Source organism: Rhododendron vialii, chromosome 9a (assembly GCF_030253575.1).
Source record: "Rhododendron vialii isolate Sample 1 chromosome 9a, ASM3025357v1".
Taxonomy (NCBI): domain Eukaryota; kingdom Viridiplantae; phylum Streptophyta; class Magnoliopsida; order Ericales; family Ericaceae; genus Rhododendron; species Rhododendron vialii.
In genome coordinates, this window is record NC_080565.1 from 6,095,838 (window position 1) to 6,165,964 (window position 70,127).

Below are 70,127 nucleotides of genomic sequence, written 5' to 3' on the forward strand. Positions count from 1 at the left end.
CTGTTGCCACCGAACAAAGCAGTGCTGTTCCCGGTGTATGCACGAGGCTTTGATTTTGAGGCTGAAGCGGAGGAGGAATTGTCACTCCTAGGCAGAATGCCGGTTTGAAGGGCTTCTTCGATGGCCAGCCCGGAGTCGTAGAAGGTTTCAAAGTTTGCGCCCTGAACCAACACAAGGTTTTTGGCGAAGTCGGGCTGCAGATTACGGGAGATGATGCGGATCTGATCCTTCTCGCTTGGGCGGTCGGGCATGAGAGCGGCCTTGGCTCTCCATCTTTGGATAAAGTCTGCAAAGGACTCCTTTGCAGTCATCTTGGTGGATTCCAACTCCCGAGTGGTCATTTTGAGCTGTGCGTTGTAGCTGTACTGAGCATTGAAGGCCGTGCCGATGTCCTCCCAGGTCCGCCTCTTGGCGATGTCGAGGGACAGAAACCATTGGAAGGCGGGACCGGCCAGAGTTTGCGGAAATAGCTGAGCCATGGCATCCTCCTCAACGCCATGCAGCTTCATGGCTCCGTGATAGGCCAACAAGTGAGTTTTCGGGTCTCCGCTGCCGTCGAATTTTGCAAAGTCGGGCATTTTAAACCGATCGGGCAGCCGAGCATTCGGAAACGGGCAGAGGCGGTCCATGTCTAGTGCTCCCGACCCTTTTCTTTCAGATTTGGCGACGGCTTCTTCCAACTTGGCCATCTTGGCGACCAAAGCTGCCATTTCTGGGCTTGGAGCGGGGTTTTCAACCAATGGTTCCTCTTGGCCGGCGGCTCCCTGTTCACGCCTTTCACCGCCTTCCCCTCCTGCTACCAGGGGAAGTCGCTCCTCGATTAGGGTTTGGAGATTGGCCATAGAGGCGTCGGCCTGGTCGGCTCTCTGTTGCATGATGGCCAGGTTGCGCTGTAGATCGGCTAGGACGATTGCAAGATTCGGAGGTGGGACATCCGCCATGGCTAGTACTTCTATTTTAACAGGTTTGGGAGATGCTGGCGGAGATGGAGTAGACGGAGGGGACTCGTGCGGAGTAGTCGGTGGCGAATCCTCTCGCGACACAGTGCAGGCCAGAACTTCCGTTGCGGTCGACTGAAAAACGAACCCCAAATCAGATCCTCAAACAGACTCGACGGACGGCCCCAAGTAGGTTTGGCTCTTGATCTCGGAATTCTGCTTTGACATCAGCATGACTAGACGGCAAAGTACAAGAGCTCAGTGACAGCCTGCAGTCATTTTATTTGAAAGAATAGACGGGAATTGAAAAATGATCATGCCAACGTCGTCGGTGTCCTCCTAGACTCTAGAACTAGGGGGAGTCTGCTTTACACCATTCGGACGGTTGCGATGGAATCCTCGGATTTCTTTTCGACGGTGTATCCTTGATTGAATCGAATGTTACTAAGAGATGCCAAAACAGCCTAAGCCTTTGACTTGCTCCCTTCTCGAAGTTTCAAAGTTTGATTTTGGAACAGCTCGGTGTAGATGTCATGATACCGTAACCGAAGTGGCGTAGGCAGCACTGTGCCGGAGCCTGGTGTAAGTGATTAGCACTTTTAACCTGAGTGGTGTAAGCATCATGCCATGTTCACCGTTGTTCCAAGTTTTCGGTTCGAAACCTCGATGGGGTATTGGTCAAAGAATTAGAAAGTGTCGATTTCCCGAAGTCTCATTGATCAAGGACTTTGAAAATTTTTGTAACGTGCAACATCGAGATGCACGACTCGTCATCGGTCCAAGGCAAATGCCGAGTGGGCGCAAGACAGACTCGACAAAAGACACCCTAAAAGCCGCCCTAGCATGCTCCTACGCAAAACGATCATGAATGTATGTACAGGCATGCGATATGGAAAGCGGTAACACATAGACAGGATATGGGGTTAGAAGCAAGTAATCCTACCCTGCGGGTTCCTGTCTTAGGTTGAAAGGTTCTAGTGCTTTGTACACGCTGTAGAGGCCGGTTTTGGCTTAAAGGGGTTCCTCTGACTAGAGCCGCGATATACCTCCCATTGCAACGCGTGGAGCAAAGCAATGGTCGAACGGTAGTACGACTCATCATCGTCCAAGGTTGTTGGGCGTTCGAGGACCCCGGGCTCCAGTAAACTGTGCCGGTTACCCAAAACACCTCAACGGGGCTGACCAACCATCGATACGAACGGAGAATGCCGAAGAATGATTAGATGAGAGAAAAATGCAACACTTTTGAAAACAAACGCCTTTTGAAGCTTGGCTCACTTTTGTTAATTGATATTTTGGAGAAAACTACACAAGAGAACAATAGTAAAAAGCCCCAGTTCGGATTGGTCGGATGCTGAGATCCTGTTACGTTACCATTCCGTTCTTCAGCAGCGCGAAGCGTACTGTTTTGACAAGCTTTTTGAGAATTGTTCAATTATGTATTAATCGTCAAATATCAATCAATGCAATGTCCCCAGCGGAGTCGCCACTGTGGGCACGCGCCCCCGGGAATTTTATTCGTAAAATTGGGCGCGGCCCTTTTTGTTGGAAGAGCGCGGCGAAACGCCTCGATTCGGAGTCGCCACTCGGGTTTTAGCGGTAGGAGCACCCAAGGAACCGAACTCGAAAAACGTTTGCCACGTTTGTTTGATTTTGAAAAGGCGTAGACCGGTCCGTCGTCACCTTCGATATCTGAGGTTCGGGAGCCATGTTACGAGAGGGGAAGGGTTTTATGGCACCCCTCTCGCCCAATCCGGAGATCGGTCTCTACTCGGGCGTTTTATAAAACATTTGCATTTTTCTCTCATTTGATCATTTTTTAGCCAGTTAGGGCGGGGGAACAGTTAATGGGGGGTTAAAACTTTAACAAGTTGCAATTAGGCGACAAAATGTTTATGGATGATTTTGATTGCAATGCTAAACATAGATTGAGAACAAGTACTGAGTAGCTTGAATAAACTGAAGTACGCTGCCCTGAAGGAACGTAAGCAGGTTCCGTCAGCATGCACTGGCCGAGCCACTGCATGCTGATTGTACATGCGCACGCCACCTCATAACTGGCGTACTCCACTTGTTAAGCTTCACAGTCCCTATTTGCAATCCTCTGGGCTCTGGAAAGGGACCAGCGCACACCCAGGACAAACCATGCAGTTAAATAAGCAGGATATATACATTTACAGACAGATGAGATGGCTTGAAGCCATGAAAATAGACAGGAAACCCCCTAAACAATGTGGGGACAGAAAGGAGGCCAGGATTGAACTAAGATGCAAAGGGCCAGCCACTGGATCCTAGCTTTAACTGCCGTACGCCAGTCATGGACTGTCGTACGCACGTTGGACCCTAATCCAGTGCTTGGCTTTTGCATCATCTGGGCTCTGGAGCATGACCAGAAGGATCCCAGGGGCCTTTTGAGCAGATAAGAAGCGAGTATTAACTACTACATCTAAACAGTTCTAAATATACAGAAAGCGGTAAACTGGTTATTTAGCATGCAAGGGTGACTGACAGAAAGATAAAATAAGAGGAATGACGATCCATGATCCCCACGCCAGTAGTGCTCGTTCTACCATGACTGGCGTACGGCATATGGTTACTGGCGTGCGCCATGTATCACCTCATACGTTTGTCGTATTTTGCCAGTTTGAGGCCAGGACTAGTATTACTTACTAGCCTGGGCCTCACTGGTTCCCCTCAGGGGCCAAAAACAGAAAGGGACACAAAGGTGGTATACCTTTTTGTTTGAGGATTGAAGGTGGTATTGAACTTTAAAGCTTGGAGATGGAAGCTTAGATGGTGGCTGGATGTCAGCAGGGTGTGTGGAAGTGGGCTGTTTTCTTTTCTCTTTCAATGGAAGAAAAAGGGATAGAGAGCAAGAAAGGAGGAAGGAGAGAGCTTCTACTTCTTAATGAGGCCAACCCCTTGCAAATGAATGCAAGGGGGGTATTTATAGGGGGGGAAGACTGAGATCAGTTAGGTGCTAAGGCCTGTTTGGCTGGCTAAGGCAAGGTTGGAGCCTCCCATGCATTAAATGCATGGGACTTGCCTTGATGGGGGGTGTAGGAGAGAGAGGGAACGTCTCTGCCGAAAGTAATCATCAGGGACGCTGTAGCCGACGTCAGGGTGGCACAAAAGTCCCGCCCAAGTTGCTGAATAAAGTTGATTTGACTGGGTTTGACTGGCGTGCGCCACTTGTAAATGGCGTGCGCCAGTAAAAGCTAAGCCACTGGTCGATGACTGACACGTGGCAGATAACTGGCGTACGCCTCCAGGACACTGGCGTATGCCAATTGGGTTTTGCTGGGGCTGTTTGGCTCTGGTTTGAAGGGTTTTGAAAGGTGTTTGAGAGAGGTTCGGGACGCTCAAAGCTCGACCACACCTTTGTCCTTAAACTGTTTTCGACTAAAATCATCATTGGGGAAATATAAGATCGACAAATAACGTTATCTGGACAGTCCAGAATGGGGTGTCTACAACTATTTCTCAAACTCCAGAGACACCAGATGTGTGGGGTAATTTCTCCTCTCTCGTTTAATCCTTTGCTAGGATTCTTTCAATTTGGGAACATATCATCTTTCCGTGGTTTGCATCTTTTCTTTGACTTGAATTTGAACACCGAGGATTCCTAGACCATTCTCATTTGTTGAGTAACACCTCCAGATAGTATTAGCCGAGACTATGAGTTGGTTGTTTCAGGTTGTCATTTTGTCTGTGATCTCAGTGTCTTACGTGAGGTGAGGTTTGGTCTTGTCTTGAGAAAAGATTGGTTATGCTAGTGATTGTTTGCTATATGTCGAACGTGTCTTCATCCGAGTTTTTCTTTTACCGCTCTTTTCTCTATGGTTTAGTTGAACCTTGGTTGAAATTGTATATGAGCAAGTTATCCATGAAGTCGTTTGTTCATTAGCTTGAATAGATTTTGACATCTGCATCAATTACCACACGATCCTTTCTAGTGCTACTATGTGCTGTACGAACCCTTGTCATGAAATACCATGTGGTGTACCTACTATTGATTTTGAAGTAACTATTGTTGATATCTATGAGTACTTCTCATCTATTATTCTCATTCTACTCCTTATGTTACGATTCATGGTATAAAATCTCGTTAGTCGAATTGGAATTCTGTTGCCATGGTTACAAGTTTCTTAGTTTGCAGTTGCTATTCACTTGATCTCTGTTGTTACAACCTCTATCTATCAAAGCTAAGTTAGTAGTGATGTCTTCAACGACATCGCATCCTTTTGTGTTGTCAAATTCAAATCTTGTTGTGATTGTGGCCTCTCTCGGGCGTTTAAAAAAAAAAATCTGATATAGTCCTCAGCCTTGGAGGTACATGGTTTGTTCTATACTGTTTCGTTCTGGCTTATCAAGAGTTATGCACCTTTCGGTATTAGTCTAATTATGGTTGCGCATCTTTTGTTAGTTTTGGCCCTATCTTTCATATTGTGCTCATCATTGGTATCAGGATACTCATTTGCCAAGGCATATGTACTCGTTTCCTAGACTCGTGGACTAGTGGGGCAGATGAAGTTACTTTTCCTAGATTCTTGGGTTTGTTATGAGTTGGTGCATTGAGTTTGTGGCCGCTTTAAAGATTTCCCATATTCCATATAATACAAATTCATTGGTGCCGTTAGATGCGGACTTGCCATTTTTGCCTACTTTAGCATCACAGTTTGTTGTGACTCCTCAACGTTGAAGTTACGAGATTTGAACTTACTTTTGCTTCATATCGGCTTGCTCATTTAGACTTTGTCGATTGGTCTAAATTCCGTCATTGCAGCCTCTGGTCTATTTATTGAAAACTGCTACTCTATTCAAGTTCTTGTGTCTTAACACTCACTTATTGGAGACAAATTTTTTTTGGTGACCTATTGGTTAATATTGATTTATAGTTGTTGTTCGATTCAAATTCACTTGTTGTAGTTGGTCTCTGTGATGTTCAAACTTGTAGCCTTCGTGGTAGTCCCTCGACTCTGAAAGTATAAAACTCATACTATATTGCTCAATTTCACTCTGTTAGAAGTTTTGCTTATCCTTGGTATTGGACACATTGTCGATCTTGCATCAGTTCGTTTACTTAGTGAGCTGTCCTGTTGCTATGTGTTTGTCCTCAGTATTGAAATCTATCATTTGCAAGAGATCGTTCACCAACTCATTTGGCTTGTAGAGTAATGAGAAGGTTATGATCGGTTATTTCTATGTTCCTCGGTACGTTGAGTTGGTTGTTTAGCGAATTTAAAGATTTCATGTGTTCCTTGGATTCCGGATGCCTCGTCCCCATTCTTTAAGTCCTTGATAAGTGTTGTCTGAGTCTTGAAGCTCACTGTTTCGTTTGAGATAACCGAAGGACGATGTTGACCGTCGTTGATACCCCTTTGTCATTCGAAGTGAGAGGACGTATTTCGTAAAGTATCGCCGCATTGAGGTTAGTTTCATTGAGGCAGAAAACGGAGGAGCTTTTATCGTTTGAAGAATACGTTATGTATCGGATACGGTGCGTGTCTTTCGGATACCCAGGCGACAACCGACGAAATCCAGTTGGAAGAGGCGATTGATCACCGCCCATTCCAGATGGAAATCTCGGGAAGTCAATTGGACTATCGGGTATTCTTGATGCATTTTAATACATAGGTATTGAAGAAGTATGAAACGAATCCGTTGCATGTGTTAGAGAGGTCCGAAGTTGAGTTAAAAGCCGACGTGTCCTAAGGTGAGAATCCGACATGTATCCTAGATTTGTGTAGCCAAGTTTTGAGAGGCAATACGATACGATTAATATGAGTTTACATGGGGAAAGGGGGACGAAGTTCGAAGGAGATATCCACCTTCGTTTTAGTTGATTGATGTGAGTATGACGTAGCACTTTCATGATTATTGAACCGTTGTATATGTAAGTTGTTGTGATTTTGTGTATCAATATGATACTTGGTAGCGTTGGACCTGGTTTGGCAAATTTCGGGACGAAATTTCTTTAAGGAGGGTAGAATGTAGAGACCCGTAAATTTCCTTATTTTAATTTTAATATTTTATAAAGGGATAAGTGATGGTTTAGTGTGGAATTTGTGGTTGCGGGTTAATGTGCACGAGTATGGAAAATGTGGGTGTTAGTGTAATATAGTGCATGTGTGTATATGTGTGTGTGTGCCAGGAGAGAAAATTCATTTCTCTCCTCCCTCTCCATCTCTCGGTTCTCTCTCCTCTCCCGGCTCTCTTCATCTCTCTCACTCTCTCACCCAAAAACTCACATCCAAACTCAAAACCCAAAACTACCAACCTCAACTCCATTTTCTACTTGTGTAATCGGGCTCGTATCGCGTTGGATAGAGCTCGGTTCGGTGTGTTTAGCTCGGTTGGGATTCCGGAAGCTAGGGCTTGCTTAATCTCTTTGGTTTCGGCTTGGATACTCGAGGTAGGGAATTCTACCTCTCTTTATATGTTATTTGAGTGTTATTGTACCATCTTTGAGCTTGTATTGATTGTTATCGAGATCGGATCGAAATCTGAAAAATCCTATCAAAATCGCCGAAAAAACACTCTCCCTACCGGTAGGAACTTCTTGCCTACCGGTAGGACAAGTAAAAACTTTTTCCCTCAACCAGCTCAAACGTACTGCGGCAGCTCAAAAGCTGCTCAACGTATCAAGTTTCTACCGGTAGGAACTTCCTACCTACCGGTAGGTCAAGCTGCTCAAGGTGCTCAACGTATTCATCCACCTACCGGTAGAACTTGTTTGCCTACCGGTAGGCCAAGTACAAAGTCGTTTCGTTCAAAATGTTGGCCCTTCTGATTGCAGTTTCTACCGGTAGGATTTCTTTAACTACCGGTAGGTCAAGTGTCGAATCCTTCTCTTCTACCGGTAGGATTCAAGTACCTACCGGTAGGTGGTTGAGCTGCTACAGTGTCTTTCAGCAGCTTCTCATACGTTCTTCCAAACCACTTTGTGGAGCCTTTCATCGACTCTATTGGGTTCGTTTACGCATCATTTCTAGTGTTTGGAGAATAATACATATTTCATACCTAAAAACGTACCCGATGGACTTGAATGAACTTAATGGGTTAATTATCACAGAAACTAGGATCGACGGATTGACGTTAATGGATTACGGATAAAATGTGATATGTTACCGCATAAAATAAACCGAAAACCGCAGTGAGTAGTTGATGCGTAGGTCATGGGTTTAACTTGAAGTAAAAGGTTAGTAGATTGCTTAAAGGGGAATTAATGACGGTTTACGAACATGTGAAGAACACAATGATATAAAAGATAGCTATTCGATGTAACGTGAAGCACGTATTGTAAATGTTGATATCTTTGAAACCTGAAGCTGGGAATAAAACATGAGAATCAGATGTACGGGGTCTTAAGAACCCGGAATGAGAATGGGATGTACGGGGTCCCGAGAACCCAGAATGAGAATTGGATGTACGGGGTCATGATCACCCGGAATGTAAATTGGGTATACGGGGTCCTAATGCCCAGAATGTCTTTTGATCGATATCATGATGTGACGATGTGAAAGATTTCTTGCGTGCCCATCAAGGATCCATAGGGAACTTCTGAGATACTAAGCGGTTGGAACGTAACCATATGGGGTGGATGTGTGAAGATCGAAAGATGAGTAAAAATGAATTCAAAGGACAAAGATAGGTTAATTGACAAGAGTGAAGTGTTCGTTTACGTTCTAAATTTCTAATATAGTACTTGTGTCTTATCCATGCTCCTTTGTTATCCGAAAGTCTATGTTTCATCGGCATCTTTCATCTCATTTGCATATAGAGTTTGCGTAGACTTTTCTACTGGGCTAGTGTAGCTCAAGCCTTATATTATTTTCAGGTGCTAACCCGGAACCATAACTTGCATTGCTTGGCGTGCTTGGAGCGTGGACATTTTTTTTTGAAAGTTAACCGAAGGAGTTACCTATTCATCTTTGTAAATATAATTTGAAAGATGTATTTGTAACTAAAATTGTAATTCTTTTGACTCGGAATATTGTAACCACTAATTCTTTTTTTTGAACTTCGCTACTTATGATAATTTGGGGCCGTCGAGCCAATATTGTAATATTTTGGAACCTTATGGACTTGGAAGTTTAATTGAGGGAATGGGAACACAGTGACCTTTTGGGTACCGTACGGATATTTGTGAGTATTTTTATTATGAAAATCATTTATAATTATGTTAAAAATTCGAGGACGTGACAATAACGTTTGTTTTATGCCTTTGATGATAATGTAAGTTTTATTGTACCTTTGAGTTGATTGTTAGGTATGTGCTTTCAATGTTGACAGAGTTTAGATTAGATGATCACAAACACCAAGGAAAATTAAACTACAAATTTAAGCACCTAGGGCTTACGCACTTTTGAAAAAAAATTAGACTGCAAATTGGAGAATTCACACTGCAGCTTTAAGGATTTTGGACATGGTCACTTTTGCATTTAGACTGTAAATGATTATTAAACACACACCAGACTGTTTATGAAATCTGTTTGAATATTATGAGTATGAATAGTGTTTTTGAGGCATTAGATAGTTTACAAATCGACTGATTATATCAAACAAATATTATTGTAGGTGTGTTTTTTTGTGCGATGGATACAACCAAAATATTGCTGTGTAGGTATGTATCGCAGGTTCTTGTTGTGAGGATAGCTGGTGGCATTCGATTGGAGCATGTTTTAAGAAAGATTTGTGATAGATGGAACAACTTATGCATTGGTAGTTTCTCATTGTCATATGTGTTGGATGGGAGTGATTGTGAGCTTGACAATGAAGAATCTTTTGATAATATATTGTATTTGTATCCTACTACTGATAGAATAGATGCTAAGGTTGAGGTGATTAAATCTTGTAGTGGACAAACGGTTGGAAGTATTAGTAGTGGAGTAGAAGTTGGTAGTTCTAGTGGTGTTGTCGCTGTTGTTGAAAGAGAAGAACCTTTGGAGGAATTTTGTCGCCATGCTGAAACTAGGTACTTGACAACGGGTTGGGCCAACTTGATATATGAGGTTGGGCAAGTATTTACTGGTGGTGTGAAGGAGTTTAGGGCAACTTTGCAGCGATATGCTATTGAAAATGGTTTTATGTATGATCTTGTTAAAAATGACAAGTATCGTGTGACTGCAAAGTGTTCGATTTCTAGCTGTGGATGGTATGTGCATGCCATTTTGGATCGCTCAAGCAGAGAGTTTTGGATTAAGAAATTGGTAAACGAGCATGATTGTGGTTCAACCTATCGAACGAATAAACATAAACGGGTGACATCTAGTTTAGTTGCTAGTGAGGTTACTAGTATGGTTCAGAAAAAGAATAACACATCACCTATGGATCTGTTGGATTTGTTTCTGGACAAGTACGGTTTGGATTTATCATACCACCATGCATGGTTAGGAGTGGAGAAGGCTAGGGGGGAAATATTTGGAGACTATGAAAGTTCATTTGATAAGTTGAGGTGGTATGTTGAAGCTACCAAAATTGCAAATCCAGGGAGCTTATTAAAGCTTGAAGTTGATCCTGTCAGCAAGGAATTCTCGAGGCTCTTTATGTCATTCAATGCATGTATCACAGGGTTTAATCATTGTCGACCATTCCTTTGCCTTGATGGGACACATCTCAAAGGCAGATTCAAGGGGTGTCTTCTTGCTGCCACAGGAAAAGATGCAGATCAAGATACTTTTTTGTGTTATTTTTTATTTTGAATGTATTCCTTAGATATTCATATCTATTTATCTGCTTGTTCTATGATTGGTATAAGACAGAGCCTAGGTTTCCATACATATCCATATCTATTTGTTTTCATACATATCAGTCAGCTTTCCATAGTTTTAAAAGGTCGCGTTTTTTGTTTTATTCTAGTAATGGTTGGCCTGAGAAGTGAGCACCTTGTCTCTAGACAGGCACTTTGTGTGACATTTTGGGGTTGGTCAAATTTTGTATCAGTATTTATTTTTATTAAATAGATTAATGTTTCTTTAACTAGAACTACATCTAAGTGGAGTTCCATCTTATTTTTGTTTGTTTTGAGATTCTTTTTTGTGTTGCAGTTTATTTCCCCTAGCGTTTGCTATTGTGAATGCAGAAAATGATTGTAATTGGTTGTGGTTTCTTCGGATTTTAAAGACTATCTTGTCTACACGGCCTATTACTTTCATTAGTGATCGCAACCATGGTCTCGTGAGTAACATACCAACTATTTTTCCTGATTATCATCATGCTTACTGTTTGTATCATCTTCAATTCAATTTGAAGGATCACTTCCCTGGACGGTTTCGACAGGGTTATCGAAATAGGTTGGTTAAATTGTTTAATGCTATAGCTTATGCTCCATCGGTATCAGCTTATATAATATGTGAGGCTAAGTTCTACGAGCATGGGGGAGATAAGGCCAAGACGTTTATTGCAAGTGTTCCAAAATAACATTGGACTAATGCTTATTTTCAAGGGCATCGATAAGGAGAGATGAGTTCTAGTGCTATTGAGTCCTTCAATAACTGGATACTTGCTGCACGGCTTATGCCGATAATGAATTTAGTTGAAGAGTTTAGGTCCAAAATTATGATTCAAATGTCGCGTAGAAGAGAAGAAGCATCGCGTTGGGTTTCTCAGATTTGTCCGGACATGGATGCAAAGTTAGCTAAGAGGATTGACAAGGGGAGGTCGTGGGGGGTTTATAAATCAAAAATCGGCTTGTATGAGGTGAAATCTGTACCTGCTGTTCTAGTAAATCTTGAGGAAGGGACATGTTCTTGTGGAGCCTGGCAATACAATGGTTTCTTATGTGCTCATGCTGCAACGGTTTTAGTTAAGACTTGTGGAGCGGAGGGATCCTTGGCTGGTTACATTGATCCGTTTTATCATGTTAAGGCATATCGGCTCACATATCAAGATAATATCCATCCAATTCTAGCTATGGATATTCCTGACTTCACATAAGGAAGTACTCGGGTTATCAAAGCTCCAAAAAATAGGAGGCAAGCTGGAAGACCTTGCGTAAAGCGCATTCGTTCTAGGGGTGAAGAACAATCCTCTGCTAGGCCAATGAAATGTGCGAGGTGCCATAAGCTTTCTCACCACAACCGCAGGACATGCAAAGGGGCTATGGATGATTGATTCTTTACATTTTTAATAGTACATTGTTTTGTTGGAATTCATATCCATACAAGTAAAGAGACTACTTAATTGTTCTTAGGTGCGGGACCATTGCGAGGCACAACAAAAGGACTTGCAAGGAACCTCTTCTTAGTTGATTCTTAGAATGACACATTAAAGTCTTTCTGCATTCTTCTTCACAAAAGTTTATGAACTGGGAGTTTGTTTAGTTTTACATTGCGTTTCCAATAAGTCGAGTATTGCGATACTGGTTGAGAAGATTTTTAGTACTATGCAGTTTATGAGTCTCTTCAGTTTTATGCAGTTTATGAGTGAGTGTCTTCAATTTTATGAAACTTTATGTTGGTCATCTCTGTATATTTTGGTTATGCTATCTTCATATAAATTGGTATGGTGGATGTTACTTCAATTATTCATTCTGGTGCAAATGATGTGCAATTATTCGTTCTGGGTCATTTAACATTGTTAATCAATGTTGTAATATAACTTTCTCCTTTAATTAACAGTGTTAATTGCATTGCATTCTTCAGTTATTCTTCCTCACACACCAGTCATGCCCCTTTTCTTTGTTAAGGTTTTCTGTAGCTATTATTTTTCCCTAGCACCTGATTGTTGCTCGCAAAGCGCAGAGGACGATGATTGGAACTCCGATTGAACACCGCACGCTTTTAACTCTTTCTTTCGAAAAGAAAGCTGGTCATTTAACACTAGTAATCAACATGGTCATATACCATTCTCATTTTGATTAACAATGTTAACCCATTCTTTCGAAAAGAAAGCCGGTCATTTAACACTGTTAATCAATATTGTGATATAACTTTTTCCTTTAATTAACAGTGTTAAATCTAACTCTTTCTTTCGAAAAGAAAGCTAGTCATTGAACACTGGTAATCAACATGGTCATATACCATTCTCTATTTTACATGTCTTCCTTAGTTGATGTAGATTTACTCTTGTAGGCAGGTGGACCTCTAACATCAGAATTAGCTACTACGAATTTTTTTGGTGAAGGAATTTCACTTTGGTAAAGGAATTTCACTCTTCGTATCCAACCATGAAAGCAAATTTCTTTGCATCTTTGTAATTTGATTGTGGAAAAATATTAGGAACATGTTATCTAAGTTCTTACCTACCTGCTTTCACATCAGCTGCACGATCATAATGTGCACTAAAGTGATCAACCTTTCCCGATATCTTCAGGTAATGAGTTACTTTGCCAGTGCTGAACATGAGAAGGAAAGGCTTCAATATTTTGCCTCGCCTGAAGGAAGAGATGATTTATACCAATATAACCAGAAGGAAAGAAGAACTGTTTTGGAGGTACACAATTGCTCATCTTCCTCTAGAGACCAAGGTGCTTATATTTTCTTCTCCTTTTCATGTTGGTTTTTCCTTGAAATGAAAATTTGAGGTCCATTGATTATAGGTGTTTATGCTTTCCGAACCTTGATGAAGTCTCTATGGAACTGCTCTAATCATTTGCATTTATGAAAGCTTGCATATCAGAGTATACCTTTATATGGGTAAGGAATATTTCTAGAATAGATAAAGTGGTTTGTTCTACAGACATCCTTGTTAAAATTCAAAGCAGGACACTTCTGCATTGACACAAAATGTCTTTGCCCAAAATACGGACGAGTCATGACTATGTGTCTATGTTGTTCAGAAATCCTGCAATTGTCATTTTTGCTAGGATAATAGTGGATGAAATTGAGATGTAGCCATTTCTTATTACTGTCTTCTGAGTTTTGGGAACATATCTCTGCAAAGACTAAATAGGAAACACTAGGTGTTAGCAACAGGTGTATCAGATGTGCCGATTAAGCAAAATGGTGGAGAAATCCTTGTGAGCATGGATCTTTCCTATCACATCGAAATTGGGTGATTCTACTGATTCTGAAACAGTTTAATCCCAGTCATAAAAAATGTAAAAGCCCACTAATGTTATTCTTTGTCAAATTGCTATCTTTTCTCTAGGTATTAGAGGATTTCCCTTCTGTGCAAATGCCATTTGAATGGCTCGTGCAGCTAGTTCCTCCATTAAAAACAAGGGCATTTTCTATTTCATCTTCTCCTTCAGTTCATCCCAATCAAGTACACTTGACGATTAATGTGGTATCGTGGACAACACCTTTCAAGCGGAAGCGAACTGGTCTCTGCTCAGCATGGTTAGCCGGACTTGATCCTGAAAATAGTTCTGGTATGTTAACAAGAAGTGATCTTTGCTATATCGATCGCATTTGGATGACCAACTTTGTTATCACTCAAGGATGCTCAGATGACCACATTGTGGTTTTATATGGCACACCGCACACCCACAATGGTTGGATATTATTAAGATTCATTTGAGACCCGCGTTACCAATGAATGTGTTAGTGCCACATCAGATTCTAAAGAAAATGTGGTAACAAGACTCATTGGTATCACCTTCTTCCACTTTATACTGCTGACCCTATATTCCTTTGAAAAACAGGAGTTAATATACTAGCATGGTTTCACAAAGGTTCCCTTCCTCCCCCACCACCATCACTTCCCCTCATTCTCATTGGACCCGGAACTGGTTGTGCGCCTTTCCGAGGATTTGTCGAGGAAAGAGCCTTACAGAGTAAATCTGGGCCCACCGCTCCAATTTTCTTCTTCTTTGGTTGCCGAAACAAGGATAACGACTTTTTATACAAAGATTTTTGGTTGTCCCATTCACAAAATGGTGGGGTCCTCTCAGAAGATAGAGGTGGAGGCTTCTATGTTGCCTTCTCCAGAGACCAGCCAAACAAGGTTTATGTGCAACACAAGATGCGGGAACAAAGCAACAGGGTGTGGAATATGCTGTGCGAGGGTGCGGCCATCTATGTTGCAGGTTCATCAACCAAAATGCCGGCGGATGTTATGTCAGCATTTGAGGAAATCATATCAAATGAGAATGGGGTTTCCAGCGAAGCTGCCGTTGGGTGGAGTAGGGAACTGGAAAAGGCTGATAAGTATTATGTCGAAGCTTGGTCGTGAGCTGTCTGCTCCTTTTTTTCATTCTAGTGGCAATTCTGGTAGTTGGAAAGTCATAAACTAGCCTTGTTCTGAAGATCTTTAAGGATCTTGGCTTTATCAGGGAGCAAATAATTTCTGAAGTGTTATTTCTATTCACATCAAGAGCTGAGTACCCGATACCGATCCTGGAGAAAACTTTTGACCCGACATTGGATATTACGGCATGGGTGAATGAATAGGTGGTTTTTTTTTTTTTGATCCTCGAACAAATAGGTAGGTAGGTAGGTAATTGTTGCAAGTGATCTGAAGGTGAATGTAATAACCGTATATGCCTTTTGAGACTGGGTTTTGGTTGCTACTCTTTGAACTTGGATTCGAACACACCAAACGAAAATCTGGAAATAATTCAATTTATACTTCAACCTTACAAGGCTTGAATTTTTTCTGTAGCCATTATTTTTCCCTAGCACCTAATTGTTACTCGTAAAGCGCAGAAGATGATGATTGGAACTCCGATTGAACACCGCACGCTTTTAACTCTTTCTTTCGAAAAGAAAGCTGGTCATTTAACACTGGTAATCAACATGGTCATATACCATTCTCTGTTTGATTAACAGTGTTAACCCTTTGTTTCAAAAAGAAAGCCGGTCATTTAACACTGTTAATCAATATTGTGATATAACTTTCTCCTTTAATTAACAGTGTTAATTGCATTATACTATTCATTTATTCTTCCTTACACACCAGTCATGCCCCTTTTCTTTGTTAAGGTTTTCTGTGCCTATTATTTTTCCCTAGCACTTGATTGTTACTTGCAAAGCGCAAAGGACGATGATTGGAACTCCGATTCAATACCGCACGCTTTTAACTCTTTCTTTCGAAAGGAAAGCTGATCATTTAACACTGTTAATCAATATTATCACATAACTTTGAGCAATTTAATTAACAGTATTAATAAATATTGTGATATACCTTTCCCTAACTTTTGATTGTTCGAAAAGCGCAGAGGACGACAATTGAAACCCCGGTCAAACACCGCACGCTTTTAACCCTTTCTTTCGAAAAGGAAGTTTGTCATTTAACACTGGTAATCAACATGGTCATATACCATTCTCTGTTTGATTAACAGTGTTAACCCATTCTTTCAAAAAGAAAACCGGTCATTTAACACTGTTAATCAATATTATGATATAACTTTCTCTATTAATTAACAATGTTAGTTGCATTGCACTCTTAATTTATTCTTGCTTACACACCAAACGCTTTTAACTCTTTCTTTCGAAAAGAAAGCCGGTCATTTAACATTGTTAATCAATATTGTGATATAACTTTCTCTTTTAATTAACAGTGTTAAATCTAACCCTTTCTTTCGAAAAGAAAGTTGGTCATTTAACACTGGTAATCAACATGGTCATATACCATTCTCTGTTTGATTAACAGTGTTAACCCTTTGTTTCAAAAAGAAAGCCGGTCATTTAACACTGTTAATCAATATTGTGATATAACTTTCTCCTTTAATTAACAGTGTTAATTGCATTGCACTCTTCAGTTATTCTTCCTCACACACCAGTCATGCCCCTTTTCTTTGTTAAGGTTTTCTGTAGCTATTATTTTTCCCTAGCACCTGATTGTTACTCGCAAAGCGCAGAAGATGATGATTGGAACTCCGATTGAACACCGCACACTTTTAACTCTTTCTTTCGAAAAGAAAGCTGGTCATTTAACACTGGTAATCAACATGGTCATATACCATTCTCTGTTTGATTAACACTGTTAACCCTTTGTTTCAAAAAGAAAGCCGGTCATTTAACACTGTTAATCAATATTGTGATATAACTTTCTCTTTTAATTAACAGTGTTAATTACATTGTACTCTTCAGTTATTCTTCCTTACACACCAGTCATGCCCCTTTTCTTTGTTAAGATTTTCTGTACCTATTATTTTTCCCTAGCACTTGATTGTTACTTGCAAAGCGCAAAGGACGATGATTGGAACTCCGATCGAACACCGCACGCTTTTAACTTTTTCTTTCGAAAGGAAAGCTGATCATTTAACACTGTTAATCAATATTATCACATAACTTTGAGCAATTTAATTAACAGTGTTAATAAATATTGTGATATACATTTTCCTAACTTTTGATTGTTCGCAAAGCGCAGAGGACGACAATTGAAACCCCGGTCAAACACCGCACGCTTTTAACCCTTTCTTTCGAAAAGGAAGTTTGTCATTTAACACTGGTAATCAACATGGTCATATACCATTCTCTGTTTGATTAACAGTGTTAACCCATTCTTTCAAAAAGAAAATCGATCATTTAACACTGTTAATCAATATTATGATATAACTTTCTCCATTAATTAACAATGTTAGTTGCATTGCACTCTTAATTTATTCTTCCTTACACACCAAACGCTTTTAACGCTTTCTTTCGAAAAGAAAGCCGATCAGTTAACATTGTTAATCAATATTGTGATATAACTTTTTCCTTTAATTAATAGTGTTAAATCTAACTCTTTCTTTCGAAAAGAAAGCTGGTCATTTAACACTGGTAATCAACATGATCATATACCATTCTCTGTTTGATTAACAGTGTTAACTCATTCGTTCGAAAAGAAAGCCGGTCATTTAACACTGTTAGTGAATCCAAACAAAACTTGCAGTAAATTCAAGCTTACACATCAATTGTGCATTAGACACAAGACACAGGACACACGAGGACACAACATGTACCAACTTAGCTTTGCCATACATTGGAAGGAGCAGACACAAACATAGTACATTACATTTTATACTTGAGACAAAAAGGTATATGCAGAACTTGAAACCTTACTAAGCCTTGGGAAAGTTGCACGTAAACAGAAGTACACATGTTAATAGTTGAAAGTTCCAGAAATTAAACCTTTCTAACCTTGCTAATAGTTTCAAGTTCCAAAAATTAATAGTCAAAAGGAATGGGCAAGTGAGACTTAATACACCAGTAGAATACTCAACACTGCATGAATAAATGTATCAAGTCTGCTTTGATTTTCCTGCATTCTTCTTTTGTTATTTCACTTGTTTGCTCTTCATTTGACAGATACTTCTTGATTATCGAAAAGACGACAATAGCACAATCAACACTGCAAGAATTTAGAATTCAGTTAATTAATAAAATTGGGAACTAACATTGTCAATTAATAGTAGTTGGAGTTTTTTCAGATAAAAAGTTATAAACAATACTTTCCTTCCCACTGGTTGTTGGGGGGAGTTTTTCTGAATCTCCACTTTGTCAGTAATATTTCTTTTGCAGGGTTCTCTTTGGTCAATGTTGACATATGCCGCAACAACTTGCCTCTATTTTAGAAGGAAACAAACAATGTGCAGCTCTTAAAAAGTGCTTTTAGAGTTAAGAGTAGGATATTTCATTAACAGGTTTTGCTTACCAAGAGTATTGTTGCACTACAATGTTCATCTTTTCCACTTCTACGTTTAAGAGAGTTGTAGAACTTTCAATATCCTTCATCTTTATCAAGAACAAGCAATGTCCAATGGAATCGAACGAGTATTGGAAAAAGAAGAAATCTTGCCCCTATAGATTTTCTCATTACTTTTCCAAGCATCGCCTTCACTTTGTTTTGGTCTTTGTTTCGGATCGTGTCCTATTTGCACACAAAAACAAAAACAAATTTTTTCAATACTGGAGTATTCAATGTGTATGTGAAAAATACAATTTTTTTTAAAAACTTTTAGTTTGTTAACAAGAAGAAGCTGCTGAAGATGAATGATTTTGGTATTGGAGTATTCAAGTCAAACTTCAGCACAACGTCAGAATGGTGTTTCATGAGCACATTTACATATGCATCTACACGCTGCTATTAATTTTTTATCAGTGAAACACGATTAAAACAGTTTACATCTACACAAAAAGAATAGCGTGTCAAGATTTTTACATCTAGCTTTGTATTGGAGAGCAAGTTCAGGCAAACAGTCTACACACAAAAAGAAAAGCATCTCAATATTTTTACCCGGTTAGATGGTGCATCTTCAAATAACAGATTTTGTATGTCTTCGACTTCAATGTGTAGCATGTCAGCTTCAGAACTCCATATTACAGCACTACATATCGCAAAGTATTTTCAAAAATTAATCAAGAGTTTTGAAAGAAAAAATCTTAAGATTAAACAGAAACTGCAAGCAATACAATCCCAATGGTTACAAAAGAGAAGATCAGATCATCTAAAAAAAGGGCTATCAATTTAGGCTGGTCATTTAACACTGTTAACTAATATTATGATATAACTTTCTCCTTTAATTAACAGTGTTAATTGCCTGGCACTCTTGCCCCTTTTCTCTAACACTGGTTAATGAAATTTCATAATACCGTTTGGAATAATACTTTCTCTACGGTTCTACGGTTTTGTTCAATTAACACTGTTAACCAACAGAGGAGGAGGAGGATTGAAATGAGGTTCTACAATTTTGTTCAATTATTAACACGCGTCGGATATGGACACGACACTCTCTTGACACACGTTAAACACGCCAAATTAAGTGTCTAGTTTCTAATTGTACTTGTTTTACTGGGATTTGGGAACACTCTAGGCACTATGGAGGACACGACAGAAATTGTGATGTGTAAAACTTGGTCCACAGTTCAAAATTTCAATCGATGAAAAGAATACGTGTGCAGCAATTGTAGTTTTGTATCTTTGTAAATGCAATATTTTATGTGTTTTATCTTCATTGGATAGAAATAATGATTACTACGAATTGCAACACAATGAATCTCGTTCCCCAGTATCACTGAACCCATATGGGAGCATACATCCTTTTCGGGCATTTCGTCAAACAACTTCCGAGCATCATCCACTTCCCCACACCTGGCATACATCGACACTAAGGCATTTTGCACAAACAAACACCAATCAGGATGGCTAGCATCAATAGACTTATGAACATCCCTCCCTAAATCAAGATTTTGTTCTTGACCACAAGCCTTGAAATACGTACTTGCAAAAATCACTCGTTCCTCATTTTTTCAAATTAGAGAAAAAAATTGAAAATATGTCAATACTGTTACAAATCCTCACAAAAATGAAATACATATTCAAAGAATTATGCAATTTGCTAAAATTACAGAAAATGACGACATTGCACAAATCTAATTGGCGAATGACAAGTGTTAGAACTATGGCTCATATGTTATTGGGGGGTGCAGAGGGCGTTATACGGTATGGTTCGTATAGGGGTATTTTTGGGATACAGACCAAATACCAGTTTAGGGTTAGAATAGAGTCAATATAAATACTCTATGTTGTAAACCCTAATTCATACTGTGATAATAAAGAACAGCAGCCGCTCTCGCTCCCGTGGACGTACCCGGTTTTGGGGAACCACGTATATCTCTGTGTTGATTCTTTACTGTTTATACTCGTAAATCGTGTGTGTGTGTGTGTCGATCCTAACAAGTGGTATCAAAGCTACAGGCTGTTTTAGATCACACAGAACAACGATGTCATCGAGTTCGTCTGTTTCGAAGTTCGATGTGATGAAGTTCGATGGAACTTCGAATTTCGAATTGTGGCAACAGCGGGTAAAGGATCTGTTGGTGCAGCAGGGCTTGTACAAGGGATTGAAGGCGAAGCCAGAGGCCATGTCTAACGACGATTGGGAAGAACTCCAGATGAAGGCGGTGAGTACGATTCGTCTGTGTCTTGCAGACGAAGTTATGTATCACGTGTTAGGTGATGAATCGCCGGCTGGGGTTTGGACTAAACTGGAGAGCAGGTATATGTCAAAATCGTTGACGAACAAACTGTTTCTAAAGCAGAAACTGTTTGGGTTGAAGATGGCCGAGGGTGCTGATCTGATTCAGCATATCAACACGTTCAATCAGGTTGTGAGCGACCTGCAACGGATTGACGTAAAGTTTGAGGAGGAAGACCAAGCGCTGATGTTACTGTGTTCACTACCGATTTCTCTCGAAACCCTAGTTACAACCTTACTTTGGGGGAAAGAAACCCTAGAACTGGAGGAAGTCACTGCAGCCCTTCTGGCGTATAATCAACGCAAGCAACAAACAGAATCGCTGCAGGGTGAAGGTCTGGTGGTTAAAGGGTACGGGGATCATGGCAGGAAGAATGAGAGGGGTAAATCAGTTTCGGGGCGTGGGAGGTCTCAGTCAAAGAACAGGTCCGAGGGCACGTTTGAGTTCAAGTGTTATAGGTGTCATGAACCGGGGCACATGAAGAAAGACTGTCCGCAGAAGAGTAAGGGAACTGACTGGAAGAAGAAGGGAAAGACAGGGGAAAGGAAATATGGATCAACTTCTGCAAACGTTGTGGAGCAGGAGTCAAATGATGGTGATATGCTTTCGGTCTCAGCAAGTTCAGATCACATGGCAGATTCATGGATTATGGATTCAGCATGTTCTTTTCACATATCTCCTATCAAGGAATGGTTCAACACATATAGGTCAGTGGATTGTGGTAATGTTCTTATGGGTAACGATGCATCGTGTAAAGTCATAGGAATAGGCACAATTAAAATCAGAATGTATGATGGTGTTGTGAGAACTTTGGGGGATGTTAGACATGTTCCAGAATTGAGAAAGAATTTAATTTCGTTGGGAACCTTAGACTCCAATGGCTGTGGGTATAAAACAGAGAGTGGAGTCATGAAGGTAACAAATGGTGCTATGGTGATGATGAAGGCTTGTAAAGTTCCTGGTAATATTTACAAGTTGGTCGGGAGTACAGTTGTAGGTGGAGCTGCTGCCACTACAACAGACGATACTGATGATACTATGCTTTGGCATATGCGGTTGGGACATATGGGAGAGCGTGTGATGTTAGAGCTACATAAGAGGAATCTGCTGAAAGGGGTTAAATCGTGTAAATTGGATTTCTACAAGTTTTGTGTTCTGGGAAAACAGTGTAAGGTGCAGTTTAGGAATGCAACTCACAGAACGAAGGGAATTCTTGACTACGTTCATTCAGATGTTTGGGGGCCAGTGAGGGTAGCTTCGAAAGGAGGATCTCTGTATTTCTTGACCTTTATTGATGATTTTTCAAGGAAAGTTAGGGTGTACTTCATGAAGCACAAGTCTGAAATCTTTGCTAAGTTCAGAGTGTGGAAAGCTGAAATGGAAAACCAGATAGGGAAAAAGATTAAGTGCCTCGGGACAGATAATGGGAAAGAATTCAAGAATGGGTCTTTTCTGAAGTTTTGTGAGGAACATGGGATTCAACGACACTTTACAGTTCGAAAGACACCACAGCAGAATGGGGTGGCAGAAAGAATGAACAGAACCATTGCAGAAAGGGCACGGTGTTTAAGATTGAATGCGGGACTTCCGAAGGTTTTTTGGGCAGAAGCAGTGAGTATGGCATGCTTTGTTATAAACAGGTCACCGAGTGCTGCTTTGGATAGGAAGGTAGCTGAGGAGATGTGGACAGAGAAAGAGGTTGACTACTCAGGGTTGAGAATTTTTGGGTGTCCGGCCTATGTTCATGTTCCCAGTGATGAGAGGTTAAAGCTTGATGCGAAGTCTAGACAGTGTATCTTTCTTGGTTATGAGAAAGGGGTCAAAGGGTACAAGCTTTGGGATTTAGAGACAAAGAAGGTGGTGATCAGTAGGGATGTGGTATTTGATGAGGACTCTATGATCAAGGCACATCAGAGGGTTCAAAATTCTGAGTCAGAGGAAGTGAACAGCAAACAACAGGGCGTACAGATTGAGCTGGAGAGTTTTGATATAGGTGATACTCAGCCAGATGAACAGCTTGATCAATAGCAGCAGCAGGAGCAGCAGCAAAGCTTGGCCGCTGGGAGAACCAAGCGCACTATCAAGCCACCAGTGAGGTATGGGTTTGATGACTTGGTTTCTTATGCATTGACTACTACTAGTGGGGATCCATCTACTTTTCAGGATGCTATTACGAGTTCTGAAAGGGACCAATGGATGGAAGCCATGGTAGAGGAAATGGAGTCTTTGCATAAGAATAAGACTTGGGAGTTGAAAGAACTGCCCAAGGAAAAGAAGCCAGTGGGTTGTAAGTGGGTATACAAGCGGAAAGAGGCAGCAATAGAAAAGGAGAGGAAAAAGTTCAAGGCTCGATTAGTGGCAAAGGGGTATTCACAGAGGAAGGGGATTGATTTTGATGAGGTCTTTTCTCCAGTGGTGAGGCATACGTCAATCAGGATTATCTTGGCATTAGTGGCTAGCTATGATCTGGAGTTAGAGCAGATGGATGTGAAAACGGCATTCCTCCATGGTGATTTGGAGGAATATACATGGAACAGCCTGAGGGGTTCAAGCAGCCAGAGACTGAGCATCTTGTTTGTAAGTTGAAGAAGTCCCTTTATGGGCTGAAACAGTCTCCAAGACAATGGTACAAGAGGTTTGACTCTTTCATGATACGGATTGGGTACACACGCTGTGAGTATGATTGTTGCGTTTATGTTAAGAGTCTTAATGATGGTTCCTATATTTTCTTGCTTCTTTATGTGGATGATATGCTGATTGCTGCGAAGAGTATGGTTGAGGTAAATAGGTTGAAGTCTTTATTGGGTAAAGAGTTTGACATGAAGGATTTAGGAGCGGCTAGGAAGATACTTGGGATGGAAATTCGCTGAGATAGGTCAGCTGGTAAGTTGTGGTTATCTCAAAAGAATTATGTGGTGAAAGTGTTGGAGAGGTTTAGTATGAATAATGCCAAACCGGTCAGCACTCCATTGGCAAGTCATTTCAGATTATCTTCAGCTCAGTGTCCGATGTCAGATGAAGAAATTGAGGATATGTCAAGGGTGCCTTATGCAAGTGCAGTGGGTTGCTTAATGTATGCAATGGTTTGTACGAGGCCCGATTTGGCACATGCAGTTAGCACCGTCAGTAAGTACATGGCCAAACCAGGCAGAGAGCATTGGAAGGCAGTCAAGTGGATGTTCAGATACTTGAAAGGTACTTCAGATCGCGGGATTATGTTTGGTAGGCAACGGGGTCAGATTTCAGTTGTTGGGTATATGGATGCGGATTATGCTGGGGGTTTGGATGACAGAAGGTCTACAACTGGTTATGTGTTTACACTTGTGGGTGGGCCTATTTGTTGGAGATCCATGGTACAACCTCTGGTGGCTTTATCCACTACTGAGTCTGAGTATATGGCGGTGACTGAGGGAGCTAAGGAAGCATTGTGGTTGAAAGGGTTTGTTAAGGAGCTTGGCATAGATCAAGGTGGAGTTCAGTTGCATTGTGACAGTCAGAGTGCCATTTATTTGGCAAAGCATCAGGTGTATCATGCTCGAACCAAGCATATCGACGTGAGGTTTCACAAGGTGAGAGAGTTGATTGATGCAGGAGATTTGATACTGGAAAAGGTGCACACTTCTGAGAATGCAGCTGATATGTTGACAAAGACGGTTACTGCAGACAAGTTCAAGCATTGCTTGGACTTGGTTAATGTCTCCCGGTGCTAGGAAAAGGGAGGCATCCCCCCAACTCACTGGATAGTGATGATTATCTTCTGAAGGGGCGAGAGTGAATTCGCCAAGGTGGAGATTGTTAGAATTATGGCTAATATGTTATTGGGGGGTGCAGGGGGCGTTATACGGTATGGTTCGTATAGGGGTATTTTTGGGATACAGACCAAATACCAGTTTAGGGTTAGAATAGAGTCAATATAAATACTCTATGTTGTAAACCCTAATTCATACTGTGATAATAAAGAACAGCAGCCGCTCTCGCTCCCGTGGACGTACCCGATTTTGGAGAACCACGTATATCTCTGTGTTGATTCTTTACTGTTTATACTCGTAAATCGTGTGTGTCGATCCTAACAACAAGCACTCAAAGAACTATGCAACTTGGTAAAATTACAGAAAATATATTTTGAAATACGTACTTTTAAACCGGGGCATTGTGCTTGTAATCCACCAGCGGTCTTCCAAAGACAGGATCGCAATCCACCAGCGGTCAGAAAATATGTTTCGATTGTCTTCCTTGATCGTCTTGTCGATCGTCGTCCTTGATCGTCTTCTCGATCGTCTTCCTTGATCGCCTTCTCTCCCTTACATTATTGACAATAGCAGTTGCTGAGTAAAACCCTAAGCAAGGGACTCAAATCCGCCAAAAGGTAATCTAAATGTTTTGTGCGAAACTCGATTTCTGAACAAACTCGATTTCTGATGAATTTTTCAGCTTCAAATCCGCCAAAAGGTAAACTAATTGTTACCTGATACGTCTTGTCTCTATTTCTGAAGAAACTCGATTTCTAAAGAACAGTAGAGAGAGAATGGCAGATATAGAGAAGTCAGAGTAGTCTTGTCTTCTCCGTTGAGCTTCTCCGATGTCCGTAGTCAAAGGAGTCGCGTCTTCTCCGATCGATCGGTTTGGGAAGGTAACAGTAGCATATAGGTTTTGGGTAACAGTAGCGTATAGGTTTTGGGAACGTCTCTTCTACGGAGTAAAAACGGGGGTATTTTTGACTTATGTTATGTTATGAAATTACAGTGTGGACTATTTATGTTATAAAATTACAGTGTGGACCCGAGGCTTTAAGAAATCCTTACAGTGGACCTTCTACTTAATCTCCCAAGAATTAAAATCAACTCATTCAATTGCAATGAAAAGGGTTCTAAGTTTTACAATCGATCTGAATATTAAAATCTAAATTTATACATATACAAAGTTACTTGGAACGGTGCTTCATCTTCTCCCTAGACACGGGTTTAGCCGGCCATGGAACGTGCGCAGCTTTTTCTTCTACCGTGGAATCCGTCGTACGTGAAGTTGTCTCCTGTTCTGTCCACTGCCGAACTTTTTTGAAAGCTCTCCCGTCCAGTAGCTTTTAAAAGCTCTTAATAGGTTTAAATGAATTAATTACTTGAAAGGTCCATGAGACTTCTAAGTAATCACAAATCAATAACTCCACTTTAAGCCTTTTTCACTCTAACCCAGAACTTCCATTAAAGTTCTATTTTTATCCAAAATTAAGGACAACGAGCTCGATCACCCTGTAGACACAAAATGGACAAATAAATATAAAGTAACACAAATAAATAACTAACGAATGTAGTTTGGAGGGCCAAAATATTACTATTTTGGCACTTATCATAAAGCTCGGCTCGACTTGGCTCGGCTCGTTTGTAGCCCTAATTACACCCATATCCAAATAGCTAGTTTATTACACCCACTGCCTAACACCTCCCATGGTACAAATCAGGTACACCTTCCGTCTCTTTCTTTCCCATGGAGCAATCTGATATAACCCCATATCTCCACTGCATCATGGAAGGTCTCAAACAGTACCCTCCCTCGACTCACTTTACAAAAAGTGAACTGCCATTTGTCTTTGCGAATATTCTCTCCAAATGTGGTATTTTATCCGAGTTTCGTCTGTCATGTCTGCTGCCACAGGTACATCTTCTTGGTTCTTTGATTCCGCATGTTGTAATCATATGATGTCCGATTCTACCCTTTTTTCCTCTAAGCTGCATGCCTCTCACACTCCAGCCATCCAAATAGCCAATGGTTCTCACATGCATGCCACTCATGTCAGTCATATCTCTACTTCCACCATATCTCTATCTGATACATATTTGATCCCTAAACTTACATTGACTTTAATCTCTGTCAGTCAATTGTGTGAACTTGGGCTTAACGTTTTCTTTTTTGCTACTGGCTGTCATGTGCAGATCCTTGAACAAGTAAAACTCTTGGAATATGCCATAAAGCCGAACGCATGTATCAGCTAATCAATCTTCATATTCCATCTCAGTTCTCATCTCTCAATTCTGCACCTCCGACCCATTCAGTGAGTCAATCACAATGTTCGTTTACAACTCGTTCTTCTAATTATTCTCTTGGTACGTATGTGGTATTCTAGATTGGGTCATGCGTCTTTTGGTTGAATACATATCCTAGTTTCAAGTGGACATTTAGGATCTATCAAAGATGAACATGTGGATTGTCTTTCTTGTCAGCTTGCTAAACAAGCAGCATTGCCGTTTCCTCTCCTCTGCTCCTTTTGATTTAGTTCACTCTGATATCTGGGGACCTTCACCGAACACCACCATGGGTGGATCTAAATATTTTGTTATTTTTGTAGATGACTATTCTCGTTTTACATGGTTATATCTCTTGAAAAATAGATCCGAATTATAACAGATTTATTATGAAATGGTTCAAACTCAATTTTTTCGCCCAATCAAAGTTTTTCATGCTGATAATGCCTTGAAATATAAAGAAACGGAATTTTTAAAATTTCTTCGCCAAATTGGAACCTTGACAGTTGATACATATATAGGTCTTGTCCTGACACATCTCAACAAAATAGTCGCGCTAAGCGTAAGCATAGACACATTCTAGATACTGTCTGTGCCCTTCTTATAGATGCCTCTTGTCCTGAGCGACTTTGGAGCTCTTACCGCTATCTGGACCATTAATCGTGTCCCATCCCCTACCATTGGAAATCAGTCTCCAAAAGAACGTCATACGTTGTTTCTTGGACAGGTACAACAAGAGTAATTGTCCAAGAAAAAAAACGAGAGAGAGAGAGAGAGAGAGAGCAAATCAAAACTCTAAAAATATTAGCATTTCACAGTAATCCTTGTTTAATGTAAAACCAAATCTCAAAAACCATAAGAACTAAGAAGGATACAAATAAGTAAAACATAATTGGGGAAGTTGCCTTACACGAAAAAAAATCAAAGCCTTAACAATAGCCCTTAATAACAGAATGAAAAAGGAAAAAAAGAACAGAACGAAAAAGTAAACTGGTCGGAACCAATCTGAAATGGAATGTTAGAGCAATTCCTGAGCTCGGATCTGAAAACGGGGTTCCAACAGACAGAAAGCATACGTTCGACTTGACTGGTCTCGGGCTTCTATGCAGCCTTCACTTTATTCAGCCTGCGTTAGACCTGTCCAAACAAACAGAGGAAACTCAGGAAAGAATCAATGGCAACCCTTTGATCATTTTCAATGAAGAGCACATATTAATCCTATTCAACATTTCAACACAATGCGCTTTGGCTTGGATGGGTGACACAGTAAATTTCTAGTAGAAATGTTTGATGCAACTACTAGTACTCAGCTTATTTGTTATGCTCAATTTTAGTTAAAATACTGGTTCAATAACTAGTGTAGAATCTGACGGACACATTCGTGAGCGTGTCATGTGTGTGGTGGGCGTGGGGGAGTGTGTATGGGTGCGCGTGTGCATGAGTGTTTGTGGAGACCACATGAACTAGTAGTTGCATCAAACTACTAGTACCCCTATCTTCCCAAGAAAAAGTTAAGCACACAGGTATGTCAAATGTCATAAGCAGCATTTGTCCATCGAGAAGACTAATAAATAGAAAAAGAAGTGTAGTTAGATTTTAACTCACCAAAGGACATGGCATAAGCCACGTTAAAGGAAGACTTGGATAGCTGGATGTTAGCAACATTTTGAACTCTCCAGAAATCTTCACCATGTGGTCGCTCTATTTTCTGGTGGAATTCGTCAGGCATGTTCCATACTGTTAGATCTTGTAGGTTTCTGAGGTGCTGAATCCCCAATGGAACCATTTCTAGTTTCTCACAGGCTGCAATATCTAGCACTCTTAGCTCAGGCATTGATCCTCGCTCCATTCTTACGCTCTTCAATTGTCTTAACATTAGGAGGCCAAGCTTTTTAAGCCTGGGGTATCCTCCATCATCGCAACATAACTCCTCCCCTGCGTAAGCATCGCGGAGTTCAAGAACGACCAAGTTTGGTAATCCTTGAAGTGCTTTCAGTGGATCGTCGTTCAGATTGGAGTATTGGAGGACTAGCTTTGCTAGGTAACTGAGGGAAGCGATCCATTTTGGCAAATTCGGTAATCTGCACTTAAGATATAGGCGTTGAATAAACCGCGGAGGTGTTGAGAGAGAATCTAGATGGAGAAGGGGTTCGGTCATTCCCATGGACACTATGTATAATACGGAAAGGAGCTTTAATTTCTCTAAAGCATAACATAAGTCCATCCCGTTCTCTCTTGTCAGTTCTAAGATTCCCAATCTCCTTAGCTCAGTTAGCTTTCCAAACTCTCTCACCATATCGCCGTTCCCATTCACGTCCACATTTCCTAACTTTTGTAGCTTTGTCAATCCTCCTATGCCGATTGGAAGGCTAATCCCATGTGTGGTGGGAAAATGCGTTTTAGGAAATCTATGGCTATAGCCTCGCAACTGGAAAAGATGTTTTAACTTTAATATCCCATGAGGCAGGGTTGATATGGGAGTGAATTTGAGATCTAGTATTTCTAAGTTCTTGAGCTTTCCAATGGACTCCGGAAGCTCCCTTATCATCGTCCTCCTCAAACTCAAGTATCTTAAGAGAATCATTTCGGACAGCTCCGGAGGAAATTCGAAAAGCCGCGTTCCATCAAGCTCCAACAACCCTAACAATCTAAAACCCTTAAAAAAGGCCTTCCCCAACGACATTGAAGGTAAAAAAACCAATAGAGATCTGAGGCTAGGAAATCTCATGTCCAACGGGAGCTCCTCACAACTGTCATGAATTGCCATTCGACGAATCTTCTCATCGAGTGACATTCTTTTATCATTCAGTATCAAAACAAATGACTCATTCCTGGATTTCAACTGGATAATTTCGCGCATAACATCGTGCACGCGACAAGTTCTAACCCTGTTGTAGTAGTCTATTTGCACTACTTGAATCATACTCCTACTAACAAGTTCATTTAGGTATTCCTCTGCAGCCTCTTCCATGGTGAGGCCTTGCTTCTCTTCCACAAATCTTTCAACAACCCACAGCCGAATTATTTTCATCCGTTTGATTAAATAATCCTCCGGGAAAATGCTCAAGTACAAGAAGCAACATTTAAGGTGATATGGTAAGTCATGGTAACTTAGTAGAAGTATTCTTTCAAGACTCTCGAGGCTGGAGTTACTCTTCATCTCAGAATAAAGGCTGTCATGCACTCTCGTCCATTCCAAAACATGTTTATCCTTCTTAGACAACAAGCTGCCTATTGCCACAATTGCTAGTGGCAACCCCCCACACTTCTTTAATATACTTCGAGACATGCTCTCCAGTTCTTTTGGGCAGACACCCTTGTTTTCCCTTCGGAAAGCTTTCATACAAAAGAGTTTCCAAGCCTCCTCCTCTGGCAGAGGTTGGAGACGGTAAACATGACTGAATATTTCTATAGAGGCTGCTATGTCACTTTTTCGCGTAGTGAAAACTATTCTACTACCGGAACAACAATCGGGGAGTGCAAATTTCATTAGTTCCCAAGCATTTGTGCTCCATACATCATCAAACACAACTACGTACCTCTTTTCTTGTAAATATTCCTTTAGCTTGTTCACCACTTGTAATTCGCCCATTGTATCAAATCCCTCTGGAATTCTCTCTTTTGTTTCTTCCAACATGTCCTTTAGCGCAGATCGTAGAAGCTCCGCTACTGTAAACGAATTTGAAACAGTTATCCAAGCACGGCAATCGAAGTACTTCTTAACAACTTGACTATCATAAGCTTTCTTCACCAGAGTAGTCTTCCCCACACCACCCGTCCCCACCACAGAGAGAGCAGTGAGATTCTTTTCTCCTTCTAGAAGCCAAGAAATCAACACACGTTTGGGATTCTCAATTCCCACAACATCGGCTTCGTCTATGAAGAGAGAAGCACGTCGAGGATCATGCCACGTGTTCAATGTAGAAGACGAGCTTGTGGCGTCCTCAATCCTTCTAAACGAAAATGCATTCCGTCTATTGGAAATATCCTTGATCTTCGTCTTTACGTCCTCTATCTGTCCCGCTAAGCGGTGTCGGGTCCTCAAGTGGCGAATACAATGAAAGAATCTCTGAAGAGAGAGGACGAAATTACCATTCGGCCGCCCCGGTCGAGACGGCGGGGACAAGCGCAAAGAGAACTCATCTAGGATGTCCTCGGTAGCATGGGCTGCGTCTCTCACTTGCTTTAACCACGTTTCAACACCTTTTTCTGTTTCAGTTCTTGATTCGGCATCCTGCAGGAAAGATCTCATGCTTTCCAAATCATCATGTAACTCAGTAACTCCCCTCCTAACTCCGCCGAGGAATTGAGCTTCTTCTGCTAGGAGCGTTGCCAATTTTTCCACTACCATCACCACTGCCATCATGGCCATTGTCACCCTTTTCAAAATAGTAGTAATTTTTTTCCCCGGTGAAGATGATTGATGAAGATGAGATAGGTGTTGGGGATTGGTGAAGATGATTGATGAAGATGAGATAGGTGTTGGGGATTGATGAAGATGAGAGTGGTGAAATCAAAGTCTTGATGCATGTATGGTACTCGACTACTCGTGGTCCAACTTGCTCTCAAACATTCCTATAGACTAAATGACATTGACGATGACTTTTAAAAACAATCCCAGTGGTAAACTCAACCAGTCATAGGCGTGTAAATGTTGATATTAGCACCGCCTAATTTATTCTTGTTAAATCCATTTATATTGTTACTTGGAGATTAGTGATTCGTTTTTTTGTGATTGTAGGTATTTGGAGGCATGACATTTTAATGGGTTTTCAGTTCGATTAGTGCGCTGTTAGTTCACGAGTTTGCGAAGTTATACGTGGCGTTCAACAAGAGGTATGGGGTCGAGCAAGAAAAAAAAAATCCCCTACAATTATACTGACCTCTTGTAATATACCGAATGAACCCACTAAATTTTAGTGATGAACCCATAAGTATTAGATTATTTCTCTCATAAACCTTCACACCCACAGTATACTATCGGCAATGAGGCTATTATGGAACAATTTTCAAACTTGAAATCTCATTGAATCCCATCGTAGGAGCTCATGCAGTATAAATTACTTGTAAATTAAATTGAAAAGAAATTATTAAAAAATTGCTTTTTTGGTACTATCTTCTAGTTATTATTTAAAAAGTAAACTAGCATTTTCATATGTGGTTTGTTATAAACAGATTATTAATTATTATTAATTATTCATTAGTATAAATGAACCCATGCTCACATATTTCTGGAGTCACCCCTGGTTATGGTGCCACACCTAACCACAATTTAGCTAATGGTCTAATATCACAAGGAATTGAGCTTAAGCGTTGCCAATATTTACACCTCCACTTTCTTCTGCTGAATTTTATTCTCACCGCTATCATGGCCATGTTAGCCTTTCCAAACTGGTAATTTTTTTCCCTGCAAATGAATAGCTGCTGAGGATTGATGAAACTAATTTAGTCAAAGTCTGCCAAGTTGCTCATCAAATAGTCTAGCCGCCCATATGGAAATCCACCATTGGTGATTTCCAGATTCCACTAGACTAAAATGACACTGATGATGACATTTTTAAAACCTTTTCTGGCATTAACCTCATCCAGCTACCTTTCACCATATAAGGAGTTAATCATGCCTTGAAATGGTTAACTATAAATTCCTAACGGAACTGCAAATAAGTAGTTCCTTAATTGGGAGCTCCAGAGAGGAGCTATACTCTGCCCAGAGAAAAATAATAATAATGCGAAGTTGTTACAGCGTAGAAAAAGAGGTTTGAAAAATACCATCAAGAACTAGCCTAGTTTTCACCCCGTTCCACTTAGTTTTTTGGGCTTTTTTTTCCTTGTTTTATTTTCATTCAAAAAAATTCCGCATTTGTTACTTTTGCGCCATACTTTTGTGAATTATTAATTCATCTTGGCGAGAGAATCAAGAACAACAGTTCTTTTTATTTTCAAAAATATTTGGTTAAAAGTCATTTTTTTACTTTCTCAATTCGCTCGATTCGTCTTGTCGTGACAAATCAATACACACAAATGTTTGATGCAAGACTAACAAATGTGAAAATTTTAAATAAAGACAAAACTCAATAAGCCCAAAAAGCTCCAAAAAAAAAAAAACTATAAATTGCAACTAAAAGCTGATTTTGGTGTTTCCTGAATTAGAAAATAATACCAAAAGCACTATCCTTGACACCTTGAAGTTTCACTGTGTATTACGTAGAAAGTTGGAAACAAGAGTGCATTCATTATAATTAATTGGAAAATGTGAAGTAAGATGAAAATATGTACATGCATTACAAAACAAATAAGAATCATATCACTCTTAAATAACTTACCACGGATTCATAATTCATGAAGGAATAAATTTTGGGTTTAAGTCTCTCTATTTCTCTTTGTTTTACGTTTGCATTTTGCTTCTTCCTATTCGTATTCAATTTCGTTTGGATAAATTGGCATGCGAGGAAAAGTGTTGCGTAGTTTGACATATATTACTGAGCTCATTTCCTAACACATCTTAAACTTTACAATTTACTGTATTCAATAGAATTCAGGGATTTAAAGATGTTAACAGAGACTTAAATATGTTCACAAGAAAAAGGACCAAAACGTGATCTCCAATACATAGTACACCTAGTACTAGGAGCCAGGAGGTTGGGGACATTGAAGATTGCTATGTGCATGCGTGCTAATAAAGCAAAGTATTTTTCAAAACACTTGTACATTCTGGAAACTGTCTTAAATTTAAATTTAGAGAAGCTGGTTTAGATGTGTTTTTCGCACCATATTTTGGACCAATTAGTTTGTTGAGAAATTATAGATTCTTTAACAAGCTGTCCTGTTCATTAGAACTCCTTGTTGATTAGAGCATCTTCAAATGGGATAACTAAATTTGGCTCCTAAAATCGATAAAACTAGACGTAATTCTGTGTTAAGTATATGCTTATAGGTAGTGTATGGGCGCTCCAATAATGTGGCTAAAGCATTTGTTTAGGTGTATAAAATTACAGATATATAAATGCATATATACATTAAGTGATCCTCGCTCACTCTCAACTGAGAAGTGCCCCCCACAAATGCCAATTGAGGGAACGTTGTAACGGAAAAACAACCAGAAATCATTCTAACATATGGGTTCTTGAATCAACGAGAAAGAAAACACAGAGGAATTGAAAGAACTTCCGATATATTATTGAATGATTTCCAAGGATGATTACATCCTGTGTTTGCTAATCAAGAACAACAGACCAACAAATTTTAGAAGATATAAATTGGGTCGAAGTCTACTGCTACAAGGAAGTAATAAGATTAAACAGAAGAAAATGCCAAAATTCTGAAAAACTTATACAATGGTACATATACGAATCAAAATTGTCACGATGAAAAAGATCCAAGTCAACGGATTTCCTTTGCAGAGTACTTGGCATTTGTGTGTTTTCTGATTACAACACTTTTCTGGAAATTTAGGTGAAGGATTCGTTTAGTTCTGGGGTGAAGTTTTTGTTGGATTTGATTAAGTTGGGACTTGGAAATAATTCTCATCTTATGAGTACATTATCTTCTGATGACTGTCCCTACTTTATTACCCTTTTCTGGGCACTGTCCTACTATTCAAGCATCCCATATCCTCAATATAATGTGAGAGCTCTGTTTCACTAACATAAATAAACGTGGCAGGAAATATGCCAGCAACCTGTGTAACAAGAGGTGATAGCAATGTGAGGAATACCTTCTTCAATAATTTGTACTCCAAAAAGGACTTTTGTCAGACTCTCAGCTTCCAACATCTCCGAAAATGAAGCATAACAGTGAACATCCTGCAAGTTAATTAAGCTACATGGATTCAAATGGAAAATCCATATAAAGTGAGTGCAGGTGAACTGCAATAGTCTAAATCACCTGAACTTGAAGCACCAATCAATTGTTGAACAGAATCAAAGATCCTGAAACAATTCTAATACCCAAACAGAAGTCACAATTAAATAGGGGGAAAATGTTACTAGAACTGCATGAAAGAATATTCAGTCAAACTTTTTGAGCCTGACCCTGTGAATGCTTAAAACATGTTTGACCATAAACCGACAGGCAGATCTGCTTTCGGATAAGCACGCAGGAAGAGATGGAAAATGTTACCAGAACTGCATGAAAGAATATTCAGTCAAACTTTTTGAGCCTGACCCTGTGAATGCTTAAAACATGTTTGACCATAAACCGACAGGCAGATCTGCTTTCGGATAAGCACGCAGGAAGAGATGCATTGTCCCTGAGAATAAACAACATATAGGAGGAAGAGAAGAAACGAAAATACTATGCTCATTTCCAAGTAAACATGCTCAATCATCTAGCCAACTTTATTTACCATTGCTCCGTATCTCAAGGGAAAGGAGAACATGATAAAACCTATAACGCGATAGCTTTACATGAGAATTTGCCGACAGTTGTCCATTTGTTCAAATCTTTATTAAGTGAACACGTATAACATTTATAATCATCGAGTTGAGTTTTGTTCACCCTCCAATTAAGAGGGTGAACATTACCCTCCTTATTGGTTGAAATGATGTGGACTCCACCACAAAGTGATGTCATGCTTACCAAAAAGTGTATTGCATGGTAAGCATGACATCGCTTTGTGGTAGGATCCACATCATTTCAACCAATAAGAGAAAGGGTATGAACAAAATTGCACTCATAATCATCCAATCCCATATAACTGCCACATAATGTTCAGCAACCTCCTCCGGTAGTGGGCAATTCCTAATCAGCTTTCCTTAGATAGTTATCGTAAGGAATTACAGGGGTGCGTAAATCCCCAGATTGGTATCACATTGTTTGCAAACCTACCGTCTGCTGGTGCCACAAAAAATACAAGTTTTTGGCTCTTATATGTTACCAGTGTGCAAGTTATTTATAACAGTCACAATTTGTCACAATTTTACAGGGAGTGTCGTTAGCTTAACAGGAGCTTTCTCAAGTAGCCCAGCAGCTCCATTTTATGAGTGCCACAAAGTAATTTGTAGAAGTTGCATTTGACAAGCTCCCAAAGTTCATATATAGAGATGACAAAATGAAGTAGCAAAAACCAAGTTTTATTTAGTGATGATGGAAGAGAGGCCATAGGGTTTGCACTGGACATTGAACAAATTATGTACTTAACTTTAACTCACAAATATTTCATTTTCTTCTATTTTATCTATTAAGTTGATTTTTGTATAACTTTCTCCCCTTGCCCCCTTTGATGTGCAGGAAAATTTTGAAATGGTTGCAAGCCTTACATGATGTTCGTTATTACCATGAAAACTTGCTTAATGGTTTCTACTTCAATACCGATTTTGAATTTTAATGTCCAAGTTCAATTTACAAACTTAAATGTTGGACGTAATGTTTTTCCTCCTTTTCGTCAACACAACGAACTTATTTTTTGTACTGTCTTCAATTTTTTTTATATGGTTTTAGGTTATAAAATTTGACCCAAAAATAAAAGTTCACTAAACAATTAAAAAACCCAACAAATTTAACTTCTAAATAAGACATCCAAACGAGATCTTGTTCTCTTTTTTCCATTACTTACAACTTATACAAAATTTTGTCTAGCACTTTAGTTGGAAGATTGCTTATTTGGATCACTAACCATTAAAACAATTTAATTATTTTTGCATTGATTTTTGCTTTTGTATCTCTAGTTCTTTACTTTTCTCTTGTGACAAAAGACAAGCTTATTTCATATATAATCATCCTATCTTAAACAACGGGGCGGAAAATCATACACTCTTTCAAAAGATTTACTCCATCAAGTTACAGAGCCAAAATACATTTGACAAACAAGTGACTTTGAAAAAGTTCAAAAATTGGCATAAACGTGTGGGCTATGGTGAATACTTTTGGAATGATTTCCAACAAAATTAGGAGACTTATAAGAATAAATCTACTTCTCTTCTTGATTTTCACATCAATGCCGTGAAACATCACAAGGCAAATGTAAGTAGATTATAATTTGAACAAGGAAATGTAAGTTTATTGTGTATTGACTTGAATGTGTAACAATCTTCATTTTCACAGTACTTGACGAATCAAGGTAAGGAGACTGAACACAACGACCAGAACCTAATATGTGAAAAGCTCCAGAAGCTCTTCCCTAGTTTTATTACTGTATATACTATGAATACGAGTTAATTGACACTACCAATCTACTTCCATGGAAGTAAGTTTTTTGAATTTTGTTGGTAAAAACTGACATTTTGATTCCATTCTCTACTTATTTTTATGTTAGATTCAGTGAAAGCAATGAAAAGCAATTGGAGAGGGGCACAAATGCAATAAATTGAACTAGAGAGATAGTTAAGAATATTTGAGGTTTAACCCTATTGCAAAATAATGTAATCAAAACATAATGAAACTATTGCATGAAGTAATATGCTAACGTTGCGTTGGGCCAACTTTGCAGTTTATACAGAAGAATTTATAAGGAAAGTTACAATTTGTGGTGGATTTGCTATTTGGGCGTGTGATATTGATGGTTTAACTTACTTCAACCTCTATCTATATCGACTATGATGTCTTGATTTGCATGTTATTATGCTTTGGCTAATGAGCAATTTGGATCTGGATGTTATTATGCTGTGGCTAATATATACACTTACGATGTGTACAACATTTGCAATATAATGAAACCTCAAATATTATTTACTACCTCTCCAATTTAGTTTATTGCATATTATGCCCCTCTCCAATTGCTTTTCATTGCTTCCAAAAGTAAAGTTTTGACCAACAGAGAAAACTGTAGATTGGTAGTGTCAAATACTGTGTACTCATAGGGAACAGCTTCAAGAGCTTTTCACAAATTAGGTTATTGTCATCTTGCTCAGTCTTCGAACCTTGATTCTTTTCATTGTTCAAATTAAAAATCCACTTAGATGTGTCTTGTGTTTCTCCACAGCATTGATGTGAAAATCAAGAAGAGATGTAGATTTATTCTTATAAGTTTCCGAATTTTGTTGAAAATCATTCCAAAAGTAATCACCATAGCCCACACAACACATTTATGCAATTTTTAAACTTTCTCAAAGTCACGAGTTTAATAAACGTATTTTTGGCTCTTTAACTTGATGGAGTAAATCTTCTGAAGGAGTGTATGATTTTCTACCCCGTTGTTTAAACTGGGATGATTATATACGAAATAAGCTTTTCTCTTTTATCACATGACGAAAGGAAATAACTAAATATACAAATAGCAAAAACAAAAGCAAAAATGATTAAATTATTTGAATGACCAATGATCCAAATAAGCAATCTTCTGACTAAAAAGTGCTAGACAAAATTCTGAATAATCTGTATGTCATAGAACAAAGAGAACTCGATCTCATTTAGCAGTTAAAATCAGTTGGTTTATTTTTATAGTTCAGTGACCTTTATATATGCTTAGGTCAAATTTAACTAAAACCAAACCAAGTCAAGCCTTGTATCTCAAATTTTTATTTTTTTTACCAAAAATCTCGATTGAAAAAAAAAAATCACTAATAATGAAAATATGACAAAAAATAAGTTGGTTGTGTAGACATCCCATTTGAGCTCTAAATAAATAAATGGAGGGAAACCATTACCTCCAAGGCTCCAACATTATAAAAGTTTGTAAACCAAACTTGGGACATTAAATTCAAAATTGGTATTGATCCAGTAACCAGCAAGCAGGTTTCCATGGTAACAACCAACATCATGTAAGGCTTGCAACCCTTTCAAAACTTTCATGCACATCAAAGGGAGCGAGGGGGAGAGAAAGTTCAATGTATAGGGCTCGTACTAGACGTTCAACAAATCATAAAGTACTGTACTTTCACTCACAAGTATCTCATGGTTTTTGTTACTTTATTTTGCCATGTGTATACATTGAACTATAGGAGCTTGTCAAATGCAACATCCACAAAATTATTTGTGGCACACATAAAACGAAGCTTAGCTACTTGGGAAGTAGCTCCGGTTAAGTTAATGCCACTCTTCATAAAATTGTGACTATTAAAATAACTTGCGAGCTGTTAACATCTAGGAACTAAAAAACTGTAAACTCACTGTGTTACCTAAATATGGGCATCATTTCGAGCTCTAAAGTATCATCCGAACCAACTACATCATAGAACTTCTTGAACAAAAGGTCCCTACAAAAAATCAAGTTAATCGGGCATCGACAATTGTGGGATTGGAGCACAATACAAATGTGAACTAATCACATTTGCAGTACAATTTGTCTTCAAACATATAACTATCGATATCCGATCAACATGATTTTTTGCAGAAATATTTTCCCCTTCAGATCTATACTCTATATTTAAGGAAATGGAGAGTGGATCGGAGATGCCTTAAAGTGAATGAATGTGATCACATTTTTGGACTCGGGGTGGTACCAAAATGAAGGCGGCAACAGGGTACATGCACTTATCAAGGTGGCTGCACTGCAATAATGAAGAAATGCCGACACAGTGTATACAGACACAAGTATACAAGTGTCCTTTAAAACAATAACGTTTTGGCTACAATAGAAATGAACCTAGGCTTGTTGCGCCTCGTTTGGCATATGAAAAAAAAGTTGGCTTTTATGCTTAAAAATGATGCTTTTTCAACATACTTTTGAAGCACAAAAGCTAGCTCTCTTTTTTGGTCAAAACGAGGCCTTACTCTAGATTGTTTTTGTTAGATTTGGGGCACGACAACTTTTTCTATATCGAAGATATATACTTACGAAGTTCTTCGAATTTATTAATTGGCATTAACCCTAGATCCTTGCCCCTGAGAAATGAATCAGACCAGCGGTAGTTGACAATTGTTCAGACTTGGTGAAGTTGATGGTGAAAGTGGATGATCAGAGATGACGGTCAACAAAAGCTCAAGCTGAGAAAGTTCAATAGCACCGGTGTCAATGGTGTCAATGTGGTTGGCGCCGAAACAAAGTGAGGCTGTGGGGACAAGAGAGAGAGAGAGAATCTGTTAGAGCTCCAAAGGGCCCACTTGGCAGGGGAGAAAGGAAGGAGTGGGAGAAGGAAGAATGGTATTTGTTAGTGGGAGAAGGATGAATGGTCTTTGTTAGTGGGAGAAGGATGGGGTGGGGGGGCGCTTATCCCTCTCCATGGGTCTTAGCTAACACCACCTCCGATCCTAGAAAGCATATAAGATGAAAAGAAAATATTCAAGAGTACACAAACGCAAAGAACAAGAACTAAAAGCCAACTAAGGGCTTGTTTGGTTCCCCTTGCTTATTGCTTATTTGCGTGTTATTCAAAAAATAAGCAAAGAATCAACACACAAAATACGAAACTACTTGCAAAACATATTTGCTTATTTTGCATGTGCTTATTTGATTAATTTTTCAACAATCAGCTGCAACCAAACGGGCCCTAATTAGTTAATTATAGGTAATAAGACCCCAGAAGATGAGGTGCATAACTTTCTCAGCCTTCCATTCAAGTTCACCTTCTCCCCCAGCTCCACCCAACTTATATCACTGGCATTGCCAAATTTTGACTTGGGTCTTGCCAGAGAAGCATTCTTGCCATCATCATCCTTTTAGAACTCTACTCTCTCAATCCGTGAATTGCTAGCTCCGACGAAAAATCCTGCTCATATGCCTCAAGCTCATCGCATTCCTAGTGACCATCTGGCGGTCTACGATTCGATAGTTGGGTTAACGGATTGAAAGTGACGGGAAATCGAAAGTATTTTGCGAATTGGAATTTTCGTCCTCCCACTAGGCTATCTGTTAACGTGGGTGTTTGGCAAAGATTATTTGCCCGGCTCATAGATTAAGGATTTTCCATAATGCATTTTGGTCACTATGAACATGTCTAGGTTTCAATTTTGTCCCTGTAATTTTAATTTTTTCAATTTTGTACTTAATTTTTCATTTCATTGTTGCCTTTCCGTCAACTAAATGACGCAACCTGGTGACATGGTTAACGTAAGCTAATGTGGCGCTGATGTAGTACTACTAGGGGCCACCTCAATAGAAGAAACTTACAGATACTCCCTAAACCACAACCTACCCAAATGCCCATGGACCACAACCTACCCAAATGCCCATGGATGGCCCCCACCCCCCTGCGGCCCCTTCTTCCCAACGCGCACCCATGAAAATTGAAATCAAGATGATTTCAATCAATATGGAACGACAACTTCAGCATGCCATTTCCCACGTGCTTTTTTCCGCCTATATTGTTTCTAGATAAGAATGCTCTATCCTACATGTACAAGTTTATCCCAGCTAAATCGCAATGTTCTAAAAGTCGCTCAGCGCTAGTCGGCCGGTCAGCCACCTTCGAGCAATTAATAGGCGCATATTAATTACTACTCGGTGATTAATCGTTAGTCGGACCTAATCGGATAGGCTCTGCCAACGATTAATCGGCGGTTAATCGCCGATTAATTCCTCGTTTTAGAACACTGCTAAATCGTAGTATAAAGTAAATCGATAGCATGAACTGCAAGTCACATGTTCTGTTACAAAGTATAGGCATGAGAGCGATATACAGAAAACACTGAGAGGGAGTGTCAAGTGTGTACCTTAAAAAGATTATGTTCGTATCGTTTCTATATCCCATAGATAAGCTATAGCCTAAAAACATCATGTTGAAGGTGCCCTTGACAATGGTGTCCTCAATCCCAATCCTACAAATAAGAAAATTCCGGAACTCTTCAGCAGCTGAATTTCAACAAGAATAAAGCCTGAAAGGAGATTATTGTACAACACCTATTGTCTCAAAAGGCTCCGTTTCAGTTCCAAAGGGGAAATAGAGCACCATCAACCAGGTGCTCTCACTCCTCCCTCCCTCCCTTCCTCCTAGGGAGGGTCGTTTCGTATGATCCGACCCCTTCTACTTTATTTTCTAGATCCGCGGGAGTAGTTCAACTGCCTTGATCTCAAGTTCATACCACGAGGACTCTAGTCACTCACCACATTGTTGAATCTTGAACAAATTACATTTTTGACTAATAGTTCAAAAACCTCGTAGAAATTTTAGAGCATGTCTGTCATGAATCTTTCTTTTCTTTTTCGCATTCAAAGGGCGTATCATATGTTATGTGTACATTATTGAAGAGAGGTACCTGAAAGGTCAGACATTGTGTGGACAAATATTTTAGCGGATAAGCCTAGTATGAAGAAAATATTCACATTCCTCCATTTAAATGAATTTTTGCCCCGCCGTTTAACTAGCACCCAGAAACATAGGGTCGGTCATATGACTCAGATCAGTTAGTCCTTGAGTTGATCACCGCAGGGACCATGAAGAATTTATTGGCCGCGGTTTTGCACCACATGGCCATTAACGGTTATAACGCGTGTTAGGAGTGCGCGAAAGACTATTTTTAAAATTCGTTTCAAGAGTGTTATATTTCCCGAAATCGTTTTTAAAAAAGTGGTCATATGGATCAAAAACTCCCCACATATGCACACACTAACCCACTACTACGACATTTTGCTGAGAGAAAGACAAACGGGGGGAGAGAGAGAGAGAGAGAGAGATACCTGATCGGAGCACCGCCGCCGACGACGATTTGGTTCCCGGAGTGATGACGAGGGAGAGAGAGAGGGAGGGAGAGCCGAGTGGTCGAGAGAGAGAACCGGGGCTGGGGTGAGTGTAAAAACCCTGGCATTGTGAGGGTTTCATCGCGAATCGGTGAGATCGAGAGAGGAATTGACCGAGTGAGGGTTTCATCGGGTGAGTGAGGGTGAGACCAAGGAGTGGAGGAACGGAGATTTGAGAGAGAGAGAGAGAGAGAGAGAGAGAGAGAGAGAGGGCGTGGAGGATTAGGACAATTTGATCGCCTTGGAATGAGGGTGTTGGCTGAAACGCAGAAGGGGTTTGAGAGAGAGAGAGAGAGAGAGAGTAAAAGAGGAGAGAAGTGATGCCTCGTTCTTTTGGATTCAAAAAGCATTTTTAAAAAAATTCCCCAAAGATTCTTCCTAAATTCTCTTTACTCCAAACATTTCTCTCTTTATCTCTCTCCACTTATTATTCCTATTATTTTTCAAAAAAAAATTCAAACATCAATCCAAACAAAGCATAAAGTGTTCCCAACTCCCGATTGCTCCATGTCTCAAACAGCTAAATTTATCAACGGCTCAATTTTTTCAACGGCTATTTTTTTCCAACCCACTATAAATATGTGTGAAATGAGAAAAAATTAGTGTGCACCAATTTCTTTCTTCCAAATCAAAAAATTAGGGAAACATGATGTTAAGGCAAAATTTATACCAATATACTGTAAGAATTTAGTTATCTAAAATAAAATCAAGCTCTCTTTTTAACTCTCTCTCCTACGTGAAATTTCCTCATTTTTTTAAATCTTTTTATTCATTATTCTACATTTTTTATAAAATGTAAAATACATACTATATTTTATTTTGCTCAAAAAGGAAACTAAGTTCAATCAATAACATAACAAATACTCCTTGAAATCTATCTATTTTCTTAATTCTTTTGTTTTTTTATTATTGTGGGATTTTCTTAATATTTTTCAAGAAAATAGAGTAAATTCCAATAGCCATATGTGCTAATTCACTGTTGTACGGGACAATAGGAAAAAAGTTATTATTTTTTTCCCTTTCCCGTGCATAACGCTAGTTTTTTTTCCCCTGCACCAGAGTCCAGACCTCATCTAAAATGGCCATAAGAAAGACTCTTAAAAAGGTTCGAAAGTTACCCAGGAAAATACAAGCAGTTCTTTGGCCAACCATACCAAATTACGCTAGTGTTTTTTATGGCATGTAGAGGGGTTGGCTTGAGATTTAGGGGTTTGCTCCCCCGAAGATTTCAGGTTCGATTTAGTATGTAGAGGGGTTGGCTTCAGATTTAGCATCTCTTGGGGCACTCTGATCCCCACACACAAGCATGTGAAATACCTGTGGAAGGAGTTACAAGAATTAGTCTGAAGTGCACGTAAACTTGCCGGGACATCCTTCATTACCCAAAGAAAAAGGGCTGGAATATAATAGAGCTGCCAAAAATAGAACTTGTACCCCAAGCTATTGGGAAGTACGAATCATGCCACGAACCCCTTACAACTGCCTTATTTGACTACTGGAACCTTTGAAATTCCATTGACATCCGTATTGAACACATAGTTCTATATGAGTTTATGTACAAACATGAATAGAAACACATCCAGGAGAACTTATTACAAGGCCTAGTATAAAATATAATCGTCGACATCTGCAAAAAAGAAAAAAAAAGAAACAGAGAGGAAAGTTTCATTAGTTTCTTGCTCTTCTAAAACAAAGCTGCCATAGAAGTTGTTTTTGCTCAGCAAGGTATCATAGAAGAAAGCTCCTCAAACCGACATGGTCAGAGCCTATATTAGTTGGAGGGCTGTGCTGCCAAATACTATTTCCCATCGTTGTTGTCCCCGCCATACTGTGTAGAGTTTCCATTCCAAAAGGCATTTCGGTCTGTAAACCGGCTATCATCCTCATCGTGTTTTAGTGTGTGAATATTGCTTCCAAAGCGGGAAGATGTAGCTTGACTATTTTTGCTGTTATTTCTGCCGGTGGTAGGAGGTCTCTCTGTGCCTCTGGCATTATTCTGCAGTGCGGGATTTGGACCTACGATGGAGAAAAACAAGAAAGTGAGATTAGAAATTAACCACAAAAAAATAGAAAACACATAGGGAGATTAGCACAAAAAAGGAAAAAAAACCAATCAAATCAGAGATTGCAATGTAAGGAACGGACTACAAAATCGAAAGCTTTACCTCTGCACGCTATCAAAAGTTTTCTGTTTCTATTACATAACTATCATGAAATTTATTAACCAAGTGGAAAGGCCTCCATGTAGTAATTTCAAAAAATGAGGGACTTATCTAACTATAGGTGTACTGTACATTTTATTAAGCAGTAACAAGTCTTGTATGACGCATGCAAGATCACTCGGGATACACTTCTCTGACACATTCACGATCATGGGGGTGTGGCTATGAAAGGGAAAAAGTCAAACTTGACATAGGTAAAGAGCATCTGAAGCAAAGATACGAAGAAAAAGTGCAACCCCAAAAGGGTGGAGGCAGCAGGAAATGAAGGATTATACCAAGGTTAAGACATCCCGATGAAGAATGATAAACTTCAACTTTGCTATGGTGTGAAACATTATTACAACTGTGTTCTTTCCATGTAATGAGAAAACCCCTTCAAGAAAGGGCCACTTTTTGACACGCCTTTGCAGGGTAAACCATGAATACCAGTAAGGCTGTAACCACCCACCACAAGGCACATGCATTGGGTAAGTGAAAGTGTTGCCAAGCAGAATCAAATGCTAGACTTCCAGAGTTTCCGTTGATCCCAGTGATAACCCGTCTTTTAGGCTTCCCTCGTCTGTTTTATTAAGACTAACCAGCAATTCTCATTGAGATCTAAGCAGAAAATATGAAAACAGGTAGACAAACTCACCATATTCCCACATGTTGCCTTGGGTTTCCTGTGCAGAATTTGATGGGCTGGCACCACCACCAAGATAGGAGAGAGGATTTGCATAGGATAAAATCCTTTTCATGAATGCAAAATATCCTTCATTGCCTTTGCTTGAAGAATCAAGACCAGTGGCGGAATTTGTTTGGTTAGGGGATGACGATCCTGCTCTAGGGTAAACAGTTGATCGGTTACGTGGAACCACGATCAATGCATGTCTGCCAAACAAACCCAACTCTGACAATGTTTTATTCAAATCTGCACCACCATTGAAACTACAATAAGAGACAGATATTTGGCATGCAAGCCCCTTTTATGGATTTAGGGGACATAACCAACCCCAAGGGAAAAATTTTGTTTTATGGCAAATCAAGCAACACCTTAATCCATAGAGTTCGACACATTTCTAGATGGAATTAATTTAAAACAACACTCATTTCATTGACACGTTCACTCTGAATATTTATGGAAAAACACACACACACACACACACACACACACACACACACAGAGCACTGAAATCAATACAAGCATGCAGAACATCATACAGGATTCATACTTCAAAGAAAAATTCAGGAAATCCAATGAAACTATACGGCACCTAAGAGCATCCGCAATGGTAATAATCAAAACCAATAACCAAAATGTGCCATGTCAGCATTTGATTATCCATTTAGTCCATAATCAAACTTAACAACCTCTACCTCTGCAATGGTTATTTTTGCATCCCTAACCAAAACAACCCCCCAATACACAATGCACATTTGTCCAATCGCAAACGAGTTTCAATCACGCACCCGACCATACCAAATTATTCGTTTCGATGAGAGGATTTCAATGTGAGGTGTTTTTGAGTTATTGAGTTTTGAGTTTGGTTATTGAGTTTTGGTTATTGGTAAAGGTTGTTAAGTTTGGTTATGGAATGGGTGAAATTTGGTTTTTGCTAAAAAACTTGTAATTTTGCTTATTACAATGTGGGGTGTTTTTTGAGCATTGTTAAATTTGTTTATCCGCATCCATTTGCTTATTAGAATAGGGATGCTCTAAGAATCATAGTTACTCAGACCCAACAACAAATATATGGATGTAGGTCCTGATATTTTCAACTTCTTTCTCTAGACTTCACAAGTCTTGTGCAATTGTGGGGTTTCATTGACTGCACAAATCCAGAGAAGCTTAGACACTTCATAGAGAAATAAATCATTTGTAGACATGGCTCCTTTCATATTGATGCATTATGAAAAATGAATGTTGCTGATTAGTCGTCATAATCCCAAAGTAGGATTATTTTTCATAACTTCAGACTTGAGCATTTTGAATAGTCTACAAATAGGATTCAAGTCTTTCATTTGAGAGGAGACCAATATGTGAGAAATCTTGAAAAGTCCGTTTGTGGGTTGCGGCTTTAAGTTTCCCTTCCCCTTCTCTTCTTCTATTCATGGGATTCAACGCCCCTAGGTATTCCAGGGTTTCCCTCATCGCTTTCTCTCTGTTCTCCTTGTGGTTTCAAGGCCCTTAGCGGACTAGGCTTTCTTCCCTTTCTATTCTCTCTATCCTTCCATCTTCAATCGATGTTCCAACACCCATCTAATAAAGATGGTGCAATTTTTAGTTATTTTCTGCGATATATTTCAGGTTAAATCACAAACACTCTAGGACGAATGCTTGACCCATTTAGACAGACATAAAACGGGTATCCATAATCTTGGATATTCATACTTATGAACCGTCCGCAAGAGGAGAGGAAACTTTAACATCAATATTTGGCTGCTCTTTTAGCATGAAATGTAATGTTTAAGAACATTCAACTCTTAGGCCTTACAAAAAAAAAATGATCTGAAATATAAGCATGATGATTTCATAAAAGGAGGGAAGGGTAGACACTAGATAGCTAAACTATAAACACACACATCCTTGCCACATCCAATAATATGAGATTCTTGTGTCATTGTGCTACATCCAGTGGCTGAGCCATTCTCAACAAACTGTAAACATCTATTTGAAGCCATTGGACTGACTAACTTTTTCTAATGTGTACTCTCAAATTTAATATGTGCCCATCCTTTTCTTTATACTCCCTTTGCATTCCCTATCGATGAACCAATATTGACAGGGTTGCACAAGACGGTGTTGAATAGCTTGACATACATTGTTGGCTCCCTCTCCTAGCAGCTTAAGCTTTTGAAACAATAGGTAACTAAGCAGATTCTAGGTGTTAAGGATGGAGTGGCTGGTTGATGGTGACCAAGTTATTTGGTGATTGCGGTAGGGCATGACAAAAACAGTGTAATAAGATCTCAGTGTTTAACTGTGGTTCGTGGCTAAGAAGGGTAAGGGGCAATTCTAGAAAGGCCAACGGTGAAGTGGAGGTGAAATGTGCTGTGTTTGGATGAGTTTTTGAAAAAATTTGTAGGGTTATGAGTGGAGAGAGAAATAAGAGTAATGATTGGAAGTAAAGGTAATGATTGGAGAGAGAGAGAGCGAGTGAGAGAGAGATGAGAATAATGATTGCATATAGGGGTGAGTAATGATTGAAAATAGGGATAATGAGTGTTTTTTGATTTGAGAATTTTTTTTCAAAAAGCAATCCATACAAAGCATTGGTCTTTATGGGAAGAGGTGATTTAGGAAATTAGTAGCAGGAATTGGGCCTGAGTACAGCTTTTTCTAGAGAAGAAAGGTGGTGCACGAATAGTGCAATAGACATTGGACATCCTTGTTGGAGGTTTGGTTAACGAGGTGAATGGGGCTTATATCCTCTTTCTTTTCCAGTCACTAGAGGAGGTGAACACAATCTCAATGAATGAAAATTGGTTGAAGCGAGAGCTTGACCTTTTTTTGGACCGATGGTCATTGATTGCATGTTGCTACAAGCCCCAAGCTAGACCTGTAAGCGTACAAATCCAGCTCATGATTTTCTCAGTGTGAACAGGATGAGGCGGTGCTACGACCGATCGGCAGTGGTTGTGGGGGTCTCGATCTCCAAAAGTTTTCAAGATTCTCATTATACCTTACTAGTTACTTCCTGTGAAATGATGTTGCTCCGCGTTCTAGCTATTGTAATTGTTTCGCGTTCTATAATAAGTAGCTTTAGCCTTTATGTCAAACACTCCCGAAGAACTGTCCAAATGTCGACACAACATGATACTGACATGGTCATGGGATCTGTGTCTGACACAACAATCTCAGTTCAGGCAAAACAAAGTTTTAGTGATCGGAGTGATGTCCCGTCAAAGGAGGAAGAGGAGGAGGTTGGGCTACAAATAACTTCAGCAAGACAACAAAAGTAAAAGAATGGACTTTTAGTAATATAGTTTCCTCAGCCTTAAAACTCCAAGTCTCCAATACTTGAGTAACACGTACACATATGGGGCTGAAGCCTAAATGGACCAACGCATGATTATTTAACTAATGGAAACTAATATTACAAATCAACAGAATTCGATAATTACTAGATTTTACCTAGTTGACTAACTATGTAATAGGCAGAATCTCAAAGAAAACTAAGATACTTTTTTATATTAAGCATGTAGTAGTATCCTGGTACCCATGTCCAAATATCTTGGATTGGTCCATGTATCCTACGAAAAGGAAACTAGTGAGTTAAACTGTTTAGTCCTTAACTCACTATATGACTCGAGACACATGTCCAAGTTCGACAATCGTCATCAGTTCAAGTAATATTGTAGAAAACAATGATGATAACCCTAGATGTTACTAGACCTTGATTCAATGAAAATAGAAAGAGAACAAACAGTAGCAGCAAAAAAAGGTCCTTGCATTTACAGTTCAACGTGCTAAGCTCAAAATCAATTTAACTGGCCGATGAAAGATGCCCATACCTTGCTCATTGAAAACCTTGCGAGGATAGGGAATAGCAAGATCATAGGAGCCCATGGCACTTGTTCGGTTTTCATCCACATAATCTTTGACCATTCTCAAAGTGTTGGTCACAAGGAATTTCTCTTGTAGGCTAACACCATCAAGCAATCGGATATTCAAGTGAACATCAGTTGACTGACTCGAAAAAGACTCTTGAACTTCAACTTTGTAATCCTTTATAGCATCCACCTTTTCATCTAGTACAGCTTCATTTGACTTGAAAGCAGTCACTTGAGAAGTTCCAGTTTTAACTTCCACTTCAACTTCGTCTTCCTTTAAACCTTTGGCTTTTTTATCTTGCACAGCTTCAGTTGCCTCATTGGCGATCAATTGAGAGGCTTCAACTATAACTTCTGAATGATGATCAACCACAGATCTAGAACTATAACAAGGACGATCAACTCCATCGTCAATTTGCTTTACTTCTACACTATTAAGTGCTTCTTTGGCTCTTGTAATTGAACCTGTGGATAGTACTGCCTCACCAACTTCTGGAACAAGGGCAGAAACTGACCCATCATTTTCCATCTCTGATCTATCCACTCCCCTAGCCTCAAAAATTTGGGGATGATTGTCAACATCAGGTGATGGAACATCCAAGCTTGAAGAACTTCCTTCCTCAAATTGAGCAGTATTAGAACTGTTGGTATGAAGTGGTTCCAATTTATTAGACGCAAGGGCAGCACTTAGGAAAGTTGCAGTAGTTTCCTGTAGTTGGTACAAGAAAACAAACCTCATTCCAAAGGAACTCTAGGATGTAGTAATTGGGGAGCACGCAATCTATTATCTTCTGAAGTTGATTATGAATCAAGGACTATATTGGTGCCATAAACAACTAGTTTTTGCAATGGATATTTTTGGTGTTTCCGAACTTCTGTTAGTTTTTGGATTAATATTTTTACTTTTTCAATTCGTCTTGACGAGTGGAATCGAAAAGGGTGATTTTTTTTATCACAAGTTAAAAAAAAAAGTTCACTAAAGCAAAAATAAGCCAAAACAGATAGATTTTTTGGCTTATCTGTGTTATTTCTGAACTTATTTTCAAGTTTAGACCTCATTTTTTTACTTTTCTAATTTCTACCGCCAAAAAATAAAAAATTTGAAATCTTTTCACCAAAAAGCTCAAAAACCTTCACTAGCAGAAAATAGAAGCCGAATACAGAGGGAAAAAAAAGTTAAGAAAGGCCAAACACATTCCTCACGACCAGGTAGCACAGTGCAACTTATCCATAAACGCACCCAGGAAGAGCTTATTGTAATTTTTCAATCAAAATCCACCATTTGCCTAATATCCATTTAAGCAACCCAATCAACACAGAACAACACATTTCCACATTTTAAACCATTTTTTAGTTCTTTTTTCAAGGATTTTTTTAAACCAAACTTCTTGTTCGAGTAGAATTCACACTTTTACTTGAATTTAGAAGTATGATCACTAACATGGCCAATCCAAGGTCAATTAAAAAGATTGGCCTCCACAGGAGCTCAGAGTGTGGTTCAAACAGAGAGCACAGGAATCCCTACCACGAAATGTGATTTCTGCAGTATGACCCATGCTCTTCAGATGTGCTGAGGAACAATAACAATCCTATGTAAAACATACCTGGATATGAAGACCCAACCATGCCTTCTCAAGAGTGGAAGCCAGAAGTTCAGCACCAACAAAGCCCTCTGCACATTCATTCAATTTCAAGAAACATATAATCGTCTTGCATGATTCCCCAAATCATTTTAAGGAAATATCATACCATTTTGCCAAAGTTGAGCTCCATTGTATCCAATAGCTGTTATGCAAGGTGCGGGTTTCTGTGGATCTATGCAGGTTGATGCAAGGATTACATGTTTCATTTTTTTAGATATTAACAAATGCTTAAGATCACTACTCACTGAAAACAAAACATAACAGCAAACGAATTTCGACAGCAAAATAAGGCCACGCAAGTGAGGACCGGAAAAGCATTTAATAAGGGAAAGATAATATTCCCCTGGAAAAATGAAGCTCAAAAGAAAAGATTTTGACGTGTTGCATTTTGAAGGATTTTTATGGAACAAAAACTGGCCACCACAACAAAGAATTTACACAACACAAGAAGGCTAATAAGAAGCTGGATTGCATTCGAACAAATTAGTAGGAAAATATGTGGCAAACAATAGAAAAATAGTGGCCACAAATAAATTCCGCATCCCAAACAGTAATGAAACTGTTCGATTTAAAATGCGCTTTTGCCAGGAAGAGATGAGAACTCACATACAGCCACCAGGTACATTTCCGACATAACGCATCCTACCAATGCGGGGTATAAGTTCTTCACAACACTTGGTAGTTTGTTCCCTCTTATGGACTCGAGCTGGTTTATACAATCTATAGAGATGGCTCCACCTCGCATGGCCCACACATATAGATTACACAAGAGTGAGCAACACATCTTTGTCACCGTTTTTATGCCAATACCCCATTCAAATCAAAACAATTATTGCCAAGTCTAAGTATTCACTCCCAGTCCACGGCCTTTGTGTGGGTTCCAACAAATGGAAATGTTTTGGCCACATGAAAGGAAATGAAAATTATCTAATACTTGGAATGAGATCCAAAAGGTGGAACATAGCCAAGCCTATCATCATTACCTAAAAGAAGCCAATCTCATCTTCAACAGAAATTAGTATCTAAAAATTGAGCCAATATATGACTTTGAATACTTCATGAACAAATTTAGTATGCATAGATTTATTTTCCATGGAGATCATGAGAAGGGGAAGAGGAAACGAGAAAGAACAACACATACCGAGTTGATATATGGGAATAATATAGTCAAGTCATGTGATCTCCAGGAAAAACAATACAAAATTAACATACTATGCTACAGGGGAAAAAACCTACCTAGCTAGTAGACAAAATATATGACGGCACCCATGTCTAGATGCATTAAAGACAGGAAACAGACATATTTCAGACTGCCTTTTTGGCTAATTAGCACGGAGAGAAACGTAAACTACTAAGCTCAATACCAATAAACAAGTAGGGAAGAATGGAATTAACTTCAGAATTTTAAGTATCTCATCCAATTTGAAAGGGAAAATGCCACACCATAGGATACATATTGCTGAAAAATTTTCTGCATCAGTACTCCCTTCAGTGATGTGCAATAAAATGCAGTACTTCGATATTGACTCTGCCACCTAAAAGCAGCACGCAATTTATATGAACATGGGAATATGGGATACAAAAATAAAATACCACATATATGTTTAAAACAATTATTGCTGCTACGTTCGGATCCAGGATTCGTGGAAGGGAAGGATGAAAAGGGCAATGAAATTGCTTGTACTTGTTTATTAATTATTACTTATAGATAACCAAACAAAAAGATAAATTTGCAAGAAATGCATATCTGTTTTCTTCTCGTTTCAAAAGCAAAGAAAATAGCTTTCTCATTTATTTCCATTCTCCTTCCATTACCCTTTATTCACCTCAATAAATCCTGGAAACAAACTAAGTGAAAAGAAAGGTTAAAAAAATAAAATAAAAAAGAGGAAAAGGAAGAAGAATGCTTTACCTTTGAATCCATCCATGTTGACTCTTGCAAATGAGTTGACTCCACATTGTCGCCTACAATTGCAAAATTAGAAGGGAATCAAGACATACATAACCAGAACAGGTACACTTGTACAGACATCAACAAGTTCCAGATCTAGAAGTACTAGGCATTAATTTATCCCTCATGGTGAAAAGCATTTGCTTGCGTAGTCCTAAAACAAGTGCATGAAAGGAAGTCGTTTTAACATTGTAGAATCACCAGCAAAGTGCAAATCATATGGAGAATGATATTTCTCACCCACCAAGCCTAATGACCATTACGTCGTCAATAGTAGAGAAATTTAGATCTGAATAAATTTCGCTGTCACGTACTTCTGAGCTCCAACAGGCTAATGACAATCTTGCTTAAGCAGGATCTCAATGCTAAGAATTCCATGTAACCTAACTAGTCTTGTTGTAGCTCGTAACATCATATGGCTAATAAAGTATGTCAAAACAACTGAATGAATAGCCCAGCCTAAACATCTAACCGTTTCTTCCATAATCTGTATATGTAACACATAGCAGCAGCCAGTGGCTACAGCAGCGTAATACTTTGTTAACCGTAATTGACACTCAAGAGGCATTATGATAGTGAGAAAATAAATATGTGAAAACAACTGAAAGAAAAGCACATCCTGTACAGGACCGACCATTCCTTCCATTCTTATTCCAGATACGTGTAACACATAGCAGCCTGTATCTACAACAGCCTAATACTTTATTCATCGAGACTCAAGCACAAAGAGATTCCCATGCAGAAAGAAGAGGCCCTTGAAAACAGGGATGCACTCAAATTATCAGCTTCTATTGACCCTCAACAACCAATTACATAGATTTACTCGCGTATTCTACTCGTGCCTAGTCAACTTCGTCAACAGCTTCAGAATTGAGAACAATTGGCACAAGAAGAACGCCAAGCAGCTAGTGATTCAAGTATTTGATCCACTGGAGTGATAGATTCATAGATCGCAATATTTCAGCCGGAACTTGAGGTCGAGTTCTTTTTCTTTGTTGAGAAGAATGATGGGGAATTTAAAGGTCCTTTATGCCAAAGGAAGATTTTGGTCCAAGAATTATTTTTGGTATTATCACTAATGATTATCAACACTTAGTGAGATAGATTTATAAAAGTATTCTATTATGATATTTTGATGCTAATAGGTTTATGTTTTGAAGTGTTTCTAGGATTCTAGGATCCTTCTGTTGTTAGGATTATAGGGCTACTAATAATATCTCTCTTGATGTACTATTTAAGGTTGATTAAAAGCTGATAAGAAAAAAGGTTGATTACTAAGAAAATAGTTTAAGTTTGTTGCCTTGCGTTGGGCTGTGTCCTACCCATATATGAAATCAAATATCATGTGAAAAAGAATTACCTGAAATGTACACGACAAAAAGTTTCTTCTGCATTTTGGCCTCAGCAATTGCACCAGAAATAGAACCACTATAAGCCAGAGCTGATATAGAATTTTCCATCTGTTTTTATATTAAATAATAAGAATATTTAGGAGATATGGGAATTCCCCCCGGAGAGAGACATTACACAGAAAGCTCATATGCAGGTATGCAATTCAATTCATGGATGACATTCAAAGTTTGAGGATGAAAATTTTACATGTTGACCAGACTTTGTTTTTACCTTACACAAATCTTAAAAAGGACTATTTCAGAGTCTACAGGGAACTCAGTGTCGAAATAAATGCTGTAGAAGTAAATAACTGAACAAGCATAGTCTAAAAAGCAACTAGGCAACGTGACACAAAATAACAAGAAAGAAAAAAGGAAGACAATTAGGGTTGGGTCTGCTTGCTCCAGCTGCAAAAAAAAACTCAGCACCCTTGGGAAAAAATATTGATCCTCCCAAAATGAACCTCAAGATTTTAAATTCCATTTCATAGCAAGGGATGACAATGATAAATTATTATAGTAAAACAAGAAAATAGCTACTGCTAATTTTGGTACTCAATTAATGAGAAGGTTGCATCATTTTGATCATGAAAATATTGAGATAAATTTTAGTGTGCTAACACTTGGCAATATAAGCAACCAAAACGAGACCAAGCATTTCAGGGGAAGGTCAACAAATAAGATTTTTACCTCAAACATAAGCAAAAAACTCAGAACTCAAAACAATACATAATTGAATCATTATCAGAAGTCTTCACTGGTGAAAAACAAGAACTCAGTTCTGCTCGTTTGAGCCAATTGGAGGTCTTCCCCCCTCGAAGTGGGACTCTTGTCTCTCATATTTCTATTTTAATAGGTTTTACAAGTAGGTTTGTATCAACTGCAAGATGTAGTGCATTCACTACACAAGGATATACATACAAGACATGAAGGCAATTATCTTGAAGATGATCAAGAGCACCAACCAGTTCAATAAATCTCTTAATGTGATTAAGATGTGGATCAAAGACTAAAGTTGGAAGAGAGAAAATTGATTCTCATGAGTATAGTTGATTATCAAAGACGATATACCAATTAGGGCTGCCCACACCTTGCTCAAACTCTCTAAGGCTTGCTTGCTATTTCGAAGTTCGCAAAAATAAATGAAACATTAGTGAGAATCAAAGACTAGCGCGCAAGTCCATCAAACTCTATTTTCAAAAGGCAAGTAGTTCATCCTATAGAATCTCTATCTTACAAATTTGGGTCCTGGTGGATGTTGCGAAAAGCCCACTCTTGAGAGCAACTTTAATCGTGAAGGGGAAACATTCTTACGCACATATTGGTTAAAAAAAATTGTATTTGTTTTACAAATATTACAAATCAGGAAATGGTAGGAGTGAGTTATGGTAACAGGGATAGATACTAGAATAAGTTAGTTTTCCTATCTCTAGGGTAATAAGTTAGTGAAAGGTTATCTTTTCTTGTATAATACCACGTTAGTTTATCACTAAGAAGACTTTGAATATTACTAAAAGTCTTCTACTCCGAAGAACAGGAGGTCGGTTCTCCTCGAATTGAGCCAATTAGAGGTCTTCCCCCTTGAAGAGGGGCTCTTCTCTCCTTTTTTTTTTTTTTTATATTTAGTTTTCAAAGATAGGTTCGTATCAGTTTGCCAATGCTTCTGCTGCTGCTTTTAGTCCGAAATCAGCTTTCTAAGTTTCTTAGAATTACTAATTATGCTATTATATTTTGGTTTGCAGAATCAAATTCTGTAAAACCTAAAGTTTTGACTCCCCTATAGAATCTCTACAATGCCTAATTATCTCTCAACGAGATGATTCATTTCTCTCTCATATCATTAACTCCAAGGACTCATTTGATTGACCGCAGTACCACACTAATAGTGCGAGGATAAACCCATAGGAGGAGTAACTCCACCAGATTATAGTGAGGGGATTTCATATTACACAACCTTCCCCCCACCACCCACCCCCCCCCCCAGAAGTACTTTGGTAGCCCATGTCGTGTGGGATTAGTTGTCCAATAGATATGTGATCCTCCTACCAGGTGTTGCACGCCGGATTTCTGGACCTCTAAGATTTGTAATCCAAATCCAATCGAATGCTCTAATCCAGTCAAGCAAATGGGGCAAAAGTATTTTTGCATGATCTCAACCTTAAGTATTACAAAAGCTAGAAATCACAAACAAGCCAGAGAGAGAAATTTATTTTGTAACAACAATAAAAACCCACAGATTGTACTCTCAAGTTACTGAGAAAGAACGATGAAACAGATTATGACGCACAAGTTACGAATATTCAACAGCATATCAACACACCAAAATCAAGAAAAAATACTTAATGAGAAAAACAATATACCCAAAATACCATATACAATAACTCAAACTCTCAGTACTCCAAAACCTAGAAATCACAACCAAGCCACAGAGCAAAATTCTTTCATAACAACAATAAGAACTCACAAATTGTACACTCAAGTTACCAAGAAAGAACGATGAAACAGAATCTGAGACAAAAGTTACGAATACTATATCCCGGTTGTTAACTTCAAGACCTGGGACCCCGGAATTTCGAGGTGCGTGCAAATTGGCCCGGACATCAAATTATAAAAAAAAATAAAAAATACAAGTTACTATATCCCGATCAACAACAACAACATAAAAAGAATACGATATCAAAGTTAAGTATGGGTCATATGGGATACGTTAAAAAATGCAGAGAGAGAGAGAGAGAGACCTGGCCAAAGAAGAGCAGTAATATGTCGAGCAATTGAACTGGGTTTTTTTTTTTCCCCAAAATCACAAAACCCTCCTCTGGCTTCAGAGATCGGCAATGGAAAACAAACGAAATTTTCCTGCCCTTGAAGATGAACAAAAGTAATCGGTTCACCGTTATACCGTGACGGGTCGCAACGGATATTCCGGTTCAGTCCACAACCCGGTTTAGGATCTGAGTGGGAAATAAATAAGGGGAATTTTCACTTACGCCCCTTTACTTTGAGCGAAAATCACTTATACCCTCCCTACTCAACTTTTAGATATGTACACCCTCGAACTAACCAGTAAAGTGAGACTAGTTATGTTTCCGTCAAAACTGACGGAAGAATAACGTATGCGGATGTGTCGGAATTTTTCCAATCGAAGACATTAATAACTTGACAATATTACCCTTGTTAGATATTACTCTCTCCGTCTTTAAATAAGTGTTCGGTGCGCAAAACTAAGCTTTACAAAATATGCATAGTTTTTATTAAAAAATTTAATTTTTTTCCACAATATAATAGAACTCATTGCTATCTATTGATTTGTGGAAAAAAAATAATTTTTTAAACGAAACAAATGTATTTTTTTGAAAGCCTAGTTTTGCGCGCCAGACACTTATTTAGGACGGAGGGAGTACGAATCATGTGAGTCCTTATTTGGAAAGTGGCAGCTACTCACCGTCACTGTTTTTTTTTCCTTTTTTGAGCATACAAATTTCTCTCAGTAGAACCGGATTTGTTTGTTAGAGAGGGAGAGAACCTAATTTCTTTGTTTGATTTCTACACAAGTCTTTTTGAGTTTCAAGAAATATGACCCTAGATCATAGAGTCAACCTCGCATTTGACCAAAAGAAAACATTGACTTGGTTAAACATGTCGTACGCAAGGTTTGACCATTTACTCTTTGCATCCATACTATGCGCCCAGCACATGGCATGTGGAGATAGGTGTCATACGCAAGGTCAAAGGTGACCTTAGAGCATCTTCACTCGTTACTCAAATTTATTATCTAAATTTGAGTAAATATTTGGATAAAAGCTTAATTTGGTATGAAGGCTTCCCCGTCAAGAACTCATGTACTTTTACTCAAATCTCATTCTTTCACCACCATTACCATCATTGCCACCACCACCAAAATCCCAGTCGCCTCCATCTCCACTCCTTGCGATCTGGTGTTGCAATCTGGCTTCAAGTCCCTCTCCTTCCTTTTGCAAACAAATCTGGTGTTGTGATCTAGGAGCTGTGGTGAGGGCTCGACGACCTAGGGTTACAACCCACCAACTCTTGCTACCAAAATATAGCCCTTGAAATTTTGGGTAAAAGCTTTGGTTCATATTAGATTTGGTGAAACATTTGAGTAAAACTCAAATTTGGGATAGGTTTGGCCGTTTGGGCAAGGAGTGGAGGAGATTTTTGGGTGATTTTTACTCAAATTTGAGTTTGAGTCAAGATTTGAGTAAGGAATGGAGATGCTCTTCATACATAACCAACGTTTGACCGGAAATTTTTTGTCACTGATAGCATAGTCTTCTAATTCATCGTAAGTGTAGTGTTCAGGCTATAGGAATCTTCGACGACCAACCGGCCTAAGACCCTTTGAACCGATTCGATTCTCATCTTTTGCTTATAAATAGAGCCTTTTGACCTTTGGGTAAATGGAGAATAATTCTATTTTGGGTGGAAAGAGAAGGAATTTTAAACGAGAGAAATGTGACAGAAAAAAAGATAGGATATGATAGTAAAGTATCGTACAAAAGAGATACACACAAGAGAATCTAGCTAGTGTAATTACTTTTGAGTCGTAGTCAAGAATTCTTGTAGGTTTATTGATTATTGTTTGACACTTTGACATGAGCATTGAAGAATGGCTTGATTGATCCAAAAGCTTGAAAAGAGGTGAGAAAAAGCTTCTTTCTCTCACCACCGATCTTAGTTTTCGCTCGGAAACAGAACTCCAACCAGTGATCGTCACAACCGCAGTGGGAGGTCCCTTCATCATTGCGCGCAGAAAGCACCATGACGGAACTTCCGCCGTCGGTGGCTCTTCCTGGAGAACTTCCTCCACCAAACCAGGAGTACCTCACCGTGAGCAACACTCATGAGCGTACATCTGGCTCCTTGAGCAACGCCTCAATGAGAAGGACGATGTCATCGATCGAGTACTCCATCCAGGAGATCCTTTATAACAATAAACAAGAACTGCGAGTCGGCATTGCACTTACTTGTCGATCAAGGGGGGAAAAAAAACATTGCACATGACATACGGAGTATATACTTGTCGATCAAGGAAAAAGGAAAACATGGCACCTGACACCAAAGACTAATGAGCATAAAATAATGCGAAAGGAAAAATTATTATGGTGGCCTCGACACGGCAGAAGGTCTCCAAGACGACTCAGCATAAAAAAAATTAACTTCAGGAGTATTCAATATCCCATGAACGAGAATAACTTACTCATGGATGAGCCGTGAATAAGTTATTTACGGAAGCGTTAAATCTCGGCCGTCTAAAAGTATTTTGGACGGTCGTGATAAGCCCTCAATAGTGTTTATAAATGGGCTTATCATTACCAATTTTGTCCATCTTTTGTACATAATTTACTTTAATTAGTTGATATTGCACGGAGTTTGTGTTTTTGGTCCTTACATGTTAAAGGGTAGAAAACAAGGCATTTCGTACGCCAAGGAAACCAATCCGGGATCATCCAAAGAGTCAAGACCATGTGGCATCCCGCCACCAAGTCCCAAGGAGCATGTAAAGAAGGGTCGAAGGCTATTCGGGGCATCAAAGGGGCCGTTGGAAAGAAGAAAACAATTTGGAAGTTTTCTGCCAGCAATGTACCGGTACCGCGGATCTGTGGTACCTGTATAACTCGGACAGATTTGGTCCAAAATGCTGAGAAACAAGACTTGTACCGGTACCGAGATTTCATGGTACCGATACAACCTGGAAAAAATCTGCTTTTTGCGCCCGACTTTTGTAGCTTTCTAGGGGCATTTAAGACTTTTGTAACTCATTTTTAAGGGGCTATAAATACCCCCAGGCCTGATTGGGGTAGGTTATCTTTCATTTTTGCACTTTCTCTCTCTACCTCCATTAATAGAGCTCCAACCTCTCTCCTCATTCATGTTTTGAACAAGGATTTTAGGTACGATCTAATTACTTTCAAAGCTTTTCGCCTTCATTAAAGTTGTAGGGAATCTTCTCCTCTTCGAGGATCTTGTATTTATTTTGAATTTAATCAATGTTTAGTTTTCTCCTTCTCTTTACCCTTGCTCATTTCATGTCTTCTTTCGATATGTGTGAGTAGTGTAGTAAGGTTAGGTTGTGGGATGGTTAGCATCCCGTAACCATGGGTGTTGCTTGCTCTTCTCTTGTAAAACTTCATTTTCTAGCTTAAGCATGTGTTAGGGTTGATTTTATGTATCAAAACTTAGAGGTGTTAATCTTCTTGATCAAATGTAGGCAAGGGTTAGGCTACTTGCCACATTTGATACTTGAAGCTATGTCCTTCTTTGTGTTTGTCTAAATGTCTCAAAAGAACCCTAGACTTGCTTAACATCCTTGCTAAAAAGAGAGGAATCAAGCTTACCTTTGTGTTAGGTGTAACGCCCCGAATTTTGGGTACTTTAAATAAACATTTTATTGATTAAAGCAAATGGAGTCTGGCTCGTTATTACAATAAAACTCCCACAAGAGTTCAATATTTACACAAATGGAGGGGGTTCTAAGGTTCCTAACTACAGCTCCACCTGCTCCTCAATTCTTGCCAGCTCCTCAGCTACAAAAGCTTCCACGGTAATCTGCTTACCCTGATCATCTACAAAATCTGACACATTATACCGGCGTCGCCACCCATATAATATGTCAGGGTCACCAAAAGGTAACACCGTGAGCTACAACAGCTCAGCAGAATAATCCCATACCCGCTAACCCATAACTTAAAAACAACAGAAAATAATAACACATCGATTTTCACATGATACATATATACGCAGCTAACAATGACACATCCACATTCGTTAATCAACTATCGTTGGTGTCCAAGATTCTCCGGGTTTCTCCTACGCAATTCATCGTAGACCGTGTCAACATTTTTCGTTTCTCATAAACCAAATCATCAATTCTCAAAATCATTTGTTTAACACACCCAACCTCGATTCCGTCGTTCCGGGTTCCCGAGTATCCTCACAATGATTCCACCGTCCCGGGTTCTCATTGGCACACAAAATTTGCATTGGCTCCTCTCCGCGGATAACCAAGCCATATTACCAATGAGGCTACCACGTCCGGCCGCATTGGCAATCTTCACAATGGGCTACCAAATCCGACTACATTGTGGTTTTCACAATCCACGCAATGGGCTACCAAGTCCGGCCACATTGTGGTTTTCACAATCCACGCAATGGGCTACCAAGTCCGGCCACATTACGAGTTTTCATATACACAACGAGCTACCAAGTCCGGCCACGTTGCGGTTTTCACAATCCATACGATGGGCTACCACGTCCGGCCACATCGCGGGTTTCCATACACACAATGGGCTACCAAGTCCGGCCACATTGCGGTTTCAAAATGCATCTCATCATTATCCACACCCTAGGTGTCATGTTTCTACTTTCTCGATTCTCGTGTCTCATTACATGCAAAGACTCCGCGGTAGGACAAAAGTAAGCATGAATCATTCTAACAAGATCATCCAATTCTATATTACTCATCACGCTCAATCACCACTTATAGCATAACGCCATATGTACGAACGCCCTTGGAGTGTATCACTTATGCTTATTCAAAGCACAACGCCACATGTACGGACGCCCTTGGAGTGAAATCACTTATGCTTTATCACACCACAAGTAATACAAGCAATTCATATATATACATACTCATAATCATCTTAAAGATCAAAATACAAATACTTCTAAACAAACGATAAGTTCTATCTTTCGAAATCCATTAAGGATAATCTACTTTCTAACATACGGTTCTATACGTAAAGTTATGGGCAAGGGATTCTACCTTACTTTTTGGCGGTAGTCGGCTACGGAAAGTACGTCGGTGATCGAGCGGAGTAACTTCCTACGGGATGCTTATGGTAGCCTCGAAAGAGAAAGGTTTCTCTCGAAACTTCTTCTTGACTAACACTACTCTACTTTATGGATCGAAGGGTTGTCGGGTGGCGGTTTAGTGGCGGCTTTGGATGAGTTTCTTGAAGAACACAAGAAGAACTCAAGAACAAGAAAAACAAAAGAAAAAACAAGGAAAGAACAAGATTTTTCTAGAGAAAGAAGTTGCTAGGTGAAGGTGTGAGTTGAATGCTTGGAATGGCTTGCTATTTATAGGCAAAACTTTGGCTCCCTCTCCTCTCACAAGGCCGGCCCCCCCTCTCTCTCCATACTTCAAATTTTGACACTTGTCATGTAATCATGGAAGATCAAAGGCTAAATGGTAGGCTTGCATGGCTAAGATTTGTACTTAGGATTATTATGGAAGATTTGTTTGGAAAAAAAGAGACAATGGTACAAGATTTAGTCTTAAACAAATCATAGAAGTACCATGGAGGACAATGGAGGGTTAGTTTCTTAGTTAGGAAGGAAGATTCACCCATGGATTTGAAGTACAAAGAAGATCAAAGGTCAAGGTACACATCAAATCTCCTCTCTCGGCTCACTCTCTCCTCTCCCTCTCTCTCGGCCTCTCTCTCCCTCTCTCTCTTTCTCTTTCAAGTACACTTATGCAATATAAAAGTACAAGTACTAGATTTTCCCAAATCTAATAACCAAATAAGAATCTTAATTAAACACATGTCTCCAATAAACTAATGGGTATTGTACTCTAGGAAGATCAACTCCCCAATAAATTAATTCAATTGGGTACAAAACCCCAATATAAAATAATAAAAGAGTACTTAGGAGAATCTTAGGCCTTAAAGGCTACTAAGTGCTTTTATAATAAAATAACATGTACTTTATCACATGGGCAATTAGGAAAAAGACTAGATTAATAAACCCATGTACTTGTTGAAAGAATAACTCTATTACCCAATGGACAATAAATCCTCTAACTTTTATTGTCCAATGGACAATAGTTACTCGGAACTTTTATAGTAAAATAATCAAAAAAGTACTTTAAAGCATGTGACAAAAGCCCTTATATTTAAATATAAGTGTGGTACCAAGTACTCCAATTAAATAAAAAGGCTAGGATTCTCCCCATTAGTTTATAATAGAGTACAAGTACTATTTTATTCAATAAAGTACTTTAAAAATCTAGGGTTTAAATATACCCCAATATTTTAGTACAAAAATCACATGGGAAATCCATACTTGATTATTTTAACAAAACATTGTACCTTGTTGGAAGATTTGGGCTATTACCCAATGGATAATAGTTTTCCCAGCATGTAAAGACCAATGGATAAAAAAAGTACAAGTACCTTTTATCTTTAAAATAAGATTTTGAAAGACTACATGTACTTTAAACAAAATATAATAATGAAAAAGGCTTATTGTCGCATGGACAAAGATTACCCTAACAAAATGGACCAATGGGTAAAAGCAAGAGGTTCAAAAGGTTCAAAAGGTTCAACTAGTAACTAAGTGAGTTGGTTGCTCGGTTCTTCCAACTAGTCGGTTAGAAACTAACTAAATTGGTCAAGTATGGTTTCTAGTCGAGACCAAAATCTAACTACGACGAAAATTAACAAGAAATCATATAGCCACTCAAGAGAAAATAAGTAATTCAAATAAAATTCAAATATTTAACGAAATTTTTATTGACCAAAATTCAGGGGCGTTATATTAGGGGTGTTGACTATCCCTAAGCCTAGCCTTTAGATTAATCTCCAGTTAAAAAGCCGTAGTTAGGTTAAGTAGCCACTTTACCTAAATTTCTCAGTTGGCCGTCTCAACGCCGAAGTTTGGTTGGCGATCCTAACACTAAAATCTCTACGCAAGCTAATCTCCAAATCGAGTTATGGATGCGCTCCCTGTGGATTCAACCCCGGACTTCCGGGTATTATTATGCTTTCAACCGACCTAGCCCTACGCTTGGGACATTCTTATTGTAACACACTTTAAGGTCACAAGCAGGTCGAGATTAAGCTCCGTAATAACTTATTCACGGAGCTCCGTGAATAAGTTATTCTCCCCATAAACACATCAGTTTCGTCGATTAAGATATCTTCAACTTGTGTTTTTTATTTTTATTTTTGAGAATCCTTCAACTTGTACTTTGAAGTACAAATATGCTGTATGGCTTTATTGAATGCAATTGTGTGTTTTGGATTTTAAAAAAAAAAGTTACAAATATGCCAAAAAATGTGACGACAAATGCGGCTGCAGAGAAAATGGGCAACCAGAAAAGGAAAGGAAAATTGAAAGGCAATTGTATATTGAAACATTACAATCATTTCTTAATTCAAAAGAAGTCTATCCCATCGCTCAACATTCACCCTTCCCCTACCGCTCCCATCTCACCATCCAAAAGTATTTTCGACGGTCCGGATTATATATAAAAGAACTCTTCCAAAGTATTTCTAAAACCCGAACCATTAATTACCGAGATGAACGGTGAGATGTTGAGCGGTAAATGTTAAGAGCGATGGGTGTAGTCTTACTGTTCAAGAAAGGTGCCATAGAAAAATGGGATGGTCCACCAAAAAAATATGTAGAGATCATTTTCAGAAAACACAGATTCGATTGAAGAACATACTTTACTTTCATTTTAAAGAACGTATTCATTGTGGGTCTGAGAATAAGAAAATTGATACAATAGAGAGAGAGAGAGAGAGAGAGAGAGAGAGAGAGAGAGCTTCAGGGATATTCATAGCAAAGATCCAAGTAATGACCTCAGTAGTATCTCCAAACAAGCTGAAGTGGTAATAGTGGTGCCATTTCCATGCCAAAGCCATCTCAATCAGCTCCTCCACCTCTCCTGCCTTATCTCCTCCTCCCACAACATCCCAACTTACTACGCCACCACCGCCACCCACCTCCGCCAGGCCAAACTCCGGTTCAATAACACAACCCACCTCCAAAATAGCCAAATCCATTTCCATGAATTCGCCACCGCTACTGGTTTCCTCTCTTCTTCCCCCACCCCAAATCCCACCAACAGATTCCCCACCCACCTCCAGCCCTTATTCGAATCCTCTTTCCATCTTCACCAGCCCGTGGCCACGCTCCTTCATAGTATTGCTGCCACGGCGAAAAAAGTTATTGTCATCCATGATGTCATGATGGCCAATTATGTGGTTCAGGACGTTGCTAATGTTCCAAATGCAGAATCCTACGGTTTTAACCCAACTTCTCCCTTTTCTTCTTTCTTCGACGGGTGGCAAATGAAGGGGAAACCCTTCCTAGACGAACCACCACCGAAAGGGCTACCATCTTTAGAAGGATGCTACACTGCTGAAATCCTGAATTTCATAACCCTTCAAGCTGATTTCCTGAAATTCACAACTGGATATATCTACAACTCGTGCAGATCAATTGAAGGTAAATACATTGATTTAATAGCAAAGGACGAGTTTAACAAACTGATATGGGCCATTGAACCTGGGGGTAGACCATGATAGAAGTAACTCAAATACACCAAAACACAAATGCTTGGAGTGGCTTGACAAACAAGCCCCAAAATCCACTTTATATGTTTCTTTTGGGACGATGACTACAATGACAGGTGAAAAGATCAAAGAGCTCGCAATGAGGATAGAACAGAGTGATCAAAAGTTCATCTGGGTTTTGAGAGATGTTGATAAAGGAGACATTTTTGTAGGAGAGGTGAAGAGAGAGAAACTGCCAGAAGGATTTGAAGAGAGAGTGAAGGAAGTTGGAATGGTGGTGAGGGATTGGGCACCTCAAGTAGAGATATTGGGGCACCTATCAACGAGTGGGTTCATGAGTCACTGCGGTTGGAATTCGCGCTTCAAGAGTTTAACTATGGGAGTGCCCATAGCTGCTTGGCCAATGCACTCTGATCAACCCAAGAATGCTTTTCTGGTTACAAACACATTGAAGGTTGGTATGGTGGCTAACACATGGGAACTGAGGGAGGAAATCGTGACTTCTTCAACCATTGCAAAAGTTGTCAAGAAGCTAATCGCATCAAAAGAAGGGGAAGAGATAAAGAAGAGAGCTGAGGAGCTGGGTGCTTCAACTAGACAGGCAGTAGAACAAGGCGGCGTTTCTCAAATGGAGTTGGATTCATTCATTGCTCACATAACTACATAGGTTCATAGAACCTTTTACTATCTTTCAGCTTCTAGGGTTTTCTCCGAAGGGGTGGAGGCGGCGGCTACTACCACCTCCAACTCCCCCATCTTCTCCCCATCCCCTGTCCCCCATCTTCTCTTGTCTTCTCTTCCTCGTTGCTTTTCTGAAACCAAGCGACTACCATCCCTCGGCGGTGCAAGTATCTCGGCGTGCCCTTCCCCGATAATGAATCTTGGTATCTGTGACGGTGGGTGGGGGTGCTGATTTTTCTCTCATCCTCTCCCAACTTGTTCAGCCTCCATCTTTCCGGATCTGGGTTCTCTCAAATCTGTCCAAGACCGGGCGCCGTTTACCGCGTTAGTGTATGCTGGGCAACCACCTTTGAGCCACAACTGTTAGACCTGTGTTATAGGGAGGAGATTTTGGCATCATCGGAAGAACGTAGTTGGATGGTTGCGATGCATGTGTTCTTTTGTATGGTTTTGTGTAGGGCTGTTCAAGAAAAATCGAGAACCATAAAACCGGACCGGACTGAACCGATCCATGACTTTTGGATTGGATCCGTGGATTTATGGTCCGGACACGGATTCAAAAATTAAAATAAAATAAACGTGAGATATAGTTTGGTCCACGAATTTTCATTATGAAACCGTGGATTAACCGAACCGAACCATGAAATATTTAAAAATAATAAATAAAAATAAAATACATATATATGTATATGTAATATTTAGCAAATTAATAATTATAAGTTTTACCGATTGTTATAATTTTTTCAGTAATTTTATCTTAATGTGATACTATATTGAAACAATATATAACCTCACGGAGTAAACTGTATTTCATTCCTTCGAGGAAAAAAAAATTGTGTACGTTGTGTTGTAACTAATCTGGAATTCTGGATAATATTTGTGTACTTTACTTCATTTGAATGGTACCTGGTTGCTACATTTTTGGATGTAATGGCAGATTGTCATACTTGTTTTTTTGGTGGCAAGAATTTGAATTTTTTTTTTTTGTTGGATTTGAAATTTAGTGATTGTGGAATGTAGTCCGTGGATAAAATCAGAACCGAATCATGACTTACGGAATGGATTGGAACCGAACCGTTGGACTTTTGGTCCGAACATAGATTGTGTTTTCTAAAAACCATGACTCGCGAATTAGGATCGAATTCATAGCAATCCGGTCCAATCCGGACCGCGAACAGCCCTAGTTACAACTTTTGAACTACTTGGTTAAGTTAAAGGTTAGTAGGTCAGCAGTCCACTTGGTGGGGTCATCACAATAGAATTGAGAACGCCAACTAAAATCCCCAAGTTGTTTGAGATTTGTAATAGTAATGCACATGTTGGACATCTACACTTGAAACCTAGAGCTTTTGAGCGAAATATAAAAATTTAGCCAAAATCATAGACAAAATTAACAGACAAGGGACAGCGAGAATTCTTTTGAAGCCGCGGATGATTGGAGGTTGCAGGTGGTTTGAAGCCGCAGATGATTTGCATCTCTTCAAAGAGTTGTCTACTAATTTCAGATGCATCCTCTCACTTAATGGACTCGCACGCCAGAAAATCTGAATAACTAAGCACAAAGATTAGACATGGATTTTCTTCAGCTTAAACAAAGAAAAATATCAGATTAAATTTTCGTAGCCTGCAATCATATCCTGCATTCAAAATGGAACTAAATCAAGTACAGAATGACCAACTCACAAGTAAATAACTTGAAACTGACTACAAGAGAGGTCTAAAACTCAAGTCCGTGTTCCCGAGCAGAATCCGCAAGCGCTTGAATACGTCCCTTGTAAAAGAATCCGCCACGGTCATATACCACCTTTGTGATCCCTTTCTCCAAACAGGTCTTTGCAATAGTCTCGCCCACTTTCTTTGCCACCTCCTGACACCAAAATATACAACCAGTTTTGGTAAAGCATAAATAGAAAAAATTAGACCATATCACTCAAATGTGACAGTTCCATGCACAAGAAGATAATGTAATGACTCAGGATGTGCATCCAATTATTCCACTTTTTGTTTACGTTTTTACTTTCTGTGCATTTGAAAGTGTCTGAGAAAATATTATTCAATCATGATGAATTGGAAGTTGCACACAGAATGTAAACTTTTTTGGAATTCTCTTCTAGATGGCAAAAATTGTCTCTTGATCAAAATAAGTTCACTGAATTCCCAGTGAGTAAGCCAAGGTATCCATGTAAGCCACATCCCACAAGAAGAACCACACACTGTTTTGACTCAGAGTGTAAAAACGGAAAAAATGACCAAGTTGAAAATCTTAACTGAATATTCTAGATAAATGTTCGTCTAAGATTTATTTAGTTTATTATTTCATTTTCTCAACTGGCAAATATAGTTAATCAAACAGGTTAGTGATTCAAAAACATCGTACAGAAGTCTTAAACGTATGTACATAACCCATTTAACCACTTTGATAATGAATTAGCAACTTGTAAATGAAGCAGCAGCTCACTGGCAATTGGCAAAAGAACAGACTTGGTGCGTGTAATTATCTTTTTCAGAACAAATTAGCAACTTCTACATAAAAACACTCCATGGCTAAAGAGCAAACTTAGTTCTGCATTCTCAGAATCTCAGAAAAATTTATTCAATGCATCAATGAGTACGCACTTGCATATTAGGTTAAGCAATATTAGATCACCCTGATAAATAGATAATTGAATCAATTTGAAATATACAACTGAATCAACAGAGCTGGGGGACTATACAATTAGCAATAAATAATTGAATCAACAGAGCTGAGAGAATGCAGCTTCACTCTTCGGGCTGAAATCTGAATATATTCGGTTAGATGGTCAATAAGTTGATAACAAGGGAAAACAGATCATGCCTAATTTATACCCTCAACCTTTTCGTTTATCCGTCTCTTTTACTTCTTTTTAATCTTTAGTTTTAATTTTCGGCAGCATTAGTCCCAAGGTACTTACAATAGTTGGACCAGAGGTGTAGTCAAACTCCTCGCGCATTGGTTTCTGCATCGTTGAAGCCGAAGCAAGAGTATGCATCTTTGTGTCATCAATAACCTGGACATATATATGTTTGTTTGAGCGGAAAACACACAATCTTGGTCGTTCTGGTGTCCCTTCTACCTGAGAGAAATAATTACCGAATTATAAGAAGCAGCAGTAGTATTTTTAACACCGAAATCCAAGGAATACAGAAACCGAATACCATAATCACTAGAAAAAAGGGTCCCACAACAGGGTGGAGCAGGGATTTCTCGTAGCGGAGTTAGTAAAGTAACTGATATCACACTTATCAGTATTAAGCATATGATATAAACTCCACCACATCATATAGATTTACAACAAGAAATCGAAAACTAAAACAAAACAGTCAAACAAACTGTTAACGAATTGGGTAATAAGACAGTTTCGTAAATTTATTGTTTCCTTCCCAATCAATGGGAAGTATAGGCATGACCAAAATTGAAGTTATGTTTTTTGGTAAGGTAATCCATTAAGACTGTTAGAATATAGTTAATATTGTCTTTGTCCCACATTGGTTATTCTAGTCTTGTAATGAGGTATAGAATAATATAAATAATAGACATTCTATGTTAGGGTTAATTAACACCCTAAACACTTCTCTCATCCTTGTTAGCATGCGTTTATACATTCTTCCTAAAAGCTGACAATCCCATGGCCTAGGATACAGATGGTAGATTCACGCCATACTTGCTGGGTTCATGTTAAGTTATTCATAGAAGTATTATTTAGACATGATATTAGCCTCCCCACTTTCTAACGTACCAGTGGAATCATTTACCCCACAGCCCCACTTCAATAGGTCTCTCCAGTAACCCTAATGACTCAACCATGCAACGCCAAAACAAATACAGATTGAGGCAAGGATTATAAAAGAAATAGAACACAAGCCCAAAAGAAATAACAATTTAGAAAGGTAAATTTTCTATGGTTGATTAGCATGTGAGACTTTACCATGATAGTATAACCTAAATATGGGGTCACTACAACTATTGAGCATTTGAGAATGGGCTTCTGCTAAATGCTTCTAG

At 39.1% G+C, this 70,127-nt stretch overlaps 7 protein-coding genes across 18 annotated transcripts in view; 4 read left to right on the forward strand and 3 right to left on the reverse strand.

The window, feature by feature from the left end:
• Positions 1-9,535: 9,535 nt before the first annotated feature.
• On the forward strand, positions 9,536-11,360 carry LOC131299543 (uncharacterized). Its single transcript, XM_058325131.1, has 2 exons — positions 9,536-10,623; positions 10,988-11,360. The coding sequence occupies exons 1-2, from the start codon at positions 9,536-9,538 to the stop codon at positions 11,358-11,360; spliced, it is 1,461 nt and encodes a 486-aa protein (XP_058181114.1).
• Positions 11,361-13,044: 1,684 nt separating this feature from the next.
• LOC131301551 (NADPH-dependent diflavin oxidoreductase 1-like) lies at positions 13,045-15,191 on the forward strand. Of its 2 annotated transcripts, none has more exons than XM_058327913.1 (3): positions 13,045-13,373; positions 14,031-14,253; positions 14,527-15,191. In XM_058327913.1, exons 1-3 carry the CDS (start codon positions 13,164-13,166, stop codon positions 15,054-15,056), a joined length of 963 nt encoding a protein of 320 aa, XP_058183896.1. In that variant the 5' UTR covers positions 13,045-13,163; the 3' UTR covers positions 15,057-15,191. The 2 variants fall into 2 exon arrangements, with proteins under 2 accessions (XP_058183896.1, XP_058183897.1); XM_058327914.1 differs by having other exon boundaries at positions 13,229-13,407.
• Positions 15,192-27,580: 12,389 nt separating this feature from the next.
• Positions 27,581-42,670, reverse strand: LOC131301549 (disease resistance protein RPM1-like). 9 transcript variants are annotated; one of them, XR_009191332.1, is made up of 5 exons: positions 42,293-42,670; positions 41,329-41,433; positions 34,921-35,050; positions 34,517-34,604; positions 27,581-27,939 (listed from the first exon to the last, which is right to left on the reverse strand). XR_009191332.1 is itself a non-coding variant. In XM_058327912.1 (2 exons), the coding sequence occupies exons 1-2, from the start codon at positions 31,172-31,174 to the stop codon at positions 27,920-27,922; spliced, it is 2,787 nt and encodes a 928-aa protein (XP_058183895.1). In that variant the 5' UTR covers positions 31,175-31,257; the 3' UTR covers positions 27,581-27,919. The 9 variants fall into 9 exon arrangements, 1 of the variants encoding a protein (XP_058183895.1); XR_009191331.1 differs by lacking the exons at positions 27,581-27,939; positions 34,921-35,050 and adding an exon at positions 34,687-34,741 and having other exon boundaries at positions 33,957-34,604; XR_009191327.1 differs by lacking the exons at positions 27,581-27,939; positions 42,293-42,670 and adding an exon at positions 41,516-42,285 and having other exon boundaries at positions 33,957-34,741; positions 34,966-35,050.
• Positions 42,671-43,812: 1,142 nt separating this feature from the next.
• Positions 43,813-57,012, reverse strand: LOC131300725 (plant UBX domain-containing protein 11). 2 transcript variants are annotated; one of them, XM_058326691.1, is made up of 9 exons: positions 56,831-57,011; positions 54,062-54,161; positions 52,663-52,715; positions 52,204-52,285; positions 50,857-50,922; positions 50,712-50,779; positions 49,069-49,816; positions 45,209-45,484; positions 43,813-44,368 (listed from the first exon to the last, which is right to left on the reverse strand). In XM_058326691.1, exons 2-9 carry the CDS (start codon positions 54,159-54,161, stop codon positions 44,151-44,153), a joined length of 1,611 nt encoding a protein of 536 aa, XP_058182674.1. In that variant the 5' UTR covers positions 56,831-57,011; the 3' UTR covers positions 43,813-44,150. The 2 variants fall into 2 exon arrangements, with proteins under 2 accessions (XP_058182674.1, XP_058182675.1); XM_058326692.1 differs by lacking the exon at positions 45,209-45,484 and having other exon boundaries at positions 56,831-57,012.
• Positions 57,013-58,871: 1,859 nt separating this feature from the next.
• On the forward strand, positions 58,872-65,431 carry LOC131299544 (zeatin O-glucosyltransferase-like). Its single transcript, XM_058325133.1, has 2 exons — positions 58,872-59,060; positions 64,778-65,431. Exons 1-2 carry the CDS (start codon positions 58,872-58,874, stop codon positions 65,429-65,431), a joined length of 843 nt encoding a protein of 280 aa, XP_058181116.1.
• A 91-nt stretch (positions 65,432-65,522) lies between these two features.
• On the forward strand, positions 65,523-66,335 carry LOC131299545 (zeatin O-xylosyltransferase-like). The gene is made up of 2 exons (XM_058325134.1): positions 65,523-66,006; positions 66,118-66,335. The coding sequence occupies exons 1-2, from the start codon at positions 65,523-65,525 to the stop codon at positions 66,333-66,335; spliced, it is 702 nt and encodes a 233-aa protein (XP_058181117.1).
• A 1,043-nt stretch (positions 66,336-67,378) lies between these two features.
• The window catches only part of LOC131301446 (large ribosomal subunit protein uL18c), a 4,362-nt gene continuing 1,613 nt past the window's right edge, over positions 67,379-70,127 (reverse strand). The window contains exons 2-4 of one of the 2 annotated variants that reach the window (XM_058327746.1): positions 69,037-69,198; positions 67,787-67,970; positions 67,379-67,647 (exon numbers count right to left, since the gene is read on the reverse strand). In XM_058327746.1, coding sequence (XP_058183729.1) covers positions 67,821-67,970; positions 69,037-69,198 — 312 coding nt within the window. In that variant the 3' untranslated portion in view covers positions 67,379-67,647; positions 67,787-67,820. Of the gene's footprint in view, positions 67,656-67,786; positions 67,971-69,036; positions 69,199-70,127 lie in introns of both variants that reach the window. The other variant, XM_058327747.1, reaches the window with a different exon arrangement.

Excerpts from the sequence above, each read along its gene's own strand:
- LOC131299543 (XM_058325131.1), top strand. The coding sequence starts at position 9,536 with ATGGATACAACCAAAATATTGCTGTGTAGGTATGTATCGCAGGTTCTT. Across the intron at positions 10,624-10,987 it reads GCAGATCAAGATACTTTTTT|TTTATTTCCCCTAGCGTTTG; the intron begins GTGTTATTTTTT and ends TTTGTGTTGCAG.
- LOC131301551 (XM_058327913.1), top strand. The coding sequence starts at position 13,164 with ATGTTATCTAAGTTCTTACCTACCTGCTTTCACATCAGCTGCACGATC. Across the intron at positions 13,374-14,030 it reads AAAGAAGAACTGTTTTGGAG|GTATTAGAGGATTTCCCTTC; the intron begins GTACACAATTGC and ends TCTTTTCTCTAG. Across the intron at positions 14,254-14,526 it reads TGATCCTGAAAATAGTTCTG|GAGTTAATATACTAGCATGG; the intron begins GTATGTTAACAA and ends TTTGAAAAACAG.
- LOC131301549 (XM_058327912.1), bottom strand. The coding sequence starts at position 31,174 with ATGGCCATGATGGCAGTGGTGATGGTAGTGGAAAAATTGGCAACGCTC. Across the intron at positions 27,940-28,407 it reads GGCTTATGCCATGTCCTTTG|GTCTAACGCAGGCTGAATAA; the intron begins GTGAGTTAAAAT and ends TTGTTTGGACAG.
- LOC131300725 (XM_058326691.1), bottom strand. The coding sequence starts at position 54,161 with ATGGAAAATTCTATATCAGCTCTGGCTTATAGTGGTTCTATTTCTGGT. Across the intron at positions 50,780-50,856 it reads AGCTCAACTTTGGCAAAATG|AGGGCTTTGTTGGTGCTGAA; the intron begins GTATGATATTTC and ends ATGAATGTGCAG. Across the intron at positions 44,369-45,208 it reads AGGCAACATGTGGGAATATG|GTCCAAATCCCGCACTGCAG; the intron begins GTGAGTTTGTCT and ends TCTCCATCGTAG.
- LOC131299544 (XM_058325133.1), top strand. The coding sequence starts at position 58,872 with ATGACGGAACTTCCGCCGTCGGTGGCTCTTCCTGGAGAACTTCCTCCA. Across the intron at positions 59,061-64,777 it reads ACAATAAACAAGAACTGCGA|CTCCTCCACCTCTCCTGCCT; the intron begins GTCGGCATTGCA and ends CATCTCAATCAG.
- LOC131299545 (XM_058325134.1), top strand. The coding sequence starts at position 65,523 with ATGACTACAATGACAGGTGAAAAGATCAAAGAGCTCGCAATGAGGATA. Across the intron at positions 66,007-66,117 it reads GAAGAGAGCTGAGGAGCTGG|CTTCTAGGGTTTTCTCCGAA; the intron begins GTGCTTCAACTA and ends ACTATCTTTCAG.